This window comes from Panulirus ornatus, chromosome 47 (assembly GCF_036320965.1).
Source record: "Panulirus ornatus isolate Po-2019 chromosome 47, ASM3632096v1, whole genome shotgun sequence".
NCBI classification, from domain to species: Eukaryota; Metazoa; Arthropoda; class Malacostraca; order Decapoda; family Palinuridae; genus Panulirus; species Panulirus ornatus.
The window spans coordinates 15,044,676-15,116,764 of NC_092270.1; positions in this window are offsets into that span (position 1 = coordinate 15,044,676).

Here is a 72,089-nt window from a genome sequence, read left to right on the forward strand (position 1 = left end):
CGTTGCTGCTGCTCTTCCTACTGTTGGCGTTGCTGCTGCTCTTCCTACTGTTGGCGCTACTGCTGCTCTTCCTACTGTTGGCGTTGCTGCTGCTCTTCCTACTGTTGGCGTTGCTGCTGCTCTTCCTACTGTTGGCGTTGCTGCTGCTGTTCCTACTGTTGGCGTTGCTGCTGCTCTTCCTACTGTTGGCGTTGCTGCTGCTGTTCCTACTGTTGGCGCTACTGCTGCTCTTCCTACTGTTGGCGTTGCTGCTGCTGTTCCTACTGTTGGCGTTGCTGCTGCTGTTCCTACTGTTGGCGCTACTGCTGCTGTTCCTACTGTTGGCGTTGCTGCTGCTCTTCCTACTGTTGGCGTTGCTGCTGCTCTTCCTACTGTTGGCGTTGCTGCTGCTCTTCCTACTGTTGGCGTTGCTGCTGCTCTTCCTACTGTTGGCGTTGCTGCTGCTGTTCCTACTGTTGGCGCTACTGCTGCTGTTCCTACTGTTGGCGTTGCTGCTGCTCTTCCTACTGTTGGCGTTGCTGCTGGTGTTCCTACTGTTGTTTCCTTCACTATGGTCAACCGTGAGACCAGCCCTGGAGACGCGTGTCTGGCCATCACAAGGATGGGTCGAGGGTATAGTGGTGACTGGCTAACAGTGTTAACCTTGCTTGTAACTATCAATAGATAACTATGATTCTTCTAATGGACGACAGCGTACAGGAAATAATGGTAGGTAGCCGTGGTTACCCATCGTTTAAGACGGTTGCTGTCTGAGTCACGTGACGTCAAAGTTATGGTGGCCTACGCCGCGGCAGTGTGCTGTGGTTCGCTCGCTGATTCTAGATACGAAATTCTCGAAAGACCATCCTCGTTCATGACCTCATCCGACGGACCATCTACAACCAGTGAGTTTCTGTAGTCGTTCTCTTGGTCGTCTTTACTTGGCTTTATATCATCATAAACAGCCTTATGAGAAGACTTCAGCTTGGACGGGGTTCGTGTTACCTGCCCATATTACCTGACATTCCTCGTTTGGCAGAGATGATGATTTACTGGAGGTTGAAGGAGTCGTCTCTGGTGGTAACCCAGTCGTCTGTTGACGTTTCTATCCAGGCTTCTGTTGACATCTGTATCCAGCCGTCTGTTGACATCTGTATCGCCGCCTGTGTGCCCACGTTACGCTGTTTGTTGACTCAACACAGGAAAACTTGCGCCTTCCAAACTGGTGCTGTGAGCTTGGCCCACCACCACCCACGGGGTCTCGCACCTCCCCGTGCCCACTCTCAGGAGCTGGTCGAACTCCGCCACCTTCTTTGACTGCACAGGCACCTCTGTTATCACGAGATGTTAAGAACAGTAAGGTGAGGAGGCGGAGCGGAGGCGAGGACGCCATCAGGAGGAAGACTGAAGGCAGGTGGATTGGGTGGCTCTTGCCTGGCGGCTGGTGGGTAGGGAGGGTTGTACCTGGCGGCTGGTGGGTGGGAAGGCTCGTGCCGGGTGGCTGGTGGGTGGGAAGGCTCGTGCCGGGTGGCTGGTGGGTGGGGAGGCTCGTGCCGGGCAATACATTACGTCAGTCATGATGCACCGCCTCCTGACAACGACATCTGATACACAACCACGCCTGCTGTATATCCAGCGACACCTATTTCACACAACGACACCTGTTGGCCACAGTGACGCCATGCTACACACAGCGATACCTGCTGCACATAGCGACGCCTGTTGGACGTAGCGTTATTCCTGTTACACACAGCGACACCTGCTTCACACGACATTTATTATACACTACGACAATGTCTGCTTACAACGACCTCTCGCCATCAAGCATCGCTCGGAAGGTAGTCATACTGGAGATTAAGGGAGGAGGTTGAGGAGGACGCAGACGGAGGGGTTCCCTGGAGAGAGAGGTGGATTACTGCCGCAGAGGGTATACTGGGGAGGGCCACCCTTCCTTGGTGGTTGGGAATCTGAAGGAGGACCTCTTGTGTTCAGATGGGACATATGTGGCACTGGATCTGCTCAGGAGCTCCTGATCTCGTCCAGACTTGTTGTCATAAGATTCCGGCATCTTGAAGTAGTTTAGGTGAGACCCGCTAGTGGCCCTTGTGAACCCCCGCTTATTGCCGTCCCCCTTATTACAAGTGTGGCTTTTTGTGTGGCAGAGGAGGGGCATTGTGTGTGTGGGAGAGAGAGAGAGTGTTGTCTGGTGCTTTGGAGTGTATGTCTTCTTTGATGTGTTTTTTTTTTTTTTTTTGTAGAGTAGGGTGTTGTGGGAATTTGTGGACAGTGTGGTGGTGTGAAGAGCGGAGGGGGGAAGGGCGATTGTTGTTGGAGTGGTGTCTTCATCCCTCGTGAGGGTGAGGGAGCGTCGTGTTGTGGAGGCTTATATCGTACGTGGTGCACTTGAGCGCGTCGGCGGGTGCATGTATCTGGTATGTCGTGATTTTGAGGCGGGTCGTGGGTTGCGGGAGTGAGTCTGAACTGCTGTTGCTGAACACTGGCGAGTATTGTGGAATGTATGAAGTTCTGCCGTGGTGGGCGTCTGAGAAAGGACGATTGGTACGGGAGTGTGTTTATGTGTATGGTTGGTTGCGTTGTTACTGGAGAGGGTGTGGCTAGTTCTGAGTTATGGAAAGGATAAGTAATTGTTTCTCTCTCTCTCTCTCTCTCTCTCTCTCTCTCTCTCTCTCTCTCTCTCTCTCTCTCTCTCTCTCTCTCTCTCTCTCTCTCTCATTGCCCCCGGGTCAGCCTCCAGCCTCTGGGTGTACGGAAGTGAGAGCAGTTAAATGCTGGGGCCGAGTGCCCTCTTTGTGCCTGGCGGTTTCATGATGAATTCCTCTGGTGTCGTTGAGGATTGCTGAGCCTTTATGACTCCGAAGGATACTGAGGTTCGTGTGTGTGTGTGAGGGCGAGGGGGAGTGGGGATGCACTGAAGGATGCTACACCCCTAGAGGCTAGAGAGGAGCTTTGGCCCTAATGGTCCTTGCTGGTAATGGAATACTGCTGGTTGTTGTGGCTCCCAAAGACCCAAAGAGTTGTTTGAGTCCCTGGCGCCCTAAGAAGTTCTCAGAGCCCCTAAGGACCTCTGGAACCCTGCGTTCAAGATCCTATCACCAAGAACTCCCCTCGTGGCCCTCGATGGATACGGTATCCTTTAGTGGTGCGTCACCCGTCAAGGCCCCAAAGGACTTCAGCTCCACTCAAGACCCTGAAGACTCCAGTGATATCCAGAGCCGCTGGGACTCGAGTGTTACTTCAGTGTCCACCGGCATACACCCCCCCCCCCCACTGCCCTGTCATCTTATTCTTTGTCGAGATAAAGAAATGAATTCATCTTTTTTTTTCATTTGATAATTGATTTAAGATTTTACTTTATCTTAAAAAGATATATGGCGTTCATGACTCGGGTTAACATTCCAGGTGGCAAACTGGTGGTCCACGCACTCATCACCACTACACAAGGACATCCTACTCGAGATAACACACACTAGTACACCCACAACCCATTATCCCTCGTTCTGCGCCCATTATCCTGTTTACTCCCCCTTCCCATAATCTCAGCAACCTTCCTTTAAGTCTTCCTTTCCCGTCGTCCCCTCAGTGCAGCCTGGAAGCCCTTCCATGCCCCGTTCGCGAGACCTAAGCTTATATATACACCGAGACGGTCCGCTCCCTCCATCCCACAGTAGTCTCCCGGTATCTCGAGCATGTCTCGCTCTCCACATTGTCTTGGTGTCGTATTTTCCACTCTCAGAAGGGCATATTTACCTCCTTCTCTCACTTTCAGGAAAGGAATCTTTGTCGTGGGTGTTGGAACCGCAGGATCTGTGCGCCATTCCTCCTTTACCAGGGCAGATCAGTTTGAAAGTGAGCAACCATGTGCGTCGTATCGCGGTACAGGACGCGCCATATACCTCTCTGATGTACATTGTCTTTATTCATGTGCCTCTCTGCAATAAAATTCCCGGTGAAGTTGGTGCTGTAACTAGATAATTAGATGGTAGGGGAGGTACTCATTGAGTACGTTCGTGAATGTAGCAGGTCTGAGTTACACGTTTTCCTCATCATTATGTATGGATATGTTTTATGAGTCTCTCTCTCTCTCTCTCTCTCTCTCTCTCTCTCTCTCTCTCTCTCTCTCTCTCTCTCTCTCTCTCTCTCTCTCTCTCTCTCTCTCTCTTTCTCTATCTATCTATCTATCTCTATCTCTCTCTCGTAGATCCCATTCCATCTTGGGTACCGTCCCTTATTTTTTTTTTTTTCATGTTCCGTTCCTTCCCGTTTCCATTCCGTGTGCTCGAGCATCACTTTGGTAGCGATCCATTCCCCTCCCTAACTGCACTGTCCGCCTTTGTCATATCCTGTAAAGTAGTAGTCAAAGGGAAATGTTTCTATGTCATTTTGGTTATATAGCATTCCCGCCTGTTGCATAGGGGTCCCGTGTTCGATCCTGGCTGTTGGAGGTTTGTATGTTCTATGAAGGTGCGCGTTCCTATGCACTTTGTTCGTATATATATATATATATATATATATATATATATATATATATATATATATATATATATTTATATATGAGACCGTGTGAGCACCTCTCTGTGCTAAATTTGTGAAATATTGCACATGTCTATAAAGTAATTTTTTTAACACGTTGAGTTTTCATATTTCCAAGTTTGAGCGTTGTTACGTTTTAGTTTATATTTTTCTTAACTTTGAAGTCTAAAAAGATCGTTTGAGGTCGTTGAAGCCAAGACTTTTGATAGGTGGACGAGCTGTCAGACGGGGAGGTATGCCAGGTGTCACCAGCACCAGTATATCTGATTGACCCCTGCAGTAGAACGAAGTCGTGGCCCATAATTCCTCATATAACAACATACTCACCGATGAGTAGATTGATGAGTTCCAGCACAGATTATAGAGGACTGGAGGCGCAGCTGGAGCGGAGTACGTAGGGATTTCGGGCTAATAGAATACTGGTCAGCGGATATGTGACCCACATCGCCCGTGTTGAAAGCCTTAACCTATCGCGGTCGTGGAGGTCCTCCCATGCTGACTTCGATGTTTGGGCGACTGGAATAACGATTCTTGGTTGGGAAACTTTAAGTGGCCTCACCTTCACCCGGTGGGAACACCCGCGGATTTCGGAGAGTCATTCGACCTGACACATACATCACGAGCTGCCTGGATGACAACGTCAGGCGCTTGACAAATTACGACGTGTGTTGACAACCTGACCTGTTAATCCCCTGGGGGAAACTGTGGCTGCGTTAGGCAACTGATAGCTTACTACACACTGGCTTCAGGACTCGGATCAGAGCCAGTCACTCTCGACCTAATGATGACAGAAGCTCCACCAGTCAGTGACGCCTACAATACCAAAAAGAACCGTCTTTTTCTGCCAAGGGCCCCGCCCTAGTGAAGTGAGGTGATCGCCCTTGCACGTCCGGGCAGCGCCCAGGCGAATCATCAATATGCACTGGTCGGATGCTTCAAGTTTCGACCATGTGACATCCAGATTTGAGGAGCCTCATTTCGCATGGCCTTCTTCGGCAGGAGTCATACGGGACTTTGCCGCCGCCCGTCCCGAGAGGCAGCCAGAACGACGGGATCCACGGACGGCCACGCCCGCGGCGCTCCTGCAGCACAAGCACAGACGGCAGCCGCCTCTTACTGCGCCACCCGCCACGACTCCAGCCAGCCAGCAGAAGCTGCACGAAGACTTGGCAGTGACCCACCTCTCCTGTGGCCTGGTGCGTCGTCACCAGCGCCGCGGGACTCCTACCAACCCGAGCTCTGTCACCTCACCTCACCTCACTACCCCACTCCACGATCGTACCATAACCCTGCACCTCTAGAAGCGTCTTGTCTGAGGCTACATTACCCAGTGAAGCACTGAGGTTGCTGTTACTCGTGTCGCCATGTCCCTCCCTCACTCCCTCATCAGACACAATATGAAGTATGATAAGAGCGCCAAAAATTCCCTCTTATTATCCTTGTCAATAGACTACACGTAAGAGCTTGTTATTATGCTGAAAGGATTTAAGTAGTTGTAACTTAATCTCTTAAGCAGTTACAACTGCAGTTGTCTTAATTTGAGCAGTTGTGTCTTATTATGAGCACTTGTGTTTTATTTTGAGCAGTTGTGTCTAATTATGAGCAGTTGTGTCTTATTTTGAGCAGTTGTGTCTAATTATGAGCAGTTGTGTCTTACTTTTCCCGGTGAAGTCTTCATCCAGACACCAAGCCTAGATAACCTCTTAAATCCATAACTAAAGTTCCTCACATGAATCGAAAATAGATATAATAGTAAAATATATGTTGAGTTCGTTGGTAATGTGGTTTGTGAAGATAAGTGAAGTTACGTATTATATTGGACCATTGTAATCCCGGGATATACTGATATACTGCCTCGCCCGTCCCTCTCCCCTGCCTCTACACACACACACACACACACACACACACACACACACACACACACACACACACAATGTATGTGGTTTCGGGGGAGTGGGGGGTTGGTGCAGACGGATGGGCGAACAGCCGCCCGAGTAGATGGTAACTGGGAGGTGTGGGCGGCCAAGAGGGTAGGTGGATAGGATGTGTGGGTGGTGCTTTGGGCTAGATGGGTGAGTGAGGGGTTGTGTGGGCGGGGGTGTGTGTTTATCGGCGGAGGGGGTAGGGGAGGTGATTGTGCGGGCGGCCTGATTGGATGAATGATGCAGGATGATGGTTGGAGTGTGGTGGTGGTGGTGGTGGTTTAAGTGTGTGGGCGGTGCAGCTGGGTGGATGGTGAGGCCAGCTGGATGGATGTGAGGCTCGTTGGGTGGATGAGCATATGGATGAGTGTTGTGGTTAGGTGGGTGGATGATGTGGGTGGGCGGGTGGGTGATGTAACCAGCTGTGGCTGGATGGGCGTGTGGGTGGTGTGGCCAGTTTGTTGTGTGGCCAACTAGGTGGATGGTGTGGCCAGCTGGATGGGTGGTGGGGTGTGGCTTGCTCCCGCCCCTGCCGTAGCCCTGGACCAGTCTAGACTTGTATTGATCTTACTCCAGCGTACGACCCTGGGTCTGTACCTGTGTCTGCTGCTGGACTACCACAGTACGACCCTGGGTCTGTACCTGTGTCTGCTGCTGGACCACCACAGTACGACCCTGGGTCTGTACCTGTGTCTGCTGCTGGGCCACCTCATTACAACCCCACAACACCGTGGTACCAGCTTCAGTTGGAATGACCTGCATCTTGACCAGATCCATGTGGCTCAGCCCCGGGCTGGCCCATCATAGCCAGGGGTCGAGGCGTCGTTCTCAAGGGTCGTACTGTCGTGTTCAGGCAATTTTTATGTGTACGACCACATGTCGAGTTCATGTTATTTTATGTGTACGACCACATGTCATGTTCAGGTTATTTCATGTGTAAGACCACATTTAATTTTAAATAGGTATGTCCATGTAAACGTGTTACATGTAATTTAATGTTCAAGTGTGCGTAGTAGTATTAGTAGTAGTAGTAGTAGTAGTAGTAGTAGTAGTAGTAAAAGTAGTAGTAGTAGTAATACGACCAGGTAGCTAAATGTGTGTGTAATTGTAGCTCTTTATTTATACCTACACTGCTAGGAATACCTTGGCGTGTTTGTGTATCTGTTTGTCTGTGTTTTACTCGTATCTTTACGGACTGCATATGTTCATATATGGCGGACACATACAGGTACACTAGACGTGACCCTCTGATATTTATGCAGTTTCCACTAATGTTTCGTGCAGCATCTGTACCCAACCCCCTCGCGTGAATTCAGTGTGCAGAGCCCGGCCGGCCTGTCAACCCAGCAAGGCGTCATTTGTATGCAGGTTTGGGACCAGACCAAACCTTCCGGTGTTATTCATGTGTACATTGTGACATTACTGTGTGTCTCGCGCCGTCCCGCAGCTTTTTATAGTGTGATGTTGGGAAACAGCTACGTACCGTCTTAGCAGCTTATCTGCTTCCGTCATGGTGGCGTCAGCACACGACAGCCGGGAGAGAACGGTATGAATCATGTCGCTGCTGTGTATTGCTCTTGTCTCGTTTTGTCTGCTTTCAGGATCCAGGCTGTCATCACCAACAGTGATGACAGTTCTGTCTCTGTTCACCCGTGTCTGTAGTTGTGTGTGTGTGTGTGTGTGTGTGTGTGTGTGTGTGTGTGTGTGTGTCTGTATTTTGAGTGTTTCTCTCTTGTCTATCTGTCTCTCTGTTATTTTATATATATTACTTGTGTATGTTTTGTAGTTTTTTGTGGGATGTCTTTTTGTATGTGATTTTTTTGTGTATGTTTAAGTGGATGTGTGGCATATGTTGGATTAGGTACTGTACGCTTGTGTGTATATGCCTGTGTGTCTGTGTCAATAGATAAATGATATAGATAATGGTTTACTGGATTAAGGTAGGTATTCGGCTGAAAATACACAGTTGACGTATTACAGGTGTTGCAAAACTGGAAGGTCATGATACTTGATAGTTAACTGATCATAGAAGAGCTTAAGATCAAGTCTGTCTGTCTGTCTGTGTTGATTTGTGCGTATGTGTGTTTCCATATTTGTCAGCGTAGGTGGGTGTGGTATTCGGGTGGGGGGTGTCAGAGGGGTGAGTCTGGGGTGACCTTACACGGGAGTATCGACCGGGCCGGTTGGTGCATTCATGGCACGCTTGACCTTGTAATGCAGGCATGCGCTCCGCACACACTGCTTGCCTGGCCACCTACCTACCTACCTACCTCCTGATACACCAGGCCTCACTCGCTCCCGGGATACTCATACGTGTGTGTGTGTGTGTGTGTGTGTAGCGTCTGTTTGTACGTGTGTCTGTCTGATAGTCATACGTGTGTGTGTGTGTGTGTGTGTGTGTGTGTGTGTAGCGTCTGTTTGTACATGTGTCTGTCTGATTGTGTTTGTGTGTAAGTGCTTCTTTGTCAGTGTGTTTGCTTGTCTCTGTTAGTGTATTTGTTGTGATTTTTTTGTGTGTGATTATTATTTGTGTTACAGGGAGAGGGTTTTACACTCGTGCTGCCCCGTCTCTCAACCTTGTACGAATATATGTACCATGTCTTTACTCCTGTGTTTATACACACACCTTCCCCCGTTATGCCAGGTACCCCATTTATCGACCAACTCTGAGGGGGATGAGGAACACCTGGGTTGGGTGATGGGCGACTGCTGTATGTGTTTGTCTGTGTGTGCGCGTGTCTGTGTGCACGTGCAGTATGCTGATGGTATATACTGATGATGGTTTACGTAGTATACTGATGATGGTTTACGTAGTATACTGACGATGGTTTACGTAGTATACTGATGATGGTTTACGTAGTATACTGATGATGGTTTATGTAGTATACTGATGATGGTTTACGTAGTATACTGACGATGGTTTACGTAGTATACTGATGATGGTTTACGTAGTATACTGATGATGGTTTACGTAGTATACTGATGATGGTTTACGTAGTATACTGACGATGGTTTACGTAGTATACTGACGATGGTTTACGTAGTATACTGATGATGGTTTACGTAGTATACTGATGATGGTTTACGTAGTATACTGATGATGGTTAACGTATTATACTGATGATGGTTTACGTAGTATACTGATAATGCTTTACGTAGTATACTGATGATGGTTTACGTATTATACTGATGATGGTTTACGTAGTATACTGATGATGGTTTACGTATTATACTGATGATGGTTTACGTAGTATACTGATAATGGTTTACGTTGTATACTGATGATGATTTACGTATTATACTGATGATGGTTTACGTAGTATACTGATAATGGTTTACGTAGTATACTGATGATGGTTTACGTAGTATACTGATGATGGTTTACGTAGTATACTGATAATGGTTTACGTAGTATACTGATAATGGTTTACGTAGTATACTGATGATGGTTTACGTAGTATACTGATGATGGTTTACGTAGTATACTGATGATGGTTTACGTAGTATACTGATGATGGTTTACGTAGTATACTGATGATGGTTTACGTAGTATACTGATAATGGTTTACGTAGTATACTGATAATGGTTTACGTAGTATACTGATGATGGTTTACGTAGTATACTGATGATGGTTTACGTAGTATACTGATGATGGTTTACGTAGTATACTGATGATGGTTTACGTAGTATACTGATAATGGTTTACGTAGTATACTGATGATGGTTTACGTAGTATACTGATGATGGTTTACGTAGTATACTGATGATGGTTTACGTAGTATACTGATAATGGTTTACGTAGTATACTGATGATGGTTTACGTAGTATACTGATAATGGTTTACGTATTATACTGATGATGGTTTACGTAGTATACTGATGATGGTTTACGTAGTATACTGATGATGGTTTACGTAGTATACTGATGATGGTTTACGTAGTATACTGATGATGGTTTACGTAGTATACTGATGATGGTTTACGTAGTATACTGATGATGGTTTACGTAGTATACTGATGATGGTTTACGTATTATACTGATGATGGTTTACGTAGTATACTGATAATGGTTTACGTAGTATACTGATGATGGTTTACGTATTATACTGATGATGGTTTACGTAGTATACTGATAATGGTTTACGTAGTATACTGATGATATTTTACGTAGTATACTGATGATGGTTTACGTAGTATACTGATGATGGTTTACGTAGTATACTGATGATGGTTTACGTAGTATACTGATGATGGTTTACGTAGTATACTGATGATGGTTTACGTATTATACTGATGATGGTTTACGTAGTATACTGATAATGGTTTACGTAGTATACTGATGATGGTTTACGTATTATACTGATGATGGTTTACGTAGTATACTGATAATGGTTTACGTAGTATACTGATGATGGTTTACGTAGTATACTGATGATGGTTTACGTATTATACTGATGGTTTACGTAGTATACTGATAATGGTTTACGTAGTATACTGATGATGGTTTACGTATTATACTGATGATGGTTTACGTAGTATACTGATAATGGTTTACGTAGTATACTGATGATGGTTTACGTAGTATACTGATGATGGTTTACGTATTATACTGATGATGGTTTACGTAGTATACTGATAATGGTTTACGTAGTATACTGATGATGGTTTACGTATTATACTGATGATGGTTTACGTAGTATACTGATGATGGTTTACGTAGTATACTGATGATGGTTTACGTAGTATACTGATGATGGTTTACGTAGTATACTGATGATGGTTTACGTAGTATACTGATGATGGTTTACGTAGTATACTGTACCACAGGACATGTTAGACTTTCCTGTATTCTCTTCTGGCGAGGGTTTATCGCCTCACATCGTACATGTTTGTTTATCGTTCGTCATCAACCTCTCAGTCCCCCCCCCCCCCCCCCAACTCCTCCCTCGAAGTGTATCTGTCTTGACTGAGAAAGTCTGGGGCCATTTAGAATCTTGACCACAACTCGTACATCCTGGACACCTCCCATCCTGTGTGTGCGATCAATGACTTCCTAGCTGGGACACATGTCTCATGCATTGTATAAAAGTGCTCTTCTTATCTTCTTCACGACGCCCTTGTGGCGCCTTATCTCAGAAGACATCTCCATTGTCTGATATAATGTTTCAGTGTATAATTTCATCTGCATGTCCAGCACTGAAGATGATGGTATTAGACGAAGATGGAATGAATTACGTTGTAGGTTGTAGACAGCAGCCGCCCAGAGAAGTATAATCCTCCTGACGTAGGAGTGTTCATGTGATGGCCGGAACCATCTTACATCCTCCGTGTCAGTAGGTTGTGGACACCAGCCGGCCAGGGAAGTACAACCCTCCTGACGTAGGAGTGTTCATGTGATGGCCGGAACCATCTTACATCATCATCCTTGTCTTGCTGTGACCCAGTAAACCTAAGCTACTGGACGAGTCGAACACATTCTCACATCCGCCTCACACCCGTTCTTCTCCCCTCTTTTTCCCCTGCCTGTAAGGGACGACCTGGGAGTAGGGTTAATGGCGTTGGGAAGGGATATATTTTACTCCCCGTCTTCACACAGCTTCTTTTTCTCATACACCATCAGGAGGGGACGGCAGGAGATCTACTGTGTAGGTTTTCGGTTCTCTTTAGCGTTGTATGGAGGTTTGTATGTTCTACGAAGTTTCGCTTTCATATGCATCCAGTTTGTTCGTATATATATATATATATATATATATATATATATATATATATATATATATATATATATATATATATATATATATATATATATATTATCCCTGGGGATAGGGGAGAAAGAATACTTCCCACGTATTCCCTGCGTGTCGTAGAAGGCGACTAAAAGGGAAGGGAGCGGGGGGCTGGAAATCCTCCCCTCTCGTTTTTTTTTTAATTTTCCAAAAGAAGGAACAGAGAAGGGGGCCAGGTGAGGATATTCCCTCAAAGGCCCAGTCCTCTGTTCTTAACGCTACCTCGCTATCGCGGGAAATGGCGAATAGTATGAAAAAAAAAAAAAAATATATATATATATATATATATATATATATATATATATATATATATATATATATATATATATATATATATATTTAATATTTAGGTTTTATGGTTGTATATATATATATATATATATATATATATATATATATATATATATATATATATATATATATATATATATATATATCTTTCTTTTCTTTCAAACTATTCGCCATTTCCCGCATATATATATATATATATATATATATATATATATATATATATATATATATATATTTTTTTTTTTTTTTGCCGCTGTCTCCCGCGTTTGCAAGGTAGCGCAAGGAAACAGACGAAAGAAATGGCCCAACCCACCCCCATACACATGTATATACATACGTCCACAAACGCAAATATACATACCTACACAGCTTTCCATGGTTTACCCCAGACGCTTCACATGCCCTGTTTTAATCCACTGACAGCACGTCAACCCCGGTATACCACATCGATCCAATTCACTCTATTCCTTGCCCTCCCTCCTTGCACCCTCCTGCATGTTCAGGCCCCGATCACACAAAATCTTTTTCACTCCATCTTTCCACCTCCAATTTGGTCTCCCACTTCTCGTTCCCTCCACCTCCGACACATATATCCTCTTGGTCAATCTTTCCTCACTCATTCTCTCCATGTGCCCAAACCATTTCAAAACACCCTCCTCTGCTCTCTCAACCACGCTCTTTTTATTTCCACACATCTCTCTTACCCTTACGTTACTTACTCGATCAAACTACCTCACACCACACATTGTCCTCAAACATCTCATTTCCAGCACATCCATCCTCCTGCGCACAACTCTATCCATAGCCCACGCCTCGCAACCATACAACATTGTTGGAACTACTATTCCTTCAAACATACCCATTTTTGCTTTCCGAGATAATGTTCTCGACTTCCACACATTCTTCAAGGCTCCCAGAATTTTCGCCCCCTCCCCCACCCTATGATTCACTTCCGCTTCCATGGTTCCATCCGCTGCCAGATCCACTCCCAGATATCTAAAACACTTTACTTCCTCCAGTTTTTCTCCATTCAAACTTACCTCCCAATTGACTTGATCCTCAATCCTACTGTACCTAATAACCTTGCTCTTAATCACATTTACTCTTAACTTTCTTCTTTCACACACTTTACCAAACTCAGTCACCAGCTTCTGCAGTTTCTCACATGAATCAGCCACCAGCGCTGTATCATCAGCGAACAACAACTGACTCACTTCCCAAGCTCTCTCATCCACAACAGACTTCATACTTGCCCCTCTTTCCAAAACTCTTGCATTCACCTCCCTAACAACCCCATCCATAAACAAATTAAACAACCATGGAGACATCACACACCCCTGCCGCAAACCTATATTCACTGAGAAAAAATCACTTTCCTCTCTTCCTACACGTACACATGCCTTACATCCTCGATAAAAACTTTTCACTGCTTCTAACAACTTGCCTCCCACTCCATATATTCTTACTACCTTCCACAGAGCATCTCTATCCACTCTATCATATGCCTTCTCCAGATCCATAAATGCTACATACAAATCCATTTGCTTTTCTAAGTATTTCTCACATACATTCTTCAAAGCAAACACCTGATCCACACATCCTCTACCACTTCTGAAACCACACTGCTCTTCCCCAATCTGATGCTCTGTACATGCCTTCACCCTCTCAATCAATACCCTCCCATATAATTTACCAGGAATACTCAACAAACTTATACCTCTGTAATTTGAGCACTCACCCTTATCCCCTTTTCCTTTGTACAGTGGCACTATGCACGCATTCCGTCAATCCTCAGGCACCTCACCATGAGTCATACATACATTAAATAACCTTACCAACCAGTCAATAATACAGTCACCCCCTTTTTTAATAAATTCCACTGCAATACCATCCAAACCTGCTGCCTTGCCGGCTTTCATCTTCCGCAAAGCTTTTACTACCTCTTCTCTGTTTACCAAATCATTTTCCCTAACCCTCTCACTTTGCACACCACCTCGACCAAAACACCGTATATCTGCCACTCTATCATCAAACACAAACATATATATATATATATATATATATATATATATATATATATATATATATATATATATATATATATATATATCTTTTTTTCTTTCTTTCATACTATTCGCCATTTCCCGCATTAGCGAGGTAGCGTTAAGAACAGAGGACTGGGCCTTTGAGGGAATATCCTCACCTGGCCCCCTTCTCTGTTGCTTCTTTTGGAAAATTAGAAAAAAAAAAAAAATGAGAGGGGAGGATTTCCAGCCCCCCGCTCCCTTCCCTTTTAGTCGCCTTCTACGACACTCAGGGAATACGTGGGAAGTATTTTTTCTCCCCTATCCCCAGGGATATATATATATATATATATATATATATATATATATATATATATATATATATATATATATAAATTCATTATTTAGGTTTTATGGTTGTGCGCGCGCGCGCGCGCGCGCACACACACACACACACACACACACACACACACACACACACACACACACACACACACACACAGGATGATAAGTGCAAGTGAATGACAAGTGAACGGGAAACCACCTTAAAGATTAAACTCATTGGCTTAGTTCGCACACTTGGCACGTTACGTGCCTCTGGCTCCAGCCTGGGGACTTGGGGGAACACGTTCCCATAAAGATATGTCAGGGAAGTGTACCACACACTGCAGACGTGATCCTTGCTCCAGAACACTGGCATTCATCTCCCTCAACACCCCGTCCATAACCAGGGTAAATCGCCTTGATGACAATACACATCCTTGCCGCAGACCCACATTCAATTGGAGCCATTCACCCTCCTCTCTTCCTACTCGCATACACGCCTTTCTGTCTTGGTGAAAACTCGCATCTGCTTCTAGCGGCTTTCCTCCCACACCACCGAGAGTTTTGTTATGTTTCATTTCCATTTTTTTTTAGGACAAAAAAGAGCAAAATTAGCACAAGGACAGCAGTCCCCGTCGTACTGCAGATGAAAACTATGAACGACTTGCAAGTAATATCTGAAAACTTTGCCTGAAATGAATAGAAGGAAGTCATTTTATCATCTGTCAAGGTGGCAGACTGGATCATGTAAGTCTTGAATACGAGAGGAGTCAGACCATTAATTACTTTGCAAGCGCTTTTATTCGCCACACCGTAATGATTTTAAGTACAGACACGGAATTTTTCAGCCAAGAAATGTTGAAGAAGTGAAAGAAATGAGCAAAGAACGTGTACAGATCATACAGAGATGAAGAGATACCCTGATGTTGGGAACATCTTGTGTGAACCCCGACGGGAGGATCGTATCTTGTGTGAACCCCGACGGGAGGATCGTATCTTGTGTGAACCCCGACGAGGAGGATCGTATCTTGTGTGAACCCCGACGGGAGGATCGTATCTTGTGTAAACCCCGACGGGAGGATCGTATCTTGATGTGAACCCCGACGGGAGGATCGTATCTTGTGTGAACCCCGACGGGAGGATCGTATCTTGATGTGAACCCCGACGGGAGGATCGTATCTTGTGTGAACCCCGACGGGAGGATCGTATCTTGTGTAAACCCCGACGGGAGGATCGTATCTTGATGTGAACCCCGACGGGAGGATCGTATCTAGTGTGAACCCCGACGAGGAGGATCGTATCTTGTGTGAACCCCGACGAGGAGGATCGTATCTTGTGTGAACCCCGACGGGAGGATCGTATCTTGTGTGAACCCCGACGGGAGGATCGTATCTTGTGTGAACCCCGACGGGAGGATCGTATCTTGTGTGAACCCGACGGGAGGATCGTATCTTGATGTGAACCCTGACGGGAGGATCGTATCTTGTGTGAACCCGACGGGAGGATCGTATCTTGTGTGAAACCCGACGGGAGGATCGTATCTTGTGTGAACCCCGACGGGAGGATCGATCTTGTGTGAACCCCGACGGGAGGATCGTATCTTGTGTGAACCCGACGGGAGGATCGTATCTTGTGTGAACCCGACGGGAGGATCGTATCTTGTGTGAACCCTGACGGGAGGATCGTATCTTGTGTGAACCCCGACGGGAGGATCGTATCTTGTCTGAACCCCGACGGGAGGATCGTATCTTGATGTGAACCCGACGGGAGGATCGTATCTTGTGTGAACCCCGACGGGAGGATCGTATCTTGTCTGAACCTCGACGGGAGGATCGTATCTTGATGTGAACCCCGACGAGGAGGATCGTATCTTGTGTGAACCTCGACGGGAGGATCGTATCTTGATGTGAACCCCGACGGGAGGATCGTATCTTGTGTGAACCCCGACGGGAGGATCGTATCTTGATGTGAACCCCGACGGGAGGATCGTATCTTGTGTGAACTCCGACGGGAGGATCGTATCTTGATGTGAACCCCGACGGGAGGATCGTATCTTGTCTGAACCCCGACGGGAGGATCGTATCTTGTGTGAACCCCGACGGGAGGATCGTATCTTGATGTGAACCCTGACGGGAGGATCGTATCTTGATGTGAACCCCGACGGGAGGATCGTATCTTGTGTGAACCCTGACGGGAGGATCGTATCTTGATGTGAACCCCGACGGGAGGATCGTATCTTGATGTGAACCCCGACGGGAGGATCGTATCTTGTGTGAACCCTGACGGGAGGATCGTATCTTGATGTGAACCCCGACGGGAGGATCGTATCTTGATGTTAACCTCGACGGGAGGATCGTATCTTGATGTGAACCCCGACGGGAGGATCGTATCTTGATGTGAACCCCGACGGGAGGATCGTATCTTGATGTGAACCCTGACGGGAGGATCGTATCTTGATGTGAACCTCGACGGGAGGATCGTATCTTGATGTGAACCTCGACGGGAGGATCGTATCTTGATGTGAACCCTGACGGGAGGCTCGTATCTTGTGTGAACCCTGACGGGAGGATCGTATCTTGTGTGAACCCTGACGGGAGGATCGTATCTTGATGTGAACCCTGATGGGAGGATCGTATCTTTATGTGAACACGAAAAATACTGGGAAATGTGGCTACCATCTGGTGTAGGGCGGTGATGATGGCGCGGTGGTGAGGCGGAAGGCGTGGGGTTAGTGATGCTGGCGCGGCACGCGTAGGAGGTTGGATAGGTGGGAAGTGGTGAGTGGGGAAGGTGGGTGGGCGTGTCGTGGTAACGCTGTACTACGTGGGAAGGTGGGTGGGCATGGAGTGGTACTGATGTACCACGTGGGAAGGTGGGTGGGCATGGAGTGGTACTGATGTACTACGTGCTGGGAAGGTGGGTGGGCATGGAGTGGTAATGATGTACTACGTGCTGGGAAGATGGGTGGGCATGGAGTGGTACTGATGTACTACGTGCTGGGAAGGTGGGTGGGCATGGAGTGGTACTGATGTACTACGTGCTGGGAAGGTGGGTGGGCATGGAGTGGTACTGATGTACTACGTGCTGGGAAGGTGGGTGGGCATGGAGTGGTACTGATGTACTACGTGCTGGGAAGGTGGGTGGGCATGGAGTGGTACTGATGTACTACGTGCTGGGAAGGTGGGTGGGCATGGAGTGGTACTGATGTACTACGTGCTGGGAAGGTGGGTGGGCATGGAGTGGTACTGATGTACTACGTGGGAAGGTGGGTGGGCATGGAGTGGTACTGATGTACTACGCTGGGAAGGTGGGTGGGCATGGAGTGGTACTGATGTACTACGTGGGAAGGTGGGTGGGCATGGAGTGGTACTGATGTACTACGTGGTGGGAAGGTGGGTGGGCATGGAGTGGTACTGATGTACTACGTGCTTGGAAGGTGGGTGGGCATGGAGTGGTACTGATGTACTACGTGGGAAGGTGGGTGGGCATGGAGTGGTACTGATGTACTACGTGGGAAGGTGGGTGGGCATGGAGTGGTACTGATGTACTACGTGGGAAGGTGGGTGGGCATGGAGTGGTACTGATGTACTACGTGGGAAGGTGGGTGGGCATGGAGTGGTACTGATGTACTACGTGGGAAGGTGGGTGGGCATGGAGTGGTACTGATGTACTACGTGCTGGGAAGGTGGGTGGGCATGGAGTGGTACTGATGTACTACGTGCTGGGAAGGTGGGTGGGCGTGGAGTGGTACTGATGTACTACGTGCTGGGAAGATGGGTGGGCATGGAGTGGTACTGATGTACTACGTGCTGGGAAGGTGGGTGGGCGTGGAGTGGTACTGATGTACTACGTGCTGGGAAGGTGGGTGGGCATGGAGTGGTACTGATGTACTACGTGCTGGGAAGGTGGGTGGGCATGGAGTGGTACTGATGTACTACGTGGGAAGGTGGGTGGGCATGGAGTGGTACTGATGTACTACGTGCTGGGAAGGTGGGTGGGCATGGAGTGGTACTGATGTACTACGTGGGAAGGTGGGTGGGCATGGAGTGGTACTGATGTACTACGTGCTGGGAAGGTGGGTGGGCGTGGAGTGGTACTGATGTACTACGTGCTGGGAAGGTGGGTGGGCATGGAGTGGTACTGATGTACTACGTGGGAAGGTGGGTGGGCATGGAGTGGTACTGATGTACTACGTGCTGGGAAGGTGGGTGGGCGTGGAGTGGTACTGATGTACTACGTGCTGGGGAGGTGGGTGGGCATGGAGTGGTACTGATGTACTACGTGGGAAGGTGGGTGGGCATGGAGTGGTACTGATGTACTACGTGCTGGGAAGGTGGGTGGGCGTGGAGTGGTACTGATGTACTACGTGCTGGGAAGGTGGGTGGGCATGGAGTGGTACTGATGTACTACGTGCTGGGAAGGTGGGTGGGCGTGGAGTGGTACTGATATACTACGTGCTGGGAAGATGGGTGGGCATGGAGTGGTACTGATGTACTACGTGCTGGGAAGATGGGTGGGCATGGAGTGGTACTGATGTACTACGTGGGAAGATGGGTGGGCATGGAGTGGTACTGATGTACTACGTGCTGGGAAGGTGGGTGGGCGTGGAGTGGTACTGATGTACTACGTGCTGGGAAGATGGGTGGGCATGGAGTGGTACTGATGTACTACGTGCTGGGAAGGTGGGTGGGCGTGGAGTGGTACTGATGTACTACGTGCTGGGAAGATGGGTGGGCATGGAGTGGTACTGATGTACTACGTGCTGGGAAGGTGGGTGGGCATGGAGTGGTACTGATGTACTACGTGGGAAGGTGGGTGGGCATGGAGTGGTACTGATGTACTACGTGCTGGGAAGGTGGGTGGGCATGGAGTGGTACTGATGTACTACGTGGGAAGGTGGGTGGGCATGGAGTGGTACTGATGTACTACGTGCTGGGAAGGTGGGTGGGCGTGGAGTGGTACTGATGTACTGCGTGGGAAGGTGGGTGGGCATGGAGTGGTACTGATGTACTACGTGGGAAGGTGGGTGGGCATGGAGTGGTACTGATGTACTACGTGCTGGGAAGATGGGTGGGCATGGAGTGGTACTGATGTACTACGTGCTGGGAAGGTGGGTGGGCATGGAGTGGTACTGATGTACTACGTGGGAAGGTGGGTGGGCATGGAGTGGTACTGATGTACTACGTGCTGGGAAGGTGGGTGGGCGTGGAGTGGTACTGATGTACTACGTGCTGGGGAGGTGGGTGGGCATGGAGTGGTACTGATGTACTACGTGGGAAGGTGGGTGGGCATGGAGTGGTACTGATGTACTACGTGCTGGGAAGGTGGGTGGGCGTGGAGTGGTACTGATGTACTACGTGCTGGGAAGATGGGTGGGCATGGAGTGGTACTGATGTACTACGTGCTGGGAAGGTGGGTGGGCGTGGAGTGGTACTGATGTACTACGTGCTGGGAAGATGGGTGGGCATGGAGTTTTACTGATGTACTACGTGCTGGGAAGATGGGTGGGCATGGAGTGGTGCTGATGTACTACGTGCTGGGAAGATGGGTGGGCATGGAGTGGTACTGATGTACTACGTGCTGGGAAGGTGGGTGGGCGTGGAGTGGTACTGATGTACTACGTGCTGGGAAGGTGGGTGGGCATGGAGTGGTACTGATGTACTACGTGCTGGGAAGGTGGGTGGGCATGGAGTGGTACTGATGTACTACGTGCTTGGAAGGTGGGTGGGCATGGAGTGGTACTGATGTACTACGTGCTGGGAAGGTGGAGGGGTGGGTGTATAATGGTGTTGATGAGGGTGGGACAGAGGCCATGTGGTGGTTGCGATGGAAGGGATGGTGAGAGATGGGACTGGTGGTGGGGGTGGCTTGGGACAAAGAAGGGTTGTTGGCTGGTGGGTATGATGATATAGGGACATAGATCTACGGGTGGTGAGCTCGACCAGACACTCTCATGGGCTCATGGCTACGGTAGGTAGCTGGAGGCTCCCCAGAACCATAACTTACGTCACCTTACGTTGTGTCCGGGGGTCTTTACCCACACAGCTGGGGCCAGGGTCCAAACTGATGTGTTGAGTCTTGCCGACCCAGATGTTGGAGGCTTCGACCCGCATGTTCACATACCCACCACAGCCTGGCTACTCTGGTGCTTCTGGTAAATACTTGTCCATTGCCTTCTGAAATGTTTTTACTATGTTTACCATGAAGTTTCAGGTGACTGCAGGTAACGTGTTGGAGAGGGAATAGTGAAAGTGTTTTCACATATGCGTATCTCGTCTTTTGTCCTTTGGGATAGTATTGTACACAGTCTTCGATGCCTTTCGTGTTTTAATGTAGGTTGGGAACTATATAGCTTCCGAGGCTTTCCAAGTGTAGATTGTGATATTTCTCTCTCTCTCTCTCTCTCTCTCTCTCTCTCTCTCTCTCTCTCTCTCTCTCTCTCTCTCTCTCTCTCTCTCGTTCGTTTGTGCCTCACTGAGTGAGTAAACACTCTGTGGTTTCAGTTGTTCCCGGTAGTACAGATCCCGAACTGCCAGTGTGGGTCGTGGGGGATCTTTGCCCAGTATGTCAGTTTCGCTGGCCCAGAAGGGATTGTCTTGATTCATTTTATGAAGTTTGTAAAACGCCAGAACCAAGAATAAAAAAGGCTGACTTAAAAAAAAATTCAAACAATTTACGTAGAATTATACGTTTCTATTTCCTTTAAAAGATGTCAACAAACTTAAAGATGCTAATATAGAATTCTGTATTTTGGTTTCCTGTTTAAGTCCATCTGTCTGTTTACAGTGATGTTATTGTCTCATATTTCCCCAATATTTTGATTCCTTCCATTGTTATAATTCATATTAGACGCCGAGACATTTATGATATTATCATTCCCGCGTGTTAGCACTCAATAGTATTCTGTTCATAAGAATATTACTTCTTTGAAAGAACATCGTCATTCATTTTTGCTCACTTGAATGTTCTTAAGATCCAGCCTAACAATTTGTCCAGTAGAGACTATTGTTGCACTTTGGTCTCCACACAACAAGGTCAAAGTCGTCAGGCTAATTTCATTCCTCTGAAGTTTATCACATTGTTCCGTCATGATATGGTTGTGTGTCTGTGTGTGTGTGTGTGTCTGTGTCCGATATTCTTGTATTGTTTGTACTGATTTCTTCTACACTCACCGTACCGGTACGGAGGAGTTGATGAGAATGTCGTTTTCTGTAGTCTAGAAGAAGTCTGTTTATGTCTGTTTGCAGTTGTTTACTGTCTCCTGCCAATGATATTCTCATATGCAGAGGATATGATGAGAAACTGTCACTCATATTTGAGTCAATTGTCAGATACGAGAATGAGGAAGAGAACGGGTGTGAATACAACAGTTTCATGAGGAACTGAGCTTTTTACCGTGAAGATCCAGGGAACAGCCTGATTTATATCAACCTGTTGTGATCTGTTAGTCTGAGTGTTGTATGTCCACCTTCCAATTATTTCCGGTTCATTCCCATCTCACGCAGTTTATGTGTTATGACGCCATGGTCACATCCATCAGAGACCTCCGCAAAGTCTTCCTGTATCATATCATCTTTGTGTTTGTTCTTCAGATCCACTACAGTGTGATCTTTGGGGTCAAGCTAGTGAGAGAGGCAAGATCTTCCCGTCTTGACACCATGTTGCTTTAGGTTATGTAGATTATTTGAAGTTATTAAGTTAGTCAATTTCACATCTAAGGACCATAAATTCTAATGAGTAGGCGATGTCAGAGCTGTTGGTCCGTATTTTTGAGTGGTTTGCATTTTCCTTTATGGAGCGCGGCAGTGTAAGTCAATTTCAGACTCTCAGGAAGGATTCCAGAGTCTAGACATATTTTTCCAGGATATGTTGAGTGCTGGTGTAATCGATGTTTTGCATTTCTTTATAAAGACACGAGTTCCAGGGGGTCTGGTCCTGGGGCAGTGCATGGTAGACGTTCTCTATGGCCCTCTTGAATCCCTGCTGCATCTTGATGATGGTGAGGTCTGCAGGCAGTGTGTAACGTATGGTGGATTGTTCTGTAGGAAGAAGTCAGCTGGCTTGTTTATCTCATAAGATGATACTTGGCTCTGGACACTGATACATGTTTCCTCTACTTATTAGGGTATTTTGAGTTGGTGGTTCTCGATTTGCATTTTCCCAGTGGATAGAAGTATCTTCGATTTTTTTCCTCTCTCATGCAGGTCTATTTCTGGGTCATCTATGGTTTATTTTTATTTATGGTCTCCTCCCGTTCGTATGGCAGATTTTCTTGTCTTTACTGTGTGAACTTCGGTTTAATAAGGTCTAGAACTCATTCTCGTCTCTTGTTGAGGCAGAGTCGTATTCATCTTAGTCTGGAACACTCGTATTTTTTGCCCACTGGTGTATAGTACTGGGTTCATGACATGTGAGTGGGAAGTGTGGTGGTAAGAAAACTCACAATGAAGCAGTAGTACTGTAATCTCTTACGTTTCGACCAGAGGCCTTCGTCAGAGAGACTGAAGAAGGCCTCTGGTCTCTGATGACGGCCTCTGGTCTCTCTGATGACGGCCTCTAGTCTCTCAGAAGAAGGCCTCTGGCATCTCTGAAGAAGGCCTCTAGCATTTCTGACGAAGGCCTCTGGTCTCTCTAAAGAAGCCTCTGGCATCTTTGAGGAAGGCCTCTGACCACACTGACGAAGGCCTCTGGCATCTCTGAAGAAGGCCTCCGGTCTCTCTGAAGAAGGCCTCTGGCATCTCTGGGGAAGGCCTCCGGTCTCCCTGAAGAAAGCCTCTGGCATCTCTGGGGAAGGCCTCTGACCACAATGACGAAGGCTTCTAGTCTTTTTGAAGAAGGCCTCTGGTATCTCTGAAGAAGGCCTCTGGTCAACACGGGAGAGACCCAACCTTCCTGCTGTACTCTAAGCTTCAGTATCCCATCTCGCACTCGCTGTTTGTAGCACGCTTGGAATGTGTTTGTAGATATCATACAATCCTCCGGTATCTGGAAGATCATTTGGTATTCCTATTGTGTCATGAAGATCTCATGACTTCCTCCCATTTTATACATTTCCTAATTCCACTTAAGTTTATGAATTCCATTCCTGATGTCGTGTGTCTTGCCCCTACGGTGAAGCATCCACACTTCTGTAAGGATATGATCAGAGTAGCGAGTATTTAGGAGGGTGACGTCACATACTAGGCGTACTATATTAGTGAAGAGTAGATCTTGTTTTTGATTTCTTCGAATTAGGATATCAAAGCTGTTGAGGCAGCTTTGTATATATATATATATATATATATATATATATATATATATATATATATATATATATATATATATATATATATATACATATATATATATATATACAGAGAGAGAGAGAGAGCGAGAGAATATCCACACTTGGCTCCTTTCTGTTCCTTCTTTTGGAAAATTGAAAACGAGAGGGGAGGATTTCCGGCCCCCTGCTCCCTCCCCTTTTAGTCGCCTTCTACGAATACGCGGGAAGTATTCTTTCTCCCATATATACATATATATATATATATATATATATATATATATATATATATATATATATATATATATATATATGTATATTCTTTTTTTTATTTTTTTTTGCTTTGTCGCTGTCTCCCGCGTTTGCGAGGTAGCGCAAGGAAACAGACGAAAGAAATGGCCCAACCCACCCCCATACACATGCATATACATACGTCCACACACGCAAATATACATACCTACACAGCTTTCCATGGTTTACCCCAGACTCCTCACATGCCCTGATTCAATCCACTGACAGCACGTCAACCCCGGTATACCACATCGATCCAATTCACTCTATTCCTTGCCCTCCCTCCTTGCACCCTCCTGCATGTTCAGGCCCCGATCACACAAAATCTTTTTCACTCCATCTTTCCACCTCCAATTTGGTCTCCCACTTCTCCTCGTTCCCTCCACCTCCGACACATATATCCTCTTGGTCAATCTTTCCTCACTCATTCTCTCCATGTGCCCAAACCATTTCAAAACACCCTCTTCTGCTCTCTCAACCACGCTCCTTTTATTTTCACACATCTCTCTCACCCTTACGTTACTTACTCGATCAAACCACCTCACACCACACATTGTCCTCAAACATCTCATTTCCAGCACATCCATCCTCCTGCGCACAACTCTATCCATAGCCCACGCCTCGCAACCATACAACATTGTTGGAACCACTATTCCTTCAAACATACCCATTTTTGCTCTCCGAGATAATGTTCTCGACTTCCACACATTCTTCAAGGCTCCCAGAATTTTCGCCCCCTCCCCCACCCTATGATCCACTTCCGCTTCCATGGTTCCATCCGCTGCCAGATCCACTCCCAGATATCTAAAACACTTTACTTCCTCCAGTTTTTCTCCATTCACACTTACCTCCCAATTGACTTGACCCTCAACCCTACTGTACCTAATAACCTTGCTCTTATTCACATTTACTCTTAACTTTCTTCTTTCACACACTTTACCAAACTCAGTCACCAGCTTCTGCAGTTTCTCACATGAGTCAGCCACCAGCGCTGTATCATCAGCGAACAACAACTGACTCACTTCCCAAGCTCTCTCATCCCCAACAGACTTCATACTTGCCCCTCTTTCCAAAACTCTTGCATTCACCTCCCTAACAACCCCATCCATAAACAAATTAAACAACCATGGAGACATCACACACCCCTGCCGCAAACCTACATTCACTGAGAACCAATCACTTTCCTCTCTTCCTACACGTACACATGCCTTACATCCTCGATAAAAACTTTTCACTGCTTCTAACAACTTGCCTCCCACACCATATATTCTTAATACCTTCCACAGAGCATCTCTATCAACTCTATCATATGCCTTCTCCAGATCCATAAATGCTACATACAAATCCATTTGCTTTTCTAAGTATTTCTCACATACATTCTTCAAAGCAAACACCTGATCCACACATCCTCTACCACTTCTGAAACCACACTGCTCTTCCCCAATCTGATGCTCTGTGCATGCCTTCACCCTCTCAATCAATACCCTCCCATATAATTTACCAGGAATACTCAACAAACTTATACCCCTGTAATTTGAGCACTCACTCTTATCCCCTTTGCCTTTGTACAATGGCACTATGCACGCATTCCGCCAATCCTCAGGCACCTCACCATGAGTCATACATACATTAAATAACCTTACCAACCAGTCAATAATACTGTCACCCCCTTTTTTAATAAATTCCACTGCAATACCATCCAAACCTGCTGCCTTGCCGGCTTTCATCTTCCGCAAAGCTTTTACTACCTCTTCTCTGTTTACCAAATCATTTTCCCTAACCCTCTCACTTTGCACACCACCTCGACCAAAACACCCTATATCTGCCACTCTATCATCAAACACATTCAACATACCTTCAAAATACTCACTCCATCTCCTTCTCACATCACCACTACTTGTTATCACCTCCCCATTTGCGCCCTTCACTGAAGTTCCCATTTGCTCCCTTGTCTTACGCACTTTATTTACCTCCTTCCAGAACATCTTTTTATTCTCCCTAAAATTTAATGATACTCTCTCACCCCAACTCTCATTTGCCCTCTTTTTCACCTCTTGCACCTTTCTCTTGACCTCCTGTCTCTTTCTTTTATACATCTCCCACTCAATTGCATTTTTTCCCTGCAAAAATCGTCTAAATGCCTCTCTCTTCTCTTTCACTAATAATCTTACTTCTTCATCCCACCTTTCACTACCCTTTCTAATCAACCCACCTCCCACTCTTCTCATGCCACAAGCATCTTTTGCGCAATCCATCACTGATTCCCTAAATACATCCCATTCCTCCCCCACTCCCTTTAATTCCATTGTTCTCACCTTTTTCCATTCTGTACTCAGTCTCTCCTGGTACTTACTCACACAGTTCTCCTTCCCAAGCTCACTTACTCTCACCACCCTCTTCACCCCAACATTCACTCTTCTTTTCTGAAAACCCATACAAATCTTCACCTTAGCCTCCACAAGATAATGATCAGACATCCCTCCAGTTGCACCTCTCAGCACATTAACATCCAAAAGTCTCTCTTTCGCGCGCCTGTCAATTGACACGTAATCCAATAACGCTCTCTGGCCATCTCTCCTACTTACATACGTATACTTATGTATATCTCGTTTTTTAAACCAGGTATTCCCAATCACCAGTCCTTTTTCAGCACATAAATCTACAAGCTCTTCACCATTTCCATTTACAACACTGAACACCCCATGTACACCAATTATTCCCTCAACTGCCACATTACTCACCTTTGCATTCAAATCACCCATCACTATAACCCGGTCTCGTGCATCAAAACCACTAACACATTCATTCAGCTGCTCCCAAAACACTTGCCTCTCATGATCTTTCTTCTCATGCCCAGGTGCATATGCACCAATAATCACCCATCTCTCTCCATCAACTTTCAGTTTTACCCATATTAATCGAGAATTTACTTTCTCACATTCTATCACATACTCCCACAACTCCTGTTTCAGGAGTAGTGCTACTCCTTCCCTTGCTCTTGTCCTCTCACTAACCCCTGACTTTACTCCCAAGACATTCCCAAACCACTCTTCCCGTTTACCCTTGAGCTTCGTTTCACTCAGAGCCAAAACATCCAGGTTCCTTTCCTCAAACATACTACCTATATCTCCTTTATATATATATATATATATATATATATATATATATATATATATATATATATATATATATATGGGAACTTCAGTGAAGGGCGCAAATGGGGAGGTGATAACAAGTAGTGGTGATGTGAGAAGGAGATGGAGTGAGTATTTTGAAGGTTTGTTGAATGTGTTTGATGATAGAGTGGCAGATATAGGGTGTTTTGGTCGAGGTGGTGTGCAAAGTGAGAGGGTTAGGGAAAATGATTTGGTAAACAGAGAAGAGGTAGTGAAAGCTTTGCGGAAGATGAAAGCCGGCAAGGCAGCAGGTTTGGATGGTATTGCAGTGGAATTTATTAAAAAAGGGGGTGACTGTATTGTTGACTGGTTGGTAAGGTTATTTAATGTATGTATGACTCATGGTGAGGTGCCTGAGGATTGGCGGAATGCGTGCATAGTGCCATTGTACAAAGGCAAAGGGGATAAGAGTGAGTGCTCAAATTACAGAGGTATAAGTTTGTTGAGTATTCCTGGTAAATTATATGGGAGGGTATTGATTGAGAGGGTGAAGGCATGTACAGAGCATCAGATTGGGGAAGAGCAGTGTGGTTTCAGAAGTGGTAGAGGATGTGTGGATCAGGTGTTTGCTTTGAAGAATGTATGTGAGAAATACTTAGAAAAGCAAATGGATTTGTATGTAGCATTTATGGATCTGGAGAAGGCATATGATAGAGTTGATAGAGATACTCTGTGGAAGGTATTAAGAATATATGGTGTGGGAGGAAAGTTGTTAGAAGCAGTGAAAAGTTTTTATCGAGGATTTAAGGCATGTGTACGTTTAGGAAGAGAGGAAAGTGATTGGTTCTCAGTGAATGTAGGTTTGCGGCAGGGGTGTGTGATTTCTCCATGGTTGTTTAATGTGTTTATGGATGGGGTTGTTAGGGAGGTAAATGCAAGAGTTTTGGAAAGAGGGGCAAGTATGAAGTCTGTTGGGGATGAGAGAGCTTGGGAAGTGAGTCAGTTGTTGTTCGCTGATGATACAGCGCTGGTGGCTGATTCATGTGAGAAACTGCAGAAGCTGGTGACTGAGTTTGGTAAAGTGTGTGGAAGAAGAAAGTTAAGAGTAAATGTGAATAAGAGCAAGGTTATTAGGTACAGTAGGGTTGAGGGTCAAGTCAATTGGGAGGTGAGTTTGAATGGAGAAAAGCTGGAGGAAGTGAAGTGTTTTAGATATCTGGGAGTGGATCTGGCAGCGGATGGAACCATGGAAGCGGAAGTGGATCATAGGGTGGGGGAGGGGGCGAAAATTCTGGGGGCCTTGAAGAATGTGTGCAAGTCGAGAACATTATCTCGGAAAGCAAAAATGGGTATGTTTGAAGGAATAGTAGTTCCAACAATGTTGTATGGTTGCGAGGCATGGGCTATGGATAGAGTTGTGCGCAGGAGGATGGATGTGCTGGAAATGAGATGTTTGAGGACAATGTGTGGTGTGAGGTGGTTTGATCGAGTGAGTAACGTAAGGGTAAGAGAGATGTGTGGAAATAAAAAGAGCGTGGTTGAGAGAGCAGAAGAGGGTGTTTTGAAGTGGTTTGGGCACATGGAGAGGATGAATGAGGAAAGATTGACCAAGAGGATATATGTGTCGGAGGTGGAGGGAGCAAGGAGAAGAGGGAGACCAAATTGGAGGTGGAAAGATGGAGTGAAAAAGATTTTGTGTGATCGGGGCCTGAACATGCAGGAGGGTGAAAGGAGGGCAAGGAATAGAGTGAATTGGAGCGATGTGGTATACCGGGGTTGACGTGCTGTCAGTGGATTGAATCAAGGCATGTGAAGCGTCTGGGGTAAACCATGGAAAGCTGTGTAGGTATGTATATTTGCGTGTGTGGACGTATGTATATACATGTGTATGGGGGTGGGTTGGGCCATTTCTTTCGTCTGTTTCCTTGCGCTACCTCGCAAACGCGGGAGACAGCGACAAAGTATAAAAAAAAGAAGAAAAAAAAATATATATATATTTATTGGTTTGTTGAATGTGTTTGATGATAGAGTGGCAGATGTGGGGTGTCTTGGTCGAGGTGGTGTGGAAAGTGAGAGGGTTAGGGAAAATTATTTGGTAAATAGAGAAGAGGTAGTAAAAGCTTTACGGAAGATGAAAGCCGGCAAAGCAGCAGGTTTGGACGGCATTGCAGTGGAATTTATTAAAAAAGGGGGTGATTGTATTGTTGACTGGTTGGTAAGGTTATTTAATGTATGTATGATTCATGGTGAGGTGCCTGAGGATTGGCTGAATGCTTGCATAGTGCCATTGTACAAAGGCAAAGGGGATAAGAGTGAGTGCTCAAATTACAGAGGTATAAGTTTGTTGAGTATTCCTGGTAAATTATATGGGAGGGTATTGATTGAGAGGGTGAAGGCATGTACAGAGCATCAGATTGGGGAAGAGCAGTGTGGTTTCAGAAGTGGTAGAGGATGTGTGGATCAGGTGTTTGCTTTGAAGAATGTATGCGAGAAATACTTAGAAAAACAAATGGATTTGTATGTAGCATTTATGGATCTGGAGAAGGCATATGATAGAGTTGATAGAGATGCTCTGTGGAAGGTATTAAGAATATATGGTGTGGGAGGCAAGTTGTTAGAAGCAGTGAAAAGTTTTTATCGAGGATTTAAGGCATGTGTACGTGTAGGAAGAGAGGAAAGTGATTGGTTCTCAGTGAATGTAGGTTTGCGGCAGGGGTGTGTGATGTCTCCATGGTTGTTTAATTTGTTTATGGATGGGGTTGTTAGGGAGGTGAATGCAAGAGTTTTGGAAAGAGGGGCAAGTATGCAGTCTGTTGTGGATGAGAGAGCTTGGGAAGTGAGTCAGTTGTTGTTCCCTGATGATACAGCGCTGGTGGCTGATTCATGTAAGAAACTGCAGAAGCTGGTGACTGAGTTTGGTAAAGTGTGTGAAAGAAGAAAGTTAAGAGTAAATGTGAATAAGAGCAAGGTTATTAGGTACAGTTGGGTTGAGGGTCAAGTCAACTGGGAGGTAAGTTTGAATGGAGAAAAGCTGGAGGAAGTGAAGTGTTTTAGATATCTGGGAGTGGATCTGGCAGCGGATGGAACCATGGAAGCGGAAGTGAATCATAGGGTGGGGGAGGGGGCGAAAATTCTGGGAGCCTTGAAGAATGTTTGGAAGTCGAGAACATTATCTCGGAAAGCAAAAATGGGTATGTTTGAAGGAATAGTGGTTCCAACAATGTTGTATGGTTGCAAGGCGTGGGCTATGGATAGAGTTGTGCGCAGGAGGATGGATGTGCTGGAAATGAGATGTTTGAGGACAATATGTGGTGTGAGGTGGTTTGATCGAGTAAGTAATGTAAGGGTGAGAGAGATGTGTGGAAATAAAAAGAGTGTGGTTGAGAGAGCAGAAGAGGGTGTTTTGAAATGGTTTGGTCACATGGAGAGAATGAGTGAGGAAAGATTGACCAAGAGGATATATGTGTCAGAGGTGGAGGGAACGAGGAGAAGTGGGAGACCAAATTGGAGGTGGAAAGATGGAGTGAAAAAGATTTTAAGTGATCGGGGCCTGAACATGCAGGAGGGTGAAAGGCGTGCAAGGAATAGAGTGAATTGGAACGATGTGATATACCGGGGTCGACGTGCTGTCAATGGACTGAACCAGGGCATGTGAAGCGTCTGGGGTAAACCATGCAAAGTGTGTGGGGCCTGGATGTGGAAAGGGAGCTGTGGTTTCGGTGCATTATTACATGACAGCTAGAGACTGAGTGTGAACGAATGGGGCCTTGGTCTTTTTCCTAGCGCTACCTCGCACACATGAGGGCGGAGGGGGTTGTGATTCCATGTGTGGGGAGGTGGCGATGGGAACAAATAAATGCAGACTATGAATTATGTACATGTGTATATATGTATATGTCTTGTGTGTATATATATGTGTACATTGAGATGTATAGGTATGTATATTGTGCGTGTGTGGACATGTATGTATATACATGTGTATGTGGGTGGTTTAGGCCATTCTTTCGTCTGTTTCCTTGCGCTACCTCGCTAACGCGGGAGACAGCGACAAAGCAAAATAAATAAATAAATATGTGTGTGTGTGTGTGTGTGTGTGTGTGTTTGTGTGTATGCTCATACATTTCCCTTGTTAGCGAGGCAGCACCAGGTACAAAACAATAAATAGTCTCATTCACTGCCATCCATTCTCTCACTGTCATGTGTAATGCACTGAGACCACAGACCACCTTATCCACCACATACAGGCCCCCACAGACCTTTTCATGGTTTCCCTCGACTGCTTCATATACCTGGTTCAGCCCAGGTTGTTATTTATTTTATAAATTCTTGTGCTCTTGCTTGTGGTGGCGTAAAGCTTAGTGCAGTGACCAGATAATGGTTTCCAGTCTGGACAAGTAACGAGCCTCCTCCATCATTCCGGGAATGTCGGAGCTTAGCGGCTGTAAGAGGGATCATGAACAGGTTCTGCCAGTCCTCTGTCATCTGTGTAAGTTGTTATTTGGGATCCGAACCTGACTGTCATTGAGTTAACGTGAGACTCCGTGAAGGCTACACATACTGGATTTCATTCGGGTAATTTATGAAAGAGGTATTGTGACCGACACTAGAAAAAGAAAATCTATTTCTCTCTCTCGCTACAGTTTACTGCAGGGAAAGACACGTTAGTTAACTCCAAGTGAAACATTTCATCGCCACTGGTTTCCATGGTCTGTGTTTGCTGAAGTACGAAGGAATGTTTACTACGTTGATGGGATGAGACAGTCCCTCTGGCCCCGCCCTACTGTTCATCAGACCTCGACATGATAAGTCTACAATATCCAGTTTTATACACACTCACTTTGTGTATATTTCTTGTCTCACTCTCCATCATAGTCCTCTCGACGAAGTATCAAATTTATGTTTAACAAAAAGAAAAAGGCTTGAAATATGGAATGATAGCAATACTTACTGCGCAAGACTCTGAGGTCAATTAATAAAAGGCTTGCAATACCGAGTGATAATAGTATTTAATTATCCCTGCGCATGTCTGCACCTGCACGAAAATGTCAAGTGCCCGGCCGTCTCTCTGTGTGGCGGTCGTGATCCAAGATATCCAAAGTATCTCTCACTGTTATCTCCACTATCTCCAGTCACTTGGCAGTTCCAGATGGCACGAACGTTACCAGACCACCAGCTCTGTCCTGGTGTGCTGTGAGGTATCAGGGCGTGCGACCCCGCTGGATCACGATGCGTCCCTCCCCCCGCACGTTGGGACAACAACGGTGTTGAGTGTGTGTGTGTGTGTGTGTGAGAGAGAGAGAGAGAGAGAGAGAGAGAGAGAGAGAGAGAGAGAGAGAGAGAGAGAGAGAGAGAGAGCGCTAGCTCACATCCTCCTAGCTGTTTCATCTCATCATTCAACTTGTTCGTGCTAAAACCCCATCAGCTTAAACCAGGGTTGTTGGCCCAGGGATCCAGAATTAACTTAACGTAAACCCAATTATCCATATCTCTATTAATTATCTTAAACAAACGTAATGGACTTACGCCGAGATTGAATTACCGCAACCCAAGATGAGTTCAGTGGCTGGGAGGGACAGTGGCACCGCTCATTTTAGATAAAGATATTATGAGTGTGTTGGCGGAGGCGTGGGATGTGGGTGGGGGGAATAATGGCTTTATTATAAAGTCTCTATTTATCTAATTATACGTAGAGCATTTTAGCGACGGGATGGGTCAAAGGTGCGTGTCGTAGAGGTGGGTGGAGGCCAGTATAGAGCCTACAGTGGGGTGCAGTACGTGCACATGGGTGGGTTACAGGTGGGCCCGAGTGGGTTGCATTGGTGTGATACAATGTAACGTGGGACGTACATACACACAGCCTCAGCGTGCGTTCCGATACGCGTGGAGACACTGATGGTGACTGAAGACGCGTTACATTAAGGGTGGAGAGGGAGGCGTCGGGACCATCACAGGGGACGGTGAGTGGCAGAGGGAGGGAGCAGCAAGGAGGGCATGGCACCACACTGCTGACCCCCCCCCCCCCCTCCCTCCCACAACTAGTACCATGACTTGCGTCTGCGTCGGTGACGTCACCGCGCGATGCCGACCTTCGTCGAACTCTCCTGACCTGACCGTTGCGTCTTCAACGTACCAGGTCATCAGAGCGAAGGGGTCGTACCCAGGGGTCGCACCGATGTACCCAGGGGTCGTACCGTCGTACCCAGGGGTCGTACCGTAGTGCTCAAGGTTCGTACCGTCATGCTTAAGGGTCGTACCATCGTGCTCCAGGATCGTACCGTCGTGCTCCAGGATCGTACCGTCGTGCTCCAGTGGTAGATGATAGGTATTCAACGTAAAAGTATCGACTACACTACCACGCAGTGTATGGTGTACACTACGTACACCCTGCCAGCCAGTACCACACAATGTACAGTACACCCTGCCAGCCAGTACCACCAAATGTGCAGTACATCCTGCCAATCAGTACCACATTGTGTACAGTACACCCCACCAGCCTGTGCCACACTGAGTACACTATCCCAGCCAGTACCACACAGTGTACAGTACACCCTACCAGCCAGTGCCACACTGTATGCACCCTCCCAGCCAGTACCACAGTGTACAGTACACCCTACCAGCCAGTTCCACAGTTGAATACACCCTGTCAGCCAGTACCACACTGTGTATAGTACACCCTACCAGCCTGTACCACATAGTGTACAGTGTTGCTAGCCAGTACCACACAGTGTACAGTGTTGCCAACATCCATCCTGCCCCACCTAGGTTATCATGCTGGTGGGTTGTCGGGTCGTGTTTAATGAAAGGACTAACGTGTGGTGCACGCCGGGGTAGGCCGCTCATAGAACAGGGTCTCCTCAATAACCACATATGACTTACTTTCCGTTCAATATATATATATATATATATATATATATATATATATATATATATATATATATATATATATATATATATATATGTGTGTGTGTGTGTGTACGTGTAGGAAGAGAGGAAAGTGATTGGTTCTCAGTGAATATAGGTTTGCGGCAGGGGTGTGTGATGTCTCCATGGTTGTTTAATTTGTTTATGGATGGGGTTGTTAGGGAGGTGAATGCAAGAGTTTTGGAAAGAGGGGCAAGTATGCAGTCTGTTGGGGATGAGAGAGCTTGGGAAGTGAGTCAGTTGTTGTTCGCTGATGATACAGCGCTGGTGGCTGATTCATGTGAGAAACTGCAGAAGCTGGTGACTGAGTTTGGTAAAGTGTGTGAAAGAAGAAAGTTAAGAGTAAATGTGAATAAGAGCAAGGTTATTAGGTACAGTAGGGTTGAGGGTCAAGTCAATTGGGAGGTGAGTTTGAATGGAGAAAAACTGGAGGAAGTAAAGTGTTTTAGATATCTGGGAGTGGATCTGGCAGCGGATGGAACCATGGAAGCGGAAGTGGATCATAGGATGGGGGAGGGGGCGAAAATTCTGGGAGCCTTGAAGAATGTGTGCAAGTCGAGAACATTATCTCGGAAAGCAAAAATGGGTATGTTTGAAGGAATAGTGGTTCCAACAATGTTGTATGGTTGCGAGGCGTGGGCTATGGATAGAGTGGTGCGCAGGAGAATGGATGTGCTGGAAATGAGATGTTTGAGGACAATGTGTGGTGTGAGGTGGTTTGATCGAGTAAGTAACGTAAGGGTAAGAGAGATGTGTGGAAATAAAAAGAGCGTGGTTGAGAGAGCAGAAGAGGGTGTTTTAAAATGGTTTGGGCACATGGAGAGAATGAGTGAGGAAATATTGACCAAGAGGATATATGTGTCGGAGGTGGAGGGAACGAGGAGAAGAGGGAGACCAAATTGGAGGTGGAAAGATGGAGTGAAAAAGATTTTGTGTGATCGGGGCCTGAACATGCAGGAGGGTGAAAGGAGGGCAAGGAATAGAGTGAATTGGAGCGATGTGGTATACCGGGGTTGACGTGCTGTCAGTGGATTGAATCAGGGCATGTGAAGCGTCTGGGGTAAACCATGGAAAGCTGTGTAGGTATGTATATTTGCGTGTGTGGACGTATGTATATACATGTGTATGGGGGGGGGGGGTTGGGCCATTTCTTTCGTCTGTTTCCTTGCGCTACCTCGCAAACGCGGGAGAGCGACAAAGCAAAAAAAAAAAAAAAAAAAAAAATATATATATATATATATATATATATATATATATATATATATATATATATATATATATATATATGCTTGTGGCATGAGAAGCGTGGGAGATGGGTTGATTAGAAAGGGTAGTGACTGGTGGGATGAAAAAGTAAGGTTACTAGTGAAAGAGAAGAGAGAGGCATTTGGACGATTTTTGCAGGGAAAAAATGCAAATGACTGGGAGATGTATAAAAGAAAGAGACAGGAGGTCAAGAGAAAGGTGCAAGAGGTGAAAAAAAGGGCAAATGAGAGTTTAGGTGAGAGAGTATCATTAAATTTTAGGGAGAATAAAAAGATGTTTTGGAAGGAGGTAAATAAAGTGCGTAAGACAAGGGAGCAAATGAGAACTTCAGTGAAGTGGGCTAATGGGGAGGTGATAACAAGTAGTGGTGATGTGAGAAGATGGAGTGAGTATTTTGAAGGCTTGTTGAATGTGTTTGATGATAGAGTGGCAGATATAGGGTGTTTTGGTCGAGGTGGTGTGCAAAGTGAGAGGGTTAGGGAAAATGATTTGGTAAACAGAGAAGAGGTAGTAAAAGCTTTGTGGAAGATGAAAGCCGGCAAGGCAGCAGGTTTGGATGGTATTGCAGTGAAATTTATAAAAAAAAAAAAGGGGGGTTACTGTATTGTTGACTGGTTGGTAAGGTTATTTGATGTATGTATGATTCACGGTGAGGTGCCTGAGGATTGGCGGAATGCGTGCATAGTGCCATTGTACAAAGGCAAAGGGGATAAGAGTGAGCGCTCAAATTACAGAGGTCAAAGTTTGTTGAGTATTCCTGGTAAATTATATGGGAGGGTATTGATTGAGAGGGTGAAGGCATGTACAGAGCATCAGATCGGAGAAGAGCAGTGTGGTTTCAGAAGTGGTAGAGGATGTGTGGATCAGGTGTTTGTTTTGAAGAATGTATGTGAGAAATACTTAGAAAAGCAAATGGATTTGTATGTAGCATTTATGGATCTGGAGAAGGCATATGATAAGAGTTGATAGAGATGCTCTGTGGAAGGTACTAAGAATATATGGTGTGGGAGGCAAGTTGTTAGAAGCAGTGAAAAGTTTTTATCGAGGATGTAAGGCATGTGTACGTGTAGGAAGAGAGGAAAGTGATTGGTGCTCAGTGAATGTAGGTTTGCGGCAGGGTTGTGTGATGTCTCCATGGTTGTTTAATTTGTTTATGGATGGGGTTGTTAGGTAGGTGAATGCAAGAGTTTTGGAAAGAGGGGCAAGTATGAAGTCTGTTGTGGATGAGAGAGCTTGGAAAGTGAGTCAGTTGTTGTTCGCTGATGATACATCGCTGGTGGCTGATTCATGTGAGAAACTGCAGAAGCTGGTGACTGAGTTTGGTAAAGTGTGTGAAAGAAGAAAGTTGAGAATAAATGTGAATATGAGCAAAGTTATTAGGTACAGTAGGGTTGAGGGTCAAGTCAATTGGGAGGTAAGTTTGAATGGAGAAAAACTGGAGGAAGTAAAGTGTTTTAGATATCTGGGAGTGGATCTGGCAGCGGATGGAACCATGGAAGCGGGCGAAAGTGAATCATAGGGTGGGGGAGGGGGCGAAAATCCTGGGAGCCTTGAAGAATGTGTGGAAGTCGAGAACATTATCTCGGAAAGCAAAAATGGGTATGTTTGAAGGAATAGTGGTTCCAACAATGTTGTATGGTTGCGAGGCGTGGGCTATGGATAGAGTTGTGCGCAGGAGGGTGGATGTGCTAGAAATGAGATGTTTGAGGACAATATGTGGTGTGAGGTGGTTTGATCGAGTAAGTAATGCAAGTGTAAGAGAGATGTGTGGAAATAAAAAGAGCGTGGTTGAGAGAGCAGAAGAGGGTGTTTTGAAATAGTTTGGGCGCATGGGGAGAATGAGTGGGGAAAGATTGACCAAGAGAATATATGTGTCGGAGGTGGAGGGAACGAGGAGAAGTGGGAGACCAAATTGGAGGTGGAAAGATGGAGTGAAAAAGATTTTGTGTGATCGGGGCCTGAACATGCAGGAGGATGAAAGGCGTGCAAGGAATAGAGTGAATTGGATCGATGTGGTATACCGGGGTCGACGTGCTGTCAATGGATTGAATCAGGGCATGTGAAGCGTCTGGGGTAAACCATGGAAAGTTGTGTGGGGCCTGGATGTGGAAAGGGAGCTGTGGTTTCGGGCATTATTGTATGACAGCTAGAGACTGAGTGTGAACGAATGGGGCCTTTGTTGTATTTTCCTAGAGCTACCTCGCGCACATTAGGGGGGATGGGGATGTTATTCCATGTGTGGCGAGGTGGCGATGGGAATGAATAAAGGCAGACAGTGTGAATTGTGTGCATGTGTATATATATGTATGTGTCTGTGTGTGTATATATATGTGTGCATTGAGGCGTATGGGTATGTATATTTGCGTGTGTGGACGTGTATGTATATACATGTGTATTGGGGTGGGTTGGGCCATTTCTTTCGTCTGTTTCCTTGCGCTACCTCGCAAACGCGGGAGATAGCGACAAAGCAAAATATAATAATATATATATATATATATATATATATATATATATATATATATATATATATATATGTATATTTTTATTTATTTATTTTCCTTTGTCGCTGTCTCCCGCGTTTGCGAGGTAGCGCAAGGAAACAGACGAAAGAAATGGCCCAACCCACCCCCATACACAATGTACACACACACACGCCCACACACGCAAATATACATACCTATACATCTCAATGTACACATATATATACACACACAGACATACATATATACCCATGCACACAATTCACACTGTCTGCCCCTATTCATTCCCATCGCCACCTCGCCACACATGGTATACCAACCCCTCCGCCCTCATGTGTGCGAGGTAGCACTAGGAAAAGACAACAAAGGCCCCATTCGTTCACACTCAGTCTCCAGCTGTCACGCAATAATGCCCGAAACCACAGCTCCCTTTCCACATCCAGGCCCCACACAACTTTCCATGGTTTACCCCAGACGCTTCACATGCCCTGATTCAATCAACTGACAGCACGTCAACCCCGGTATACCACATCGATCCAATTCACTCTATTCCTTGCACGCCTTTCACCCTCCTGCATGTTCAGGCCCCGATCACACAAAATCTTTTTCACTCCATCTTTCCACCTCCAATTTGGTCTCCCACTTCTCCTCGTTCCCTCCACCTCCGACACATATATCCTCTTGGTCAATCTTTCCTCACTCATTCTCTCCATGTGCCCAAACCATTTCAAAACACCCTCTTCTGCTCTCTCAACCACGCTCTTTTTATTTCCACACATCTATCTTACCCTTACATTACTTACTCGATCAAACCACCTCACACCACACATTGTCCTCAAACATCTCATTTCTAGCACATCCACCCTCCTGCGCACAACTCTATCCATAGCCCACGCCTCGCAACCATGCAACATTGTTGGAACCACTATTCCTTCAAACATACCCATTTTTGCTTTCCGAGATAATGTTCTCAACTTCCACACATTCTTCAAGGCTCCCAGGATTTTCGCCCCCTCCCCCACCCTATGATTCACTTCCGCTTCCATGGTTCCATCCGCTGCCAGATCCACTCCCAGATATCTAAAACACTTTACTTCCTCCAGTTTTTCTCCATTCAGACTTACCTCCCAATTGACTTGACCCTCAACCCTACTGTACCTAATAACCTTGCTCTTATTCACATTTACTCTTAACTTTCTTCTTTCACACACTTTACCAAACTCAGTCACCAGCTTCTGCAGTTTCTCACATGAATCAGCCACCAGCGCTGTATCATCAGCGAACAACAACAGACTCACTTCCCAAGCTCTCTCATCCACAACAGACTTCATACTTGCCCCTCTTTCCAAAACTCTTGCATTCACCTCCCTAACAACCCCATCCATAAACAAATTAAACAACCATGGAGACATCACACACCCCTGCCGCAAATATACATTCACTGAGAACCAATCACTTTCCTCTCTTCCTACACGTACACATGCCTTACATCTTCGATAAAAACTTTTCACTGCTTCTAACAACTTGCCTCCCACACCATATATTCTTAATACCTTCCACAGAGCATCTCTATCAACTCTATCATATGCCTTCTCCAGATCCATAAATGCTACATACAAATCCATTTGCTTTTCTAAGTATTTCTCACATACATTCTTCAAAGCAAACACCTGATCCACACATCCTCTACCACTTCTGAAACCACACTGCTCTTCCCCAATCTGATGCTCTGTACATGCCTTCACCCTCTCAATCAACACCCTCCCATATAATTTACCAGGAATACTCAACAAACTTATACCTCTGTAATTTGAGCACTCACTCTTAACCCCTTTGCCTTTGTACAATGGCACTATGCACGCATTCCGCCAATCCTCAGGCACCTCACCATGAGTCATACATACATTAAATAACCTTACCAACCAGTCAAAAACACAGTCACCCCCTTTTTTAATAAATTCCACTGCAATACCATCTAAACCTGCTGCCTTGCCGGCTTTCATCTTCCGCAAAGCTTTTACTACCTCTTCTCTGCTTACCAAATCATTTTCCCTAACCCTCTCACTTTGCACATCACCTCGACCAAAACACCCTATATCTGCCACTCTATCATCAAACACATTCAACAAACCTTCAAAATACTCACTCCATCTCCTTCTCACATCACCACTACTTGTTATCACCTCCCCATTTGCGCCCTTCACTGAAGTTCCCATTTGCTCCCTTGTCTTACGCACTTTATTTACCTCCTTCCAGAACATCTTTTTATTCTCCTTAAAATTTGATGATACTCTCTCACCCCAACTCTCATTTGCCCTCTTTTTCACCCCTTGCACCTTTCTCTTGACCTCCTGTCTCTTTCTTTTATACATCTCCCACTCATTTGCATTTTTTCCCTGCAAAAATCGTCCAAATGCCTCTCTCTTCTCTTTCACTAATAATCTTACTTCTTCATCCCACCACTCACTACCCTTTCTAATCAACCCACCTCCCACTCTTCTCATGCCACAAGCATCTTTTGCGCAATCCATCACTGATTCCCTAAATACATCCCATTCCTCCCCCACTCCCCTTACTTCCATTGTACTCACCTTTTTCCATTCTGTATTCAGTCTCTCTTGGTACTTCCTCACACAAGTCTCCTTCCCAAGCTCACTTACTCTCACCACCCTCTTCACCCCAACATTTACTCATCTTTTCTGAAAACCCATACAAATCTTCACCTTAGCCTCCACAAGATAATGATCAGACATCCCTCCAGTTGCACCTCTCAGCACATTAACATCCAAAAGTCTCTCTTTCGCGCGCCTGTCAATTAACACGTAATCCAATAATGCATAATGCTCTCTGGCCATCTCTCCTACTTACATACGTATACTTATGTATATCTCGCTTTTTAAACCAGGTATTCCCAATCACCAGTCCTTTTTCAGCACATAAATCTACAAGCTCTTTACCATTTCCATTTACAACACTGAACACCCCATGTATACCAATTATTCCCTCAACTGCCACATTACTCACCTTTGCATTCAAATAACCCATCACTATAACCCGGTCTTGTGCATCAAAACCAATAACACACTTATTCAGCTGCTCCCAAAACACTTGCCTCTCATGATCTTTCTTCTCATGCCCAGGTGCATATGCACCAATAATCACCTATCTCTCCATCAACTTTCAGTTTTACCCATATTAATCGAGAATTTACTTTCTCACATTCTATCACATACTCCCACAACTCCTGTTTCAGGAGTACTGCTACTCCTTCCCTTGCTCTTGTCCTCTCACTAACCCCTGACTTTACTCCCAAGACATTCCCAAACCACTCTTCCCCTTTACCCTTGAGCTTCGTTTCACTCAGAGCCAAAACATCCAGGTTCCTTTCCTCAAACATACTACCTATTTCTCCTTTATTCACATCTTGGTTACATCCACACACATTTAGACACCCCAGTCTGAGCCTTCGAGGAGGATGAGCACTCCTCGCGTGACTCCTTCTTCTGTTTCCCATTTTAGAAAGTTAAAAATACAAGGAGGGGAGGATTTCTGGCCCCCCGCTCCCGTCCCCTCTAGTCGCCTTCTACGACACGCGAGGAATATATATATATATCCCCTGATGCCCTAGCTACGTCCCTTCGTTATATATCAACTGACTTATTTATCTCTTGTATTTCCCCTGATGATGTGATTATTACACGAAAGTGCAATTGGAAACTTTTCGTGTTTCATTTTCCCTGTGGACTCATAGGAATATCTTGATCACGCGCAAAATTGTGATCCTTTCCAATATATATATATTTTATATATATATATATATATATATATATATATATATATATATATATATATATATATATATATATATATATATATATATTTTAAACTTTTCGCCATTTCCCGCGTTAGCGAGGTAGCGTTAAGAACAGAGGACTGGGCCTTTTTTGGAATATCCTCACCTGGCCCCATTCTGTTCCTTCTTTTGGAAAATTATAAAAAAAGAAACGAGGGGAGGATTTCCAGTCCCCCGCTCCCTCCCCTTTTAGTCGCCTTCTACGACACGCAGGGAATACGTGGGAAGTATTCTTAATCCCCTTTCCCCAGGGATAAAATATATATGTATATATATATATATATATATATATATATATATATATATATATATATATATATATATATATATATATATATATATCGGAAAACATTGAAAACACAAAGTTTTATTTAGTATACGTTAACACGGTGCATTAAGTTGCGTAATAGATTGCTGGGATGGTAATGGTTTATAATAATACCTGGGATTACCCTTGTGGGATCCGAAACTGTTTGGCTTCATACTGGCACGGACCAACATGGGGTACGGTTTTTTCACACTGACCCCTTCCAGCAGGCGGGTCCTGGTAGGCCTCTCCTCTGTTACACATGTAACTGCGAGTAAAGAATGTAATAGAGTTAATTGTATACTTGTGGTGGCACAGGTGAACCCCCGTAGCCTCAGAGATATTTGGAAATATATTTAACAGATACTTTGCTTTTAGTCTACGACCAACGTTATTTGTACTTGCCAGTATTTTGCTCTTTTTCTTTCATCTCGGGTGTGTGTGTGTGTGTGTGTGTGTGTGTGTGTGTGTGTCCCAACATCACAGACATCCTTGAAAGGACTCGTTGATCTGCTGTTGTCGGCTTTCATTTGTTATTCTTTATAGTTTGTAACTACGTGACATTGTTTGTCCTCCGAGGTCTTCTCTCCTACGCTCAGTTCTGGCCGGTTCTACGCCGCTGATTTTGGGTCGTTGGTCAACCAAGCCTATGGAAGCCGCGGCCAGCAGGCCCTCATACCCTCCACGACCCAGCTTGACTGGTATATATGTAAAACGTATCCAGGAGCTTTTTAAAGTTTACCACTGTACTCGCCCTCGCGTCTGTGTTGGCTGCTGGCAGTGTGCAGTGCTCTTGATCCTAGGATGTTTTTTCTGTATTTTCTTCTTGTGTTCACTGCACCTTTAGATTTTATTAATGATGTTTTACAGTCTTCAGTGTCTGTCGGGCCGAAATGGATTTGCTTTGAGTTTGTATTGGGAACCATATCTTCTTGGATTTTACAGTTGTTGATAATGATCCACCTCTCCCGTTGTTACATCCTTTGCTGCATCAGTACGGGTCCCAAGAGATCTTTGCATATTCCCTAAACTGTAAATTTGCTCACCCTGAACAGTGATGTTTGCAAATTGCAGTATTCTAACCGCAGTATCATTAATGCCATGAAGTGTCATTATTTATTTTTTCTTCTACTTTGCTCGTCTCGAAGGTCCGCAAGATCCACCCCACCAATTTTGTTTTTGGACGGACGAGGCAACTGTTACTGTGTTGCGTGCGTTCAGAGGTCTTCCACAGTGTTTGATCATGATGTGCTGGTGCCTGTGGCCGTCCGGTATTTTGTGCTGCTTGTCTTACTTCATCTTCCTCAAACCGAAGGAATTGGAATTTTTTCCTCAGTAAAAGGCATACTGTTTTTTTGTGGCCCAACGAGACTGTCTATGTCTGTCTGTGGTTACCTAGTGTCGCCTGTTGATCAAATGTTTATACTTATCCTAGCATGATCTGTAATGGATAATGTCACACATGAAAACGAGGAACACAAAGGGTACGAGTAGAGCGCCCGAAGAAATGGAGTTTTTTTTTTTTTTTTTCTTTTTTTTTTTACCCTGGAGTCACCAGACATATAGCTTGATGAACAAAATCCTGTTGAGGTTTGTCAGAAAGTTTCCATTCTTTGACTTTACGGGTTATTCCCTCCTCACACATTTTGTGTGCTGTGACACCCATGGTCATAGTCATCAAAAGACTATCTCAGAATTTTGGGCAGACTGGTAAATATCTTCATGGTAGACTTAAGCGACATAAGTATAGTATGAGAACTGAACAGAAATTAAATGCTTTCTTTCATGTTAAAAATTTATGACCATAATATTGACTGGAGTGATGTCAATTCAGTTATTAGTTGTAACTCCTTTGCCACGAGAAATGTCATTGAATCTTCTATTATGAATCACAAAGAATTGTAACTTCAATATTAGTGAAGGTCTGTACACATTTGATAACTTTATTGTACGGAAAAATTATAAGCAGTTCCCTTTCTTGTCCACATAAGAATTTTATGACAGGCTTGGCGCCAGACCAGAACACACCACCCTGAACTCCACCATCCGGTAGCGCTTGTTTACCACTGACATCTTAGCTACGTCTCTTCCTTGTCTATCATCTGACTGTTCTACGTCTTCTATCTCATTTTTGTATCTCCCTTGACACGGAAGTACACTTGGGAACTTATCGTGTTTCTTTTTTTTTTCAATATACTAAATCACGCGCACCATTGTGGCCTCTTCCTAAGTCTCGTATCATTATTTTTTTTAATGGTCTGTGTCTGTCAATTCATCCAACAAATTTGCTTTCCCATTATGAGTGCGCTGTAGCTTTATCGGAAGATCCACAGCTCGTCTTCGTCTCCTGTATAAGTGAGTCTTTAATCATTCAGTCTTGACGTCTTGCACTTGTTAGCTGACTGGTATATTTATGGTGCACGTTTATACTCTGCTTTTGTAGTCATACATGTCAGACAGACCTCTCGTGTTTTGAGAGTCAGCAGGGATTCCCTATATGCCTGTGTCCTCTCATTGACTGCATCTTCTCATTGTGCCCGTGTTCTGTTCACAAGTGAAATTTATGGATTCTCCTCCTTTGTTTTGTGTGTTTTTACCCTCACGGTTCAGCATCCATCCTTGTCCATACTTGTGTTCGGTTGTGATCAGAGTACAGAATATTTGAGATGACGACGTCACGCATTACATCTGCGTTATATGTGATGACTTGATCTGTTGTGTTATTTTCTCTGGTTGGTTTCAACACTTGCTGACTACGGTAGATTTTCCCACAGAGTCTAGATAGTTCTAACTTGAGCAGCTGTTCTTTCAAGCCCATATATATATATATATATATATATATATATATATATATATATATATATATATATATATATATATATATATATTAGGCTCAAGAAAAATTAAGGTTATTAAGGCAGGGTTCTGTATTTGACATTAGTAGAACCATAAGTGCCAATGGTTTATCGTTGTTATTTGAATGTGTTATGTTTATTGAGAAATTGGCCAACGGTGTATATGTGTTTGATCCCTGTTCGTTTGGGATATGTGCAGTGGGTGTGTGATTGTACCTGGTCATTGTATGTGACATATCATTTTCGTTTCTCTCTGTCAACTTACGAAATATTGAAGAATTATAGACACAAACATATGTACATGTGTGATATCCTTCGTGGGTGTTCACAGAGAACGTAGAGACGTTAGTTTAGTGTCTACCAACACTGTTTCAGTAAGATTTCATACTTCGTAACTGCTGTAATACTTTCATTAGAGAGACTCCAGTGATGGGTAGCAACAGCCTAGGTATTCAGAGAGTACCAACTTGTCATTTGATAGCGCGAGGGCTTCACTGTGTGATCTGTGGTAGGTGCAGTTCCCGTAGATGGCGTTCTCTGTCTTGGTGAAACGTTTCAGGGTCACAGATGATCCTGGATTCCAGTTGAAGAAGTCGAGATAGACTGTAGTGCCTGCAGTGTTTGAACGTGACATTGTTCAGGGAGGTGAAGGCAGCGTCTGGGTAGGAGGAAAGGTAGGAAAATCCTGTTCATATTTTGCTAGGACGTCAACACAGTTGTGGGTTCCTTTCCTTATCACCATCATAACATTTGAACGTAATTTTTTTCGATGTATTTTTGAGCAAGTTTGTATATAGAAGTATCAGTTTTAGTTATATATGAATGGGGGATTTTTTTTTAATTTTTACCGGTTCTTGCCCGCCCCGTGTGTGTGTGTGTGTGTGTGTGTGTGTGTGTGTGTGTGTGTGTGATGAGCAGTGTGGTGGAGTGGACGCACTTCCGTGTTGGCTCAGCTGGCCAGGCAAGCAGAGGCTGGATGCCCTGCGGGGTGGAGTGGGGGGGTTCGTCCGACGGGGAAGGGTTGGCCACCGCAGACCCCACACCACCAGCCTAGCAGGGAACATGACGCACGTCCTCACCTGGTCTGTGGTGAGGGGATGAACCCTGGACATGGTTCACTTTCCACACTTGTCATTGGATTTGTAGAATGGTGGACTGTATTCTTGTAAATTGTATAAATTGTATTCTGTGGTTCACTCGGCTGCGGGAGTTATCTGAAGGCATTTCTTTCCTAGGGAGAACCACGGCTGGTGGGTGGGTGTGTCAATACGCGGGGGCTGGGGGAGCCCGGGTCTCGTCCCCGGCAGTAGACTTCAAACATTTTGCGACACCGGTCGCCGGCAGGATGGAATTGCTTCCTGCAGCAGGCAAGGTGTTTGTCTTGGCCCGACGCACTGTTTGCACTAATCTCCGGCCTTATCGTATTTTTTTCCTTGTGACGATGGCTGAGCTTTACTGTATACTTTATTAAAGATGGCTTTAGCTTTTCCTTGTTACGTCTGACTTTATTGAATGCGTTATTTTAATATAAATACGTTTTCTTTATCAGTTGTTGTCACCTTATTTTATACGAGTTTATCCCATCATTTTATATATATATATATATATATATATATATATATATATATATATATATATATATATATATATATATATATCTTTCTTTCAAACTATTCGCCATTTCCCGCGTTAGCGAGGTAGCGTTAAGAACAGAGAACTGGGCCTTTGAGGGAATATCCTCACCTGGCCCCCTTCTCTGTTCCTTCTTTTGGAAAATTAAGAAAAAATAATGAGAGGGGAGGATTTCCAGCCCCCCGCTCCCTCCCCTTTTAGTCGCCTTCAACGACACGCAGGGAATACGTGGGAAGTATTCTTTCTCCCCTATCCCCAGGGATATATATATATATATATATATATATATATATATATATATATATATATTTTGCTTTGTCGCTGTCTCCCGCGTTTGCGAGGTAGCGCAAGGAAACAGACGAAAGAAATGGCCCAACCCACCCACATACACATGTATATACATACACGTCCACCCATTCATCTCAATGTACACATATATATGCATACACATACATATACACACATGCACACAATTCACACTATCTGCCTTTATTCATTCCCATCGCCACCCCGCCACACACGGAATAACATCCCCCTCCCCCCCTTCATATGCGCGAGGCAGCGCCAGGAAAAGACAACAAGGCCCCATTCGTTCACACTCAGTCTCCAGCTGTCATGCAATAATGCCCGCAACCACAGCTCCCTTTCCACATCCAGGCCCCACACAACTTTCCATGGTTTACCCCAGACGCTTCACATGCCCTGATTCAATCCATTGACAGCACGTCGACCCCGGTATACCACATCGATCCAATTCACTCTATTCCTTGCCCGCCTTTCACCCTCCTGCATGTTCAGGCCCCGATCACTCAAAATCTTTTTCACTCCATCTTTCCACCTCCAGTTTGGTCTCCCACTTCTCCTCGTTCCCTCCACCTCCGACACATATATCCTCTTGGTCAATCTTTCCTCACTCATTCTCTCCATGTGCCCAAACCATTTCAAAACACCCTCTTCTGCTCTCTCAACCACGCTCTTTTTATTTCCACACATCTCTCTTACCCTTACATTACTTACTCGATCAAACCACCTCACACCACATATTGTCCTCAAACATCTCATTTCCAGCACATCCACCCTCCTGCGCGCAACTCTATCCATAGCCCACGCCTCGCAACCATACAACATTGTTGGAACCACTATTCCTTCAAACATACCCATTTTTGCTTTCCGAGATAATGTTCTCGACTTCCACACATTCTTCAAGGCTCCCAGGATTTCCCCCCCTCCCCCACCCTATGATTTACTTCCGCTTCCACGGTTCCATCCGCTGCCAGCTCCACTCCCAGATATCTAAAACCCTTTACTTCCTCCAGTTTTTCTCCATTGAAACTTACCCCCCAATTGACTTGACCCTCAACCCTACTGTACCTAATAACCTTGCTCTTATTCACATTTACTCTTAACTTTCTTCTTTCACACACTTTCCCAAACTCAGTCACAAGCTTCTACAGTTTCTCACATGAATCAGCCACCAGCGCTGTATCATCAGCGAACAACAACTGACTCACTTCCCAAGCTCTCTTATCCCCAACAGACTGCATACTTGCCCCTCTTTCCAAAACTCTTGCATTCACCTCCCTAACAACCCCATCCATGAAAAAATTAAACAACCATGGAGACATCACACACCCCTGCCGCAAACCTACATTCACTGAGAACCAATCACTTTCCTCTCTTTCTACACGTACACATGCCTTACATCCTCGATAAAAACTTTTCACTGCTTCTAACAACTTGCCTCCCACACCATATATTCTTAGTACCTTCCACAAAGCATCTCTATCAACTCTATCATATGCCTTCTCCAGATCCATAAATGCTACATACAAATCCATTTGCTTTTCTAAGTATTTCTCACATACATTCTTCAAAGCAAACACCTGATCCACACATCCTCTACCACTTCTGAAACCACACTGCTCTCCCCAATCTGATGCTCTGTACATGCCTTCACCCTCTCAATCAATAACCTCCCATATAATTTCCCAGGAATACTCAACAAACTTATACCTCTGTAATTTAAGCACTCACTTTTATCCCCTTTGCCTTTGTACAATGGCACTATGCAAGCATTCCGCCAATCCTCAGGCACCTCACCATGAATCATACATGCATTAAATAACCTTTCCAACTAGTCAACAATACAGTCACCCCTTTTTTTTAATGAATTCCTCTGCAATACCATCCAAACCCGCTGCCTTGCCGGCTTTCATCTTCCGCAAAGCTTTTATTACCTCTTCTGTGTTTACCAAATCATTTTCCCTAACCCTTTCACTTTGCACACCACCTCGACCAAAACACCCTATATATGCCACTCTATCATCAGACTCATTCAACAAACCTTCAAAATACTCACTCCATCTCCTTCTCACATCACCACTACTTGTTATCACCTTCCCATTAGCCCCCTTCACTGAAGTTACCATTTGTTCCATTGTCTTTATTTACCTCCTTCCAGAACATCTTTTTATTCTCCCTAAAATTTAATGATACTCTCTCACCCCAACTCTCATTTGCCCTCTTTTTCATCTCTTGCACCTTTCTCTTGACCTCATGCCTCTTTCTCTTATACATCTCCCACTCATTTGCATTATTACCCTGCAAAAATCGTCCAAATGCCTCTCTCTTCTCTTTCACTAATAATCTTACTTCTTCATCCCACCACTCACTACCCTTTCTGATCTGCTCACCTCCCACGCTTCTCATGCTACAAGCATCTTTTGCGCAAGCCGTCACTGCTTCCCTAAATACATCCCATTCCTCCCTCACTCCCCTTACCTCCTTTGTTCTCACCTTTTTCCATTCTGTACTCAGTCTCTCCTGGTACTTCCTCACACAAGTCTTCTTCCCAAGCTCACTTACTCTCACCACTCTTTTCACCCCAACATTCTCTCTTCTTTTCTGAAAACCTCTACAAATCTTCACCTTCGCTTCCACAAGATAATGATCAGACATCCCTCCAGTTGCACCTCTCAGCACATTAACATCCAAAAGTCTCTTTCGCGCGCCTATCAATTAACACGTAATCCAATAACGCTCTAGGGCCATCTCTCCTGCTTACATATTTATACTTATGTATATCTCTCTTTTTAAACCAGGTATTCCCAATCACCAGTCCTTTTTCAGCACATAAACCTACAAGCTCTTCACCATTTCCATTTACAACACTGAACACCCCATGTACACCAATTATTCCCTCAACTGCCACATTACTCACCTTTACATTCAAATTACCCATCACTTTAACCCGGTCTCGTACATCAAAACTACTAACACACTCTCTCTGCTGCTCCCAAAACACTTGCCTCTCATGATTCTTCTCATGCCCAGGTGCATATGCACCAATAATCACCCATCTCTCTCCATCACCTTTCAGTTTTACCCATAACAATCTAGTTTACTTTCTTACACTCTGTCACATACTCCCACCACTCCTGTTTCAGGAGTAGTTCTACTCCTTCCCTTGCTCTTGTCCTCTCGCTAACCCCTGACTTTACTCCCAAGACATTCTCAAACCACTCTTCCCCTTTACCCTTGAGCTTCGTTTCACTCAGAGCGAAAACATCCAGGTTCCTTTCCTCAAACATACTTCCTATCTCTCCTTTTTTTCATCTTGGTTACATCCACACACATTTAGACACTCCAATCTGAGCCTTCGAGGAGGATGAGCACTCCCCGGATGACTCCCTCTTCTGTTTCCCCTTTTAGTAAGTTAAAATATAAGGAGGGGAGGGTTTCCAGCCCCGCTCCCGTCCCCTTTAGTCGCCTTCTACGACACGTGAGGAATGCGTAGGAAGTATTCTTTTTCCCCTATCCCCAGGGACATATATATATATTTTTTTTCTTTTTTTGCTTTGTCGCTGTCTCCCGCGTTTGCGAGGTAGCGCAAGGAAACAGACGAAAGAAATGGCCCAACCCACCCCATACACATGTATATACATACGTCCACACACGCAAATATACATACCTACACAGCTTTCCATGGTTTACCCCAGACGCTTCACATGCCCCGATTCAATCCACTGACAGCACGTCAACCCCGGTATACCACATCGCTCCAATTCATTCTATTCCTTGCCCTCCTTTCACCCTCCTGCATGTTCAGGCCCCGATCACACAAAATCTTTTTCACTCCATCTTTCCACCTCCAATTTGGTCTCCCTCTTCTCCTCGTTCCCTCCACCTCCGACACATATATCCTCTTGGTCAATCTTTCCTCACTCATTCTCTCCATGTGCCCAAACCATTTCAAAACACCCTTTTCTGCTCTCTCAACCACGCTCTTTTTATTTCCACACATCTCTCTTACCCTTACGTTACTTACTCGATCAAACCACCTCACACCACACATTGTCCTCAAACATCTCATTTCCAGCACATCCATCCTCCTGCGCACAACTCTATCTATAGCCCACGCCTCGCAACCATACAACATTGTTGGAACCACTATTCCTTCAAACATACCCATTTTTGCTTTCCGAGATAATGTTCTCGACTTCCACACATTCTTCAAGGCTCCCAGAATTTTCGCCCCCTCCCCCACCCTATGATCCACTTCCGCTTCCATGGTTCCATCCGCTGACAGATCCACTCCCAGATATCTAAAACACTTCACTTCCTCCAGTTTTTCACCATTCAAACTCACCTCCCAATTGACTTGACCCTCAACCCTACTGTACCTAATAACCTTGCTCTTATTCACATTTACTCTTAACTTTCTTCTTCCACACACATTACCAAACTCCGTCACCAGCTTCTGCAGTTTCTCACATGAATCCGCCACCAGCGCTGTATCATCAGCGAACAACAACTGACTCACTTCCCAAGCTCTCTCATCCCCAACAGACTTCATACTTGCCCCTCTTTCCAAGACTCTTGCATTTACCTCCCTAACAACCCCATCCATAAACAAATTAAACAACCATGGAGACATCACACACCCCTCCCGCAAACCTACATTCACTGAGAACCAATCACTTTCCTCTCTTCCTACACGTACACATGCCTTACATCCTCGATAAAAACTTTTCACTTCTTCTAACAACTTGCCTCCCACACCATATATTCTTATATATATATATATATATATATATATATATATATATATATATATATATATATATATATATATATATATATATATATATATATATATATTTATAAATATATATTTTTTTTTTTTGCTTTGTCGCTGTCTCCCGCGTTTGCAAGGTAGCGCAAGGAAACAGACGAAAGAAATGGCCCAACCCACCCCCATACACATGTATATACATACGTCCACACACGCAAATATACATACCTACACAGCTTTCCATGGTTTACCCCAGACGCTTCACATGCCCTGATTCAATCCACTGACAGCACGTCAACCGCGGTATACCACATCGATCCAATTCACTCTATTCCTTGCCCTCCTTTCACCCTCCTGCATGTTCAGGCCCTGATCACACAAAATCTTTTTCACTCCATCTTTCCACCTCCAATTTGGTCTCCCACTTCTCGTTCCCTCCACCTCCGACACATATATCCTCTTGGTCAATCTTTCCTCACTCATTCTCTCCATGTGCCCAAACCATTTCAAAACACCCTCTTCTGCTCTCTCAACCACGCTCTTTTTATTTCCACACATCTCTCTTACCCTTACGTTACTTACTCGATCAAACCACCTCACACCACACATTGTCCTCAAACATCTCATTTCCAGCACATCCATCCTCCTGCGCACAACTCTATCCATAGCCCACGCCCCGCAACCATACAACATTGTTGGAACCACTATTCCTTCAAACATACCCATTTTTGCTTTCCGAGATAATGTTCTCGACTTCCACACATTCTTCAAGGCTCCCAGAATTTTCGCCCCCTCCCCCACCCTATGATCCACTTCCGCTTCCATGGTTTCATCCGCTGCCAGATCCACTCCCAGATATCTAAAACACTTTACTTCCTCCAGTTTTTCTCCATTCAAACTTACCTCCCAATTGACTTGATCCTCAACCCTACTGTACCTAATAACCTTGCTCTTATTCACATTTACTCTTAACTTTCTTCTTTCACACACTTTACCAAACTCAGTCACCAGCTTCTGCAGTTTCTCACATGAATCAGCCACCAGCGCTGTATCATCAGCGAACAACAACTGACTCACTTCCCAAGCTCTCTCATCCCCAACAGATTTCATACTTGCCCCTCTTTCCAAAACTCTTGCATTCACCTCCCTAACAACCCCATCCATAAACAAATTAAACAACCATGGAGACATCACACACCCCTGCCGCAAACCTACATTCACTGAGAACCAGTCACTTTCCTTTCTTCCTACACGTACACATGCCTTACATCCTCGATAAAAACTTTTCACTGCTTCTAACAACTTTCCTCCCACACCATATATTCTTAATACCTTCCACAGAGCATCTCTATCAACTCTATCATATGCCTTCTCCAGATCCATAAATGCTACATACAAATCCATTTGCTTTTCTAAGTATTTCTCACATACATTCTTCAAAGCAAACACCTGATCCACACATCCTCTACCACTTCTGAAACCACACTGCTCTTCCCCAATCTGATGCTCTGTACATGCCTTCACCCTCTCAATCAATACCCTCCCATATAATTTACCAGGAATACTCAACAAACTTATACCTCTGTAATTTGAGCACTCACTCTTATCCCCTTTGCCTTTGTACAATGGCACTATGCACGCATTCCGCCAATCCTCAGGCACCTCACCATGAGTCATACATACATTAAATAACCTTACCAACAAGTCAATAATACAGTCACCCCCTTTTTTAATAAATTCCACTGCAATACCATCCAAACCTGCTGCCTTGCCGGCTTTCATCTTCCGCAAAGCTTTTACTTCCTCTTCTCTGTTTACCAAATCATTTTCCCTGACCCTCTCACTTTGCACACGACCTTGACCAAAACACCCTATATCTGCTAATCTATCATCAAACACATTCAACAAACCTTCAAAATACTCACTCCATCTCCTTCTCACATCACCACTACTTATCACCTCCTCATTTGCGCCCTTCACTGAAGTTCCCATTTGCTCCCTTGTCTTACGCACTTTATTTACCTCCTTCCAGAACATCTTTTATATATATATATATATATATATATATATATATATATATATATATATATATATATATATATATATATATATATATAAAAGGAAAGTTGTTAGAAGCAGTGAAAAGTTTTTATCGAGGATGTAAGGCATGTGTACGTGTAGGAAGAGAGGAAAGTGATTGGTTCTCAGTGAATGTAGGTTTGCGGCAGGAGTGTGTGATGTCTCCATGGTTGTTTAATTTGTTTATGGATGGGGTTGTTAGGATGGATGTGCTGGAAATGAGATGTTTGAGGACAATGTGTGGTGTGAGGTGGTTTGATCGAGTATGTAACGAAAGGGTAAGAGAGATGTGTGGAAATAAAAAGAGCGTGGTTGAGAGAGCAGAAGAGGGTGTTTTGAAGTGGTTTGGGCACATGGAGAGAATGAGTGAGGAAAGATTGACCAAGAGGATATATGTGTCGGAGGTGGAGGGAACGAGGAGAAGAGGGAGACCAAATTGGAGATGGAAAGATGGAGTGAAAAAGATTTTGTGTGATCAGGGCCTGAACATGCAGGAGGGTGAAAGGAGGGCAAGGAATAGAGTGAATTGGAGCGATGTGGTATACCGGGGTTGACGTGCTGTCAGTGGATTGAATCAAGGCATGTGAAGCGTCTGGGGTAAACCATGGAAAGCTGTGTAGGTATGTATATTTGCGTGTGTGGACGTATGTATATACATGTGTATGGGGGGGGGGGGGGCCATTTCTTTCGTCTGTTTCCTTGCGCTACCTCGCAAACGCGGGAGACAGCGACAAAGTATAATAAAAAAAAAATAATATATATATATATATATATATATATATATATATATGTATATATATATATATATATATATATATATATATATATATATATATATATATATATATATATATATATTTGGTTACTGTATCCCTGCTGTATAAGTGTTAGTGGTTATTTATTGCTTTATTACCACAGTTGGTGTATGTTTTTCCCGCCATCAAGAGCAGTCATTACTGTGGGTTCTGAGAGAAAATTGCTCGTATTATGATAAATGGGAAGACGGCCCGATGTTATCATGTTAATTTAGTTGTTCAGCGTATAACCATGACAGACTTGAAGTGTGTGGTAAATTGGGTCTGGGACTAAGCTTTGAGGCCACATGGGAAAAGGCTTGCTCGTCCATGGCTGGGTTATCTTGAACATGATGGTAATGCGCACCCACCCCTCCCTCCGGCTGAACTGCTAGTAGGAAGAAAAAATTGTATATATATATATATATATATATATATATATATATATATATATATATATATATATATATATATATATATTATATTTACTTATTTATATCTATTTATTTTGCTTTGTTGCTGTCTCCCGCGTTAGCGAGGTAGCGCAAGGAAACAGACGAAAGAATGGCCCAACCCGCCCACATACACATGTGTATACATACACGTCCACACACGCAAATATACATACCTATACATCTCAATGTACACATATATATACACACACAGACATATACATATATACACATGTACATAATTCATACTGTCTGCCTTTATTTGTTCCCATCGCCACCTCGCCACACATGGAATAACAACCCCCTCCCCCCTCATGTGTGCGAGGTAGCGCTAGGAAAAGACACCAAAGGCCCCATTCGTTCACACTCAGTCTCTAGCTGTCATGTAATAATGCACCGAAACCACAGCTCCCTTTCCACACTTTCCATGGTTTAGGTTAGGTTAGGTTAGGTAGTATGTGCTCTTATTCACATTTACTCTTAACTTCCTTCTTTCACACACACAGGTTATTAGGTACCGTAGGGTTGAGGGTCAAGTCAATTGGGAGGTAAGTTTGAATGGAGAAAAACTGGAGGAAGTAAAGGGTTTTAGATATCTGGGAGTGGATCTGGCAGCGGATGGAACCATGGAAGCGGAAGTGGATCATAGGGTGGGGGAGGGGGCGAAAATCCTGGGAGCCTTGAAGAATGTGTGGACGTCGAGAACATTATCTCGGAAAGTAAAAATTGGTGTGTTTGAAGGAATAGTGGTTCCAACAATGCTGTATGGTTGCGGGGCGTGGGCTATGGATAGAGTTGTGCGCAGGAGGATGGATGTGCTGGAAATGAGATGTTTGAGGACAATGTGTGGTGTGAGGTGGTTTGATCGAGTAAGTAACGTAAGGGTAAGAGAGATGTGTGGAAATAAAAAGAGCGTGGTTGAAAGAGCAGAAGAGGGTGTTTTGAAATGGTTTGGGCACATGGAGAGAATGAGTGAGGAAAGATTGACCAAGAGGATATATGTGTCGGAGGTGGAGGGAACGAGGAGAAGTGGGAGACCAAATAGGAGATGGAAAGATGGAGTGAAAAAGATTTTGTGTGATCGGGGCCTGAACATGCAGGAGGGTGAAAGGAGGGCAAGGAATAGAGTGAATTGGATCGATGTGGTATACCGGGGTTGACGTGCTGTCAGTGGATTGAATCAGGGCATGTGAAGCGTCTGGGGTAAACCATGGAAAGCTGTGTAGGTATGCATATTTGCGTGTGTGGACGTATGTATATACATGTGTGTGGGGGTGGGTTGGGCCATTATATATATATATATATATATATATATATATATATATATATATATATATATATATATATATATATTATTTTTTTTTATTATACTTTGTCGCTGTCTCCCGCGTTTGCGAGGTAGCGCAAGGAAACAGATGAATAAAGGCAGACAGTGTGAATTGTGTGCATGGGTATATATGTATGTGTCTGTGTGTGTATATATATATGTGTACATTGAGATTTATAGGTATGTATATTTGCGTGTGTGGACGTGTATGTATATACATGTGTATGGGGGTGGGTTGGGCCATTTGTTTCGTCTGTTTCCTTGCGCTACCTCGCAAACGCGGGAGACAGCGACAAAGCAAAATAATAATAATAATAATAATATATATATATATATATATATATATATATATATATATATATATATATATATATATATATATATAAATGACAATTGATATCATGCAGTGTATGTGAGGGACATAACTGGTTTGGGGGATTTTGTAGGAAAGATGAAAGAAGGAAGTAAGATTCCCGACCATTTGAAAGAACCTCCAGCCACGCTGGGGCCCGAGTATGAAAAAGAAAGACAGGGTTAAGATTCATTCATTCATTCGTCGATAATTATAGATATTAATGAAATATTTATCGGGTCATTATTTGTGGATATTGATCATGTCTGCTTTCACTGCATCTAGAGGTAGGTTATTCCAGTGTTCTACCTCTGAACAACTGATAAAAAGAAGAATTTGCCCCAGAGACCATTATTAAGGTAATATAGGGTAAGGTAGATTATAAGGTAAGGTAATGTAAGAGTGCGTTCAGACGCAGTAGTAACCTCAAGGTATGTTCAGACACCATATTAACATCAGGGTGCGTTCAGACACCATTGTGACATCAGGATGCGATCACACAGTATATAGTAACATTAGGGTGCGTTCAGACACCATGATAACATCAGGGTGCGTTCAAACTCCATGGTGACAAGGGTACGCTCAGACACCATGGTAACAATGGTGCGTTCAGACAATGGTAACAAGGGTGCGTTCAGACACCATGGTAACAAGAGTGCGTTCAGACTTCATGGGAACAACAAGGGTGCGTTCAGACACCATGGTAACAAGGGTGTGTTCAGTCACCATGGTAACAAGGGTGCATTCAGACACAATGGTAACAAGAGTGCGTTCAGACACCATGGTAACAAGGGTGCGTTCAGACACCATTGTAACAAGGGTGCGCTCAGACACCATTGTAACAAGGGTGCGTTCAGACACAATGGTAACAAGGGTGCGTTCAGACACCATGATAACAAGGGTGCGTTCAGACACCATGGTAACAAGGGTGCATTCAGACACAATGGTAAGAAGGGTGCGTTCAGATGGTAACAAGGGTGCATTCAGACACCATGGTAACAAGGGTGCATTCAGACACAATGGTAACAAGGGTGCGTTCAGATACCATGGTAACAAGGGTGCGTTCAGACACCATGGTAACAAGAGTGCGTTCAGACACCATGGTAACAAGGGTGCGTTCAGACACCATGATAACAAGGGTGCATTCAGACACCATGGTAACAAGGGTGCATTCAGACACAATGGTAAGAAGGGTGCGTTCAGACTCCATAGGAACAACAAGGGTGCGTTCAGACACCATGATAACAAGGGTGCGTTCAGACACCATGGTAACAAGGGTGCATTCAGACACAATGGTAAGAAGGGTGCGTTCAGATGGTAACAAGGGTGCATTCAGACACAATGGTAACAAGGGTGCGTTCAGACACAATGGTAACAAGGGTGCGTTCAGACACAATGGTAACAAGGGTGCGTTCAGACACAATGGTAAGAAGGGTGCGTTCAGACACAATGGTAACAAGGGTGCATTCAGACACAATGGTAACAAGGGTGCGTTCAGACACAATGGTAAGAAGGGTGCGTTCAGACACAATGGTAACAAGGGTGCATTCAGACACAATGGTAACAAGAGTGCGTTCAGACTCCATAGGAACAACAAGGGTGCGTTCAGACACCATGATAACAAGGGTGCGTTCAGACACCATGATAACAAGGGTGCGTTCAGACACAATGGTAACAAGGGTGCGTTCAGACACAATGGTAACAAGGGTGCGTTCAGACACCATGATAACAAGGGTGCATTCAGACACCATGGTAACAAGGGTGCGTTCAGACACAATGGTAAGAAGGGTGCGTTCAGACACCATGGTAACAAGGGTGCGTTCAGACACAATGGTAACAAGAGTGCGTTCAGACTCCATAGGAACAACAAGGGTGCGTTCAGACACCATGATAACAAGGGTGCGTTCAGACACCATGGTAACAAGGGTGCATTCAGACACAATGGTAAGAAGGGTGCGTTCAGATGGTAACAAGGGTGCATTCAGACACAATGGTAACAAGGGTGCGTTCAGACACAATGGTAACAAGGGTGCGTTCAGACACAATGGTAACAAGGGTGCGTTCAGACACAATGGTAAGAAGGGTGCGTTCAGACACAATGGTAACAAGGGTGCATTCAGACACAATGGTAAGAAGGGTGCGTTCAGATGGTAACAAGGGTGCGTTCAGACACAATGGTAACAAGGGTGCGTTCAGACACAATGGTAACAAGGGTGCGTTCAGACACAATGGTAACAAGGGTGCATTCAGACACAATGGTAAGAAGGGTGCGTTCAGACACAATGGTAACAAGGGTGCATTCAGACACAATGGTAAGAAGGGTGCGTTCAGATGGTAACAAGGGTGCGTTCAGACACAATGGTAACAAGGGTGCATTCAGACACCATGGTAACAAGGGTGCGTTCAGATGGTAACAAGGGTGCGTTCAGATACCATGGTAACAAGGGTGCATTCAGACACCATGGTAACAAGGGTGCGTTCAGATGGTAACAAGGGTGCGTTCAGATACCATGGTAACAAGGGTGCGTTCAGACACCATGGTAACAAGGGTGCGTTCAGACACAATGGTAACAAGGGTGCGTTCAGACACAATGGTAACAAGGGTGCGTTCAGACACAATGGTAACAAGGGTGCATTCAGACACAATGGTAAGAAGGGTGCGTTCAGATGGTAACAAGGGTGCATTCAGACACAATGGTAAGAAGGGTGCGTTCAGACACAATGGTAACAAGGGTGCATTCAGACACCATGGTAACAAGGGTGCGTTCAGATGGTAACAAGGGTGCGTTCAGATACCATGGTAACAAGGGTGCGTTCAGACACCATGGTAACAAGAGTGCGTTCAGACACAATGGTAAGAAGGGTGCGTTCAGATGGTAACAAGGGTGCATTCAGACACCATGGTAACAAGGGTGCGTTCAGATGGTAACAAGGGTGCGTTCAGATACCATGGTAACAAGGGTGCGTTCAGACACCATGGTAACAAGGGTGCATTCAGACACAATGGTAACAAGGGTGCGTTCAGACACAATGGTAACAAGGGTGCGTTCAGACACAATGGTAACAAGGGTGCATTCAGACACAATGGTAAGAAGGGTGCGTTCAGATGGTAACAAGGGTGCATTCAGACACCATGGTAACAAGGGTGCGTTCAGACACCATGGTAACAAGGGTGCATTCAGACACAATGGTAACAAGGGTGCGTTCAGACACAATGGTAACAAGGGCGTTCAGACACAATGGTAGACAAGGGTGCACACAATGGTAAGAAGGGTGCGTTCAGATGGTAACAAGGGTGCGTTCAGATACCATGGTAACAAGGGTGCGTTCAGACACCATGGTAACAAGAGTGCGTTCAGACACAATGGTAACAATGGTGCGTTCAGATACCATGGTAACAAGGGTGCGTTCAGACACCATGGTAACAAGAGTGCGTTCAGACACAATGGTAACAAGAGTGCGTTCAGACACAATGGTAACAAGGGTGCGTTCAGATACCCTACCAGGTTCACCAGCGTTCATTCTTTCGTAACACATTTCGACCATTATTCTTGTCAGTATAATGTTTAAGGTTGTTGTCCGTACGTGTAACGTGCTATAAATTGGACCTTATTGTGTAGGTGTCTTGGAACCGTCTTGTCCCCACTGCTCTTTGTGCATGATATTGCTTGGGATGATTTGCTCTGGCGGCTGAGTGAGTGAATGAGGCGAATGAATTGAGTAAATGGATAGAAAGATGAGTAAATGAATGAACACTGGTAAGGAATATAGCGTGAATGAAAGGTGAATGAAGTCGGTCTTTCAAGTTCATTCTGATTTTCACGTGATAGAATTGTTGTTTTTCTTATTCGTTGTTCATGTTTAATGTTCTTGTTCATCGCTCACGTTTTTGCTCGCTTTTTGTTCATTTGTTTAGTGGTTATGTGTTCATTGTTCACTTGTTTTTAGTTCTTGCTCTTTTGTTCCTGTTCTTAGGTTATTTCTTCCTCTTCAGTTTTTACAAGATCTCCGTTCCTGTTCTTATATTTTAGTTCACTTCGATATTGTCTTCTAAGTAACAGAGCAAGGGTATCTGAAGTGTGTGATGCAACGTCACTGGGTCTCATTCTAATGGTGTGCGTTCGAGCGTGCGTGAACACAGCCATATATGGCTTCAGTGCAGCCAAAGATGTATTGGTTTCCATATATATATATATATATATATATATATATATATATATATATATATATATATATATATATATATTATCCCTGGGGATAGGGGAGAATGAATACTTCCCACGTATTCCCTGCGTGTCGTAGAAGGCGACTAAAAGGGAAGGGAGCGGGGGGCTGGAAATCCTCCCCTCTCATTTTTTTTTATTTTCTTTAATTTTCCAAAGAAGGAACAGAGAAGGGGGCCAGGTGAGGGTATTCCTTCAAAGGCCCAGTCCTCTGTTCTTAACGCTACCTCGCTATCGCGGGAAATGGCGAATAGTATAAAAAAAAAAAGTATAATAAAATATATAAAATATATAAATAAATACATATATTTTTTTTTTTTTTTTGCTTTGTCGCTGTCTCCCGCGTTTGCGAGGTAGCGCAAGGAAACAGACGAAAGAAATGGCCCAACCCACCCCCATACACATGTATATACATACGTCCACACACGCAAATATACATACCTACACAGCTTTCCATGGTTTACCCCAGACGCTTCACATGCCCTGATTCAATCCACTGACAGCACGTCAACCCCGGTATACCACATCGCTCCAATTCACTCTATTCCTTACCCTCCTTTCACCCTCCTGCATGTTCAGGCCCCGATCACACAAAATCTTTTTCACTCCATCTTTCCACCTCCAATTTGGTCTCCCTCTTCTCCTCGTTCCCTCCACCTCCGACACATATATCCTCTTGGTCAATCTTTCCTCACTCATTCTCTCCATGTGCCCAAACCATTTCAAAACACCCTCTTCTGCTCTCTCAACCACGCTCTTTTTATTTCCACACATCTCTCTTACCCTTACGTTACTTACTCGATCAAACCACCTCACACCACACATTGTCCTCAAACATCTCATTTCCAGCACATCCATCCTCCTGCGCACAACTCTATCCATAGCCCACGCCTCGCAACCATACAACATTGTTGGAACCACTATTCCTTCAAACATACCCATTTTTGCTTTCCGAGATAATGTTCTCGACTTCCACACATTCTTCAAGGCTCCCAAAATTTTCGCCCCCTCCCCCACCCTATGATCCACTTCCGCTTCCATGGTTCCATCCGCTGCCAGATCCACTCCCAGATATCTAAAACACTTCACTTCCTCCAGTTTTTCTCCATTCAAACTCACCTCCCAATTGACTTGACCCTCAACCCTACTGTACCTAATAACCTTGCTCTTATTCACATTTACACTTAACTTTCTTCTTTCACACACTTTACCAAACTCAGTCACCAGCTTCTGCAGTTTCTCACATGAATCAGCCACCAGCGCTGTATCATCAGCGAACAGCAACTGACTCATTTCCCAAGCTCTCTCATCCCCAACAGACTTCATACTTGCCCCTCTTTCCAAAACTCTTGCATTCACCTCCCTAACAACCCCATCCATAAACAAATTAAACAACCATGCAGACATCACACACCCCTGCCGCAAACCTACATTCACTGAGAACCAATCACTTTCCTCTCTTCCTACACGTACACATGCCTTACATCCTCGATAAAAACTTTTCACTGCTTCTAACAGCTTGCCTCCCACACCATATATTCTTAATACCTTCCACAGAGCATCTCTATCAACTCTATCATATGCCTTCTCCAGATCCATAAATGCTACATACAAATCCATTTGCTTTTCTAAGTATTTCTCACATACATTCTTCAAAGCAAACACCTGATCCACTCATCCTCAACCACTTCTGAAACCACACTGCTCTTCCCCAATCTGATGCTCTGTACATGCCTTCACCCTCTCAATCAATACCCTCCCATATAATTTACCAGGAATACTCAACAAACTTATACCTCTGTAATTTGAGCACTCACTCTTATCCCCTTTGCCTTTGTACAATGGCACTATGCACGCATTCCGCCAATCCTCAGGCACCTCACCATGAGTCATACATACATTAAATAACCTTACAAACCAGTCAACAATACAGTCACCCCCTTTTTTAATAAATTCCACTGCAATACCATCCAAACCCGCTGCCTTGCCGGCTTTCATCTTCCGCAAAGCTTTTACTACCTCTTCTCTGTTTACCAAATCATTTTCCCTAACCCTCTCACTTTGCACACCACCTCGACCAGAACACCCTATATCTGCCACTCTATCATCAAACACATTCAACAAACCTTCAAAATACTCACTCCATCTCCTTCTCACATCACCACTACTTGTTATCACCTCCCCATTTGCGCCCTTCACTGAAGTTCCCATTTGCTCCCTTGTCTTACGCACTTTATTTACCTCCTTCCAGAACATCTTTTTATTCTCCCTAAAATTTAATGATACTCTCTCACCCCAACTCTCATTTGCCCTTTTTTTCACCTCTTGCACCTTTCTCTTGACCTCCTGTCTCTTTCTTTTATACGTCTCCCACTCAATTGCATTTTTTCCCTGCAAAGATCGTCCAAATGCCTCTCTCTTCTCTTTCACTAATACTCTTACTTCTTCATCCCACCACTCACTACCCTTTCTAATCAACCCACCTCCCACTCTTCTCACGCCACAAGCATCTTTTGCGCAATCCATCACTGATTCCCTAAATACATCCCATTCCTCCCCCACTGCCCTTACTTCCATTGTTCTCACCTTTTTCCATTCTGTACTCAGTCTCTCCTGGTACTTCCTCACACAAGTCTCCTTCCCAAGCTCACTTACTCTCACCACCCTCTTCACCCCAACATTCACTCTTCTTTTCTGAAAACCCATACAAATCTTCACCTTAGCCTCCACAAGATAATGATCAGACATCCCTCCAGTTGCACCTCTCAGCACATTAACATCCAAAAGTCTCTCTTTCGCGCGCCTGTCAATTAACACGTAATCCAATAACGCTCTCTGGCCATCTCTCCTACTTACATAAGTATACTTATGTATATCTCGCTTTTTAAACCAGGTATTCCCAATCATCAGTCCTTTTTCAGCACATAAATCTACAAGCTCTTCACCATTTCCATTTACAACACTGAACACCCCATGTATACCAATTATTCCCTCAACTGCCACATTACTCACCTTTGCATTCAAATCACCCATCACTATAACCCGGTCTCGTGCATCAAAACCACTAACACACTCATTCAGCTGCTCCCAAAACACTTGCCTCTCATGATCTTTCTTCTCATGCCCAGGTGCATATGCACCAATAATCACCCATCTCTCTCCATCAACTTTCAGTTTTACCCATATTAATCGAGAATTTACTTTCTTACATTCTATGACATACTCCCACAACTCCTGTTTCAGGAGTACTGCTACTCCTTCCCTTGCTCTTGTCCTCTCACTAACCCCTGACTTTACTCCCAGGACATTCCCAAACCACTCTTCCCCTTCACCCTTGAGCTTCGTTTCACTCAGAGCCAAAACATCCAGGTTCCTTTCCTCAAACATACTACCTATCTCTCCTTTTTCACATCTTGGTTACATCCACACACATTTAGGCACCCCAATCTGAGCCTTCGAGGAGGATGAGCACTATATATATATATATATATATATATATATTCCTATGAGTCCACGGGGAAAATGAAACACGATAAGTTCCCAAGTGCACTTTCGTGTAATAATCACATCATCACGGGAGAGACAATATATATATATATATATATATATATATATATATATATATATATATATATATATATATATATATATATATATATATATATATATGTATATATTGTTACGAACGCGTGTGTTTGTGTCCACATGGATCGTATATGTGTCTTGGTGTATCTCTGTGTATGGCGTGCCTGGGTGTAGGGAGCGGTTGCTGTCGGCTCGGATCTCACCCTCCCTGACCGTGTTGATTGCCTTCGTAATCATGTTTTGACCCAGATCTTGACCGGTCCTCTAGCACCCAAACGTTAGGTCAACGGCGTCAGGTCAACGGCGCCAGGTCCAACCATGGGAACTGCTACGGTGTGTCGTCACGTGCATTCGCTGCCGGCGTGGACAAAGGAGCAGAGAATTTTGAATGCACGCCACATGTGTAGGCCGAACCTTAGGCCTCCTTCAGCCAATCACGTCGAGAAGAGGGCGTGACAATCAGTCTCTTGACCTATCAAGGGCAATTGTGTCATTGTGACCTATAGTAGAACTAGGTGGCGGGTCGAGGCGTGGCCAGCTGTTCCTGCCTTGCTGGTCATTCAGATAAAAGCTCAGACGATCGTCTGAGACTTTAATTCCTTCACCAGTCTCGCGCCCAGCAAGGTAATGTATGCTTTCCCTGTCTCGAACCCCGTAGCCACCGCTGCCCTTGGTTGTAAGATGTTACTGTGTCCCGTCAAGTTTACCTAGGTTGTAAGATGTTACTGTGTCACGTCAAGTTTAACTAGGTTGTAAGATGTTTACTGTGTCAAGCCAAGCTTAACTAAGTGTAACGACGATGTTTACTGTGTCATGCCAAGCTTAACTAAGTGTAATGATATGTTACTGTGTCAAGTCAAGCTTAAGTAAGTATAACAATGATGTTTACTGTGTATGTTTACTGTGTCACGTTAGAATGTAACTGAATGTAATGCTATCGAGCAAAGTGTCAACGGAAAGAGATCTCCTGGTTTGAAATCTTATCTGGAATTGTTAACATATGTTCAATGTTAAACTCATGTTCAGTGTTAACGTAAATGATTCGTGCCTGATTTATGTGTTCACCTTGTACATTTGAATTCTTTTCATTATAAGTAATTCTAACCTTGGTGTTTGTTTTAACCCTATAACGTTAAGATAGCGTTATCCTGAGTTGTGCTATATTACAAATCTACCGTCCTTGCAAAGACGAGGACCAGTAGAGTATTTGTAACATATATATGTTACTGGCGACCTTGCTATAATAAGTACTGAGTTCGTAACATATAAATTGGCGACCCTGCCAGGGTATTTCTTGCCTTAACGGAATCTCTCTCCTTGATTCATTAATCATGTCGTTGATCAGTGGTGACAATACCGCTCAATCATTAACGTCGGCCGAAGTCTCGATCCTTCCCCATATCCCCAGTGATGTTAATGTTGATCTCAATTACTGGCGAATGCAGCTAGAGATAGCTAAGGTCAATGCACAAGCACAGTTACAAGTGCAGAAGAAGAAGACTGAACAAGCTAGGTTAGCTCTCGAACGTGAAAGACTTAGACTTAACGCTTCACCATCAGGACCAGTGTCGTCCCAATTGGGTAACTTACATCTCGTACCGAAGTTCAATGAACTTGACGCGGGCAGACGTTCAAAGGGCTACGACGGCAGAGGGAGGACCAATGATTATGTAATCCCACCTGAATCTGCTACCTTGCCGGTAACTCATAAAAGTCAGGGGAAATACTCCCAGGAAGTAAAGTTTTGTTCTCACTGTGGCAAGGCTGGGCACCAGGTGAGGGATTGCTGGGCTCAAGAGAAGGAATCCAGAGGCTTTACCAAAAGTAGGTCGGTAAGTCTCTTCTCAGCTTTAGGTCCACTTAATACAGTAGGTAAGGCTGTCCCTGCTCTTAGGAAAGTGAGGGGTTGCGAGAGTGTTAATCAAGTAGGTAAGGAACCGTTCTGTGGGAACTATAATGCGTTCCTGTCTGAGGGCTATGTTAATAGATGTGGTGTACGACGGAAAGAAACCGTATCACGGGATTCTGGTGCGCTGCAGTCCCCGAGGTTGGATGGCTTGGTGCCGCGAGAAGAGTTTGGAGACCGAGTCTTGCCAGATGGACAGTCGGGTTCCAAGGAAGCTCCACTAGTTGATGTGAGAGTAGGAACAGATCTCTTTACGGACCATGCCCTTGTAGGGACTGTAGATAAGTTACCTGTCTTAGACGTGGACGTTGTGTTAGGCAGTGACCTAGCGGGTGGGAAGATGAACCCAGTGCCGGTGTTGCCTACGGGCCCGGTGGAGTCCACGGAGGCAGTGCAGCTTGAGGAAGAGGTACCAGACCTATTCCCAGTGTGCGCAGTTACCCGGTCCATGTCCGCTACGAAAGCAAGTTGCAAGCCCCAGGAGACAGAGCGTGAGGCGGGAAAACTACAGTCACTGCCCGAGAGTGAGACCAGCGAGAGGAAGCTTTGTGATACCCTCTCCCCTGGTACAGACTCCGTTGAAACGCAGGACATTAAGACTCTCCCCCCGACTGAGACCAGCGAGAGGAAGCTGTGTGATACCCTCTCCCCTGGTGTAGATTCCGTTGAGGCAGAGGATTTAAAGACTCTTCATGAGAGTGAAGCCAGCGAGAGGAAGCTGTGTGATACCCTCTCCCCTGGTGTAGATTCCGTTGAGGCAGAGGATTTAAAGACTCTTCATGAGAGTGAAGCCAGCGAGAGGAAGCTGTGTGATACCCTCTCCGCTAGTGTAGCCTCCGTTGAGATAGTGGACTTGAAGACTCTCCCTGAGATTGAGGCCAGCGAGAGGAAGCTGTGTGATACCCTCTTCCCTGGTGTAGACTCCGTTAAAACGGAGGAATTGAAGTCTCTCCCTACGAGTGAGTCCAGCGAGTGGGAGCTGTGTGATACCCTCTCCAATGGTGTAGACTCCGTTAAGCTGGAGAAAGTGAAGTCTCTCCCTACGAGTGAGTCTAGTGAGAGGTGTAGACTCCGTTGAGACTGAGGATTTGTCTCATGCCCATTCAAGAGGGAAGACTCTCCATGAGGATGAAATGAGTGACGAGATGATGTATAATACCTCCTGTGCCAGTTACGAGTCCGTACGAGAGTCAGCGAGTGAGACTGAGGACTTGTCTCGCGCCCATTCAAGAGAGAAGACTCTCCATAAGGATGAAATTAGTGAGATGTGTGATACCTCCTGTACTGGTTACGAGTCCGTACAAGAATCAGCAGATGAGACTGAGTATTTGTCTCGCGCCCATTCAAGAGAGAAGATTCTCCCTGAGGACAAAATAGTGAGAAGATGTGTGATACCTCCCGTGCTGACTTCGAGTCTGAACGAGATTCGGTGGTTGAGACTGAGGATTTGTCTCGCTCCCATTCAAAAGAGAAGATTCTCCCTGAGGATGAAATAAGTGAGAAGATGTGTGATACCTCCTGTGCTGGTTCTGAGTCTGTACAAGAATCAGTGGATAAGACTGAGGATTTGCCTCCAACCCATTCCAGAGAGACTCAGGAACGGAGGACAATATGGCCAGACAAACGATCTCGTTTAAGAAGGTTTGAGGCGGGCGACGAGGTGTTACTTCTACTACCGCAGCCAGGTCAGCCCTTGGTTGCCCGGTTTCAGGGTCCCTACACCATTATCTGGAGTGTAGAAGACTCAAATTACCTTGTCTCTATCCCCGATAGGAGCAGAGGTCGGAGATTATGCCACATCAACATGCCTGAGCCATGTTTCAGTCGTGATCCTCCCCCCTTGGAACCGACGGTGCCAGTCTGCATCATCTTACGTCCAGCGGCAGCCGTGTGTGAGGAAGCCGACGACTTAGCTACGAGTGTCTCGGAGACCTGGGACCCGGGCGGAGGCGTGAGAGAACTGAAGTGTTACTCGGATATGGTTGGGTACTGTAGGATGTCATTGTAAATTTTGCAACACTCGCAATCCCCTCTGACAGAGTTATTGATGTTTGGAATGAGCAGTGTGAGACAGTCTCTCTCATCAATTATGAACACTACTTTTTTTAACTGTTATATTTTGCAGGCTCCAACCAGATTAGCTGTGAATGCCAGCGATGCTGACGCTGGTGAGGTCCTTATGCAGGAGGACAGAGAGAAGGTTGAGCCCAGACAGATAGCCACCATGGAGAAGGAACCTTTGTCTGTTGCTTGTGTTATAGCACTTTGTATATTTGTGTCCTTCAGCCAATTAATTTAGAATGTACTGACTACCAACCCTTCAAAATGTTAACAAGTTACGGGATCGGAGTCAGAAATCAATCAGGTGGGCCTTGTTTTTCTTTTTCAAGAGTACAGTTTAGACATTCACCATATTGCTGGCGCACATAATGTGTTAGCCGATTGTTTATCCCGCTCTTAACGCTAGAAAATCCCTCTTCTAGGAATTTTCTCCTTGAAGGAGGGGATGTTACGAACGCGTGTGTTTGTGTCCACATGGTTCGTATATGTGTCTTGGTGTATCTCTGTGTATGACGTGCCTGGGTGTAGGGAGCGGTTGCTATCGGCTCGGATCTCACCCTCCCTGACCGTGTTGATTGCCTTAGTAATCATGTTTTGACCCAGATCTTGACCGGTCCTCTAGCACCCAAACGTTAGGTCAACGGCGTCAGGTCAACGGCGTCAGGTCCAACCATGGAAACTGCTACGGTGTGTCGTCACGTGCATTCGCTGCCGGCGTGGACAAAGGAGCAGAGAATTTTGAATGCACGCCACATGTGTAGGCCGGACCTTAGGCCTCCTTCAGCCAATCACGTCGAGAAGAGGGCGTGACAATCAGTCTCTTGACCTATCAAGGGCAATTGTGTCATTGTGACCTATAGTACAACTAGGTGGCGGGTCGAGGCGTGGCGAGCTGTTCCTGCCTTGCTGGTCATTCAGATAAAAGCTCAGACGATCGTCTGAGACTTTAATTCCTTCACCAGTCTCGCGCCCAGCAAGGTAATGTATGCTTTCCCTGTCTCGAACCCCGTAACCACCGCTGCCCTAGGTTGTAAGATGTTACTGTGTCCCGTCAAGTTTACCTAGGTTGTAAGATGTTACTGTGTCACGTCAAGTTTAACTAGGTTGTAAGATGTTTACTGTGTCAAGCCAAGCTTAACTAAGTGTAACGACGATGTTTACTGTGTCATGCCAAGCTTAACTAAGTGTAATGATATGTTACTGTGTCAAGTCAAGCTTAAGTAAGTATAACAATGATGTTTACTGTGTATGTTTACTGTGTCACGTTAGAATGTAACTGAATGTAATGCTATCGAGCAAAGTGTCAACGGAAAGAGATCTCCTGGTTTGAAATCTTATCTGGAATTGTTAACATATGTTCAATGTTAAACTCATGTTCAGTGTTAACGTAAATGATTCGTGCCTGATTTATGTGTTCACCTTGTACATTTGAATTCTTTTCATTATAAGTAATTCTAACCTTGGTGTTTGTTTTAACCCTATAACGTTAAGATAGCGTTATCCTGAGTTGTGCTATATTACAAATCTACCGTCCTTGCAAAGACGAGGACCAGTATAGTATTTGTAACATATATATGTTACTGGCGACCTTGCTTCAATAAGTACTGAGTTCGTAACAATATGTATAAGGAAGGAACAGAGAAGGGGGCTGGATGAGGATGTTTCCTCAGAGGCCCAGTCCTGACGCGGGAAATGGCGAATCGTATGAAAAAAAAAAGAAATATACATATATATATATATATATATATATATATATATATATATATATATATATATATTTTTTTTTTTTTATATATGCGTGCATAGTGCCATTGTACAAAGGCAAGGGGATAAGAGTGAGTGCTCAAATTACAGAGGTATAAGTTTGTTGAGTATTCCTGGTAAATATATATATATATATATATATATATATATATATATATATATATATATATATATATATATATTTACCAGGAATACTCAACAAACTTATACCTCTGTAATCTGAGCACTCACTCTTATCCCCTTGCCTTTGTACAATGGCACTATGCACGCATTCCGCCAATCCTCAGGCACCTCCCCATGAGTCATACATACATTAAATAACCTTACCAACCAGTCAACAATACAGTCACCCCCTTTTTTAATAAATTCTACTGCAATACCATCCAAACCTGCTGTCTTGCCGGCTTTCATCTTCCGCAAAGCTTTCACTACCTCTTCTCTGTTTACCAAATCATTTTCCCTAACCCTCTCACTTTGCACACCACCTCGACCAAAACACCCTATATCTGCCACTCTATCATCAAACACATTCAACAAACCTTCAAAATACTCACTCCATCTCCTTCTCACATCACTACTTGTTATCACCTCCCCATTTGCGCCCTTCACTGAATTTCCCATTTGCTCCCTTGTCTTACGCACTTTATTTACCTCCTTCCAGAACATCTTTTTATTCTCCCTAAAATTTAATGATACTCTCTCACCCCAACTCTCATTTGCCCTTTTTTTCACCTCTTGCACCTTTCTCTTGACCTCCTGTCTCTTTCTTTTATACATCTCCCACTCAATTGCATTTTTTCCCTGCAAAAATCGTCCAAATGCCTCTCTCTTCTCTTTCACTAATACTCTTACTTCTTCATCCCACCACTCACTACCCTTTCTAATCAACCCACCTCCCACTATTCTCATGCCACAAGCATCTTTTGCGCAATCCATCACTGATTCCCTAAATACATCCCATTCCTCCCCCACTCCCCTTGCTTCCATTGTTCTCACCTTTTTCCATTCTGTACTCAGTCTCTCCTGGTACTTCCTCACACAGGTCTCCTTCTCAAGCTCACTTACTCTCACCACCCTCTTCACCCCAACATTCACTCTTCTTTTCTGAAAACCCATACAAATCTTCACCTTAGCCTCCACAAGATAATGATCAGACATCCCTCCAGTTGCACCTCTCAGCACATTAACATCCAAAAGTCTCTCTTTCGCATGCTTGTCAATTAACACGTAATCCAATAACGCTCTCAGGCCATCTCTCCTACTTACATAAGTATACTTATGTATATCTCGCTTTTTAAACCAGGTATTCCCAATCATCAGTCCTTTTTCAGCACATAAATCTAGAAGCTCTTCAACACTTCCATTTACAACACTGAACACCCCATGTATACCAATTATTCCCTCAACTGCCACATTACTCACCTTTGCATTCAAATCACCCATCACTATAACCCGGTCTCGTGCATCAAAACCACTAACACACTCATTCAGCTGCTCCCAAAACACTTGCCTCTCTTGATCTTTCTTCTCATGCCCAGGTGCATATGCACCGATAATCACCCACCTCTCTCCATCAACTTTCAGTTTTACCCATATTAATCGAGAATTTACT